We start from the raw sequence: 72,089 nt of genomic DNA, 5'->3' as shown, positions 1-72,089 counted from the left end.
GAACAATAGCAAGAGATATTATTGCCGGCGACACAATAGAAATTGGTGCTCTCATCTCCCTTTTCTGTTCCAGTCCTTCCGGTGAGTGTGGGAATTGATTTCCCAAGGCCAAGAGCTCCATTAGCACCTTGATCCCTGGTGTTATTGAAGCTCCTCTCAGGCGTCGCGTTTGAGCACCGTTCTCTTTGGATAAAATATAAAGCAGCATTAGACAATTTCTGAATGTCATTTTTTTTCAAACTTTCTCGAAACAAACACGATAGAAAAGTCTCGGAATTAAATTACCAGCGGCTTTCGTTGTGGTGTTTTCCTTTTGTTCTTCTAAAGAGGCGTGAGTCACAGGCAATTTTCTATTTGGAAACTTACAGCCAGGACCGAATGTCTTTTTTGGCAGCAAGAAGGGAACAGAAAACACAAAAGATTCGCTAATTGATCGTCCCTACACTCCAAATTGTTACCCATATGCCCTGCTGCGCCGCAGGTTGGAAAACACCACCCCCGCAGTACAGGTTTGGCTCCAAGGGTAGAGAAAATATCTGAATAGATGGATCGGCAGCTCCTCTTCATAAAGAGGGGAAAATAATATCTTAGTGCTCAAGTGACCTGATCAGCCCTTACATAAGTTTTTGGGACTACTAGTTTTTTAAGGACTTAATTACCCCAAGTAGATTACCCCCAACCTGGTTAAATGGTCTCAACTCCCGGTAACTTTTTACTAAAGACCTTACACACATTTCTGCCACAATATAACCTCTTCAGGGCAACTGTTGAGTCCACCCAGATACAATGGCTTGCTGGAAAGGAAGAACATGTTAATCAAAACACTTCAGCTTAGGGTTTAGGTCCAGAACTCAAAGTCCCGACCTCTTCAAGAAATAATGCATTTGAAAAGGAAAGGGGAATGGGATATGAACCTACTGTGTCAGGGCTAAAGTTCAACTTTCAAAACACTTAATACTATTTAACTGAACTTGGGGTATCACTTAACTTCAGCAGAGCCTTGGTTACTCTCTATCCTTCCTAACAGAAGATAACCCCCTGTGGATCCTTCACTGGAGTCCTTCACACCAAACTGCCCAGGCACAAGCCTTTCCACCTTCATAGAGTCAATAAAAGCGACTGTGGAGAGCTGAGCCACCACTTCTCGCCAGTCTCTGTTGGTTCATAATGCTCTTCTCCCCTTTCTTGAGGTTGCTGCATTTCCTTGGGGCTTTGTCTCCAGCCAGAGGGACCCCCACCTCTTGTAGCATGGATTCCACAGGCTCAGCCAACCTTTTGGGAGTAAGTTCCACCATTATTACTGGCACCCACGGCCCTGGGTTTATGAAGTCCATGAGTCCCTACATGCTGCTTGCACAGGAACTTAGCTTAGTTGCAACTGCCATTTTGCTTACCGAATTTGCACTGATTATAACATGGCACTTTGGTTTGGTGCTCACTCTCCACCACTGCCGGATTGGATGTTAAAGCTGCTACTCAACTTTGTAGCGACATTCAGCATTGGGGACTATTCTGGACTGCACAGAGCCCTGGCCTCAACCCAACAGAACCCCTTTCAGATGAATTAGAGTCTGAGCAAGGCCTGATCCCCAACATCAGCAGTGCCCATGAAAGGAAGCAAATCCCAACAACATCTAGTGAGAACCTTCATGAGAAAATCAGAGCATAAAGAAGATTTTAGCAGCAAAGAGAAGACCAGTTTCATATTAATGCCCTTGGATTTGGAATGAGATGTTGGACAGACAGGTGTCCATATAGTTTTGTTGGCTGTTGGTGGAACTTGTGACCATACACAAACATGTTTCCCACACATTGGTGAGGAGATGATAACACACTTCATAGATTCTTTTGGAAACCCACAAGTTTGTTTTTTTTTTAAATGAGGATAAAAACATTAATTTGCCCTGCTTTGTTGTTAAAAACAAAAGGAAGGAAATATATTCCCTTATTTAGACAAAAAAAACCCCATTATCCTCTCAGCAAAGGTTCATAGAGTAAATGTACTTAACGATACAGAACACTTCCCACTCATGTACAAATGCAAAATACTGAAGGTCTCAGTACACAGAGTCTAATTCATATGATGTTGTCTATTTCAATGAAAAATCGAAGTACGCTCTGTTAATAGCTCCGCGGCACTGACTCTTGTTTGTACAGAGAAATGAAATTTCTAGTGAATTTCTGGATCTCTTGCTTTGAAGCTCAAGTCTTCTGCCAAGTGGAGCTGGTTCCAAGGAGCAACAGTTCTTATTAGTTGTGTTAATTGTGTTGCTGTTACTTCTCCAGTCCTTCCTGCTTCCAGTTTGTCCTCCATGTTTCCAACCGGCAAGATACTCTGAACTCTGCCAAACATTGGGCCTGTAAAGATCCATTCATTTGGTAAAGTTGCCAAACAAACTGGTCATTCCCTGACCTGGTCACGTTCATGGTGGGCTGATCAGATCTTTTGGCCCCAGTGGAGTGTTGGGCCTCCTCAACAAGGTCAATATAGTCCTTTTACCATCTTCTAAAATGCCCAATATATATCTGATATCTGGCTGATTTTCAGCCATATGTTGGCAAGGCTGTCGGTCAGTTCCGTACCAAACATGAGTGAACACCTTTCCAACATGGTTCCAGATTCAATTCAGTGAGAAGAAGGTTTATCAAGTGAAAACTCATGGATGAGATTCAATTTGAGACGCAATTCAACCGGCCTCTGTGCAATGTTGGTGGGGTTAGACCAACGTTATCTCATGGTCTATCAAGTGAAAACTCTAATTGTATGGGAAAAGACTGGAACTAAATTAGAAGAAAAGTTTTTTCTCCTCGGATTGAATCTCGTCCATAAGTTTTCATGTGATAAACCACGAGATAACATTGGTCTAACCCCACCAACATTGCACAGAGGTCCAATCCCAATGAATCAAGGCAATGCAATCAGTGTTAGTAGTCACAGAATACCACTCATTATCTATACCAGTGGTTCTCAACCTTCCTAATGCCACACCTGTACTGTACGAAAGTGGATGGAGAGGGGGGATGTCTATCACCTTATACAACTATAGAGGAAGTAGACCCCGCAGTCAGGCCCCCTGGTTCCCCCCCACAACTGCGGGGTCTGCTACCTCTGTAGTTATACCAATGCTTGGGGGGTTGCTTGGAGCAGTGGTAAAGGGGGCTCAGCCTGTATATCAGTTAGGGTAATATTTGAGAAGAATGCCTTTTTATTCTTCAGACTGTCTATATAGTTTGTGATGCCTGTAACCTTGTTATTATCTAAGGAGGGTCATGAACAAAGGTTGGACTTCCAAGAATGACAGAAGCATGAAGTCTGAGAAGACTTTAGCTACGAGGGAACCTAGGCCTTGTTAAATATAAGGCATGAATGAAGATGTTCTAGAACAGTGGTTCTCAACCTTCCTAATGCCGCGACCCTTTAATACAGTTCCTCATGTTGTGGTGACCCCCAACCATAAAATTATTCCTAAGACCATCGGAAATATGTGTTTTCCGATGGTCTTAGGCGACCACTGTGAAAGGGTCGTTCGACCCCCAAAGGGGCCCCCGACCCTCAGGTTGAGAACCGCTGATCTATACAGAACTGTCTATTGCTTCCAAAAACAAAAGGAACCCACTCTTCTACTCACCTGCGACTTGCTTGTGAAGGGGTTAATGTAAGACAACAGAGCTGGCCAAACGCCAGTCGTTTTCAAGTGCGCTGTTCCGTTTAACGTTCCCGTTCTGCGTCTTCCAACAAGCCCATAATGGCTCCTTGCTGAAAAGTACTGACATCTGTTTTTCCTTCCCGCCAGCCACTTATGATCGAGGGTCGCCAGGCTTCTAGCATTTAAATGTTGCTCTTTTATCCGGAACATTAATTATAAATGTTGGACTTTACTTTGCAGAGCGGGAAATGAGGCGGAACCGGAGCCATCATTCTGCTAATTGTAACAGCTGACACATAAAGGATAAAGCATCTCAATGAGTCCTTCAATCATTCTGCAGTCAAAAGACTGGGAGCAAGGAAATATCTATGGAAAAAAAGGGGACTTGTGATCTATTTACATAGGAATAAATGGAATAAATAAAAACATAGGGGAATGGGAACATTAAAGTAACATTAGTGATTATTTTTATGCATTTTCTGCACACTTTTATTACTCATTTAAGGTAAAAATGTAGCCCAAAACTGCATGCAAACTTGTTTTTTTATACAGGTATGGGACCCGTGATCGAGAAAGTTCTGAATTATGCAAAGCCCATCTCCCATAGACTCCATTTTAATCAAATAATTCCTTTTTCTCTGTAATAATAAAACAGTACCTGTACTTGATCCCAACTAAGATATAATTACCCCTTATTGGGGCAGAACAGTCCTATTGGGTTTATTTCATGTTGAAATTATTTTTCAGTAGACTTAAGATATGGAGATCCAAATTACAGAAACACCCCTTATCTGGAAAAACCCAGGTCCAAAGCATTCTGGATAACAGGTCCCATACTTTGCATGGCTGATTTTGTTCTGCAAGATTATTCTGCATTATTAATCATTTCCCCTATACAGACTTTATCTAGACATTTGGATGACATGATCATTAGCCACCACATCACCCCATTCCAGTAGATCACTATCAGGGCTTTTTCCTTTGCAGTAAATACTGCGACACGTGGGGTGGGGTGGGATCTCAAAACAAGGTTCTTGCATTAGCTAATGATGGATCAAGGGAGCAGAGATGTGGGTGTGGCCAAACAAGGATAGGGGACATCAACTGAAGTCATCTAGGGCCATAAAGAAGATACATCTAACAATTCTGTCCTTATTACCTTTATCCCCCAATCCTATATGACCATTGTTTTAGGTAATGAATTGACTAGAAGTAACTGAGCCCCACAGCAACAACAGACCAGGGTGCTTCTCCCAGTGCCCCAGTGGGCCAGTCCAACCCTGCCTGAAGATCATTTGGGATAGAATGTGGTAGAACATTTGCTTTATGTTCTAGACATTCTTTTTAATAAATGTTGAACCTTTTTGAGCCGCCATCCAACTGTTGGAATGAAACAGGAAACTTGAACCAAAAATACATTTGGAAACCAATTTGGTCAAGGCAATCCAGATGACATCCTCATGTGACAGCCAAGCTTACAGACTCCTCTACCAAAGTAGACCATCTAGGCACCATCTAGTGTGGAAGAAATCCCAACAGTCATTGTCATCATTGTGTACCACCTATTGAGCCAACGTGCCCTGCCTTGTCTTAAGGATGGAGGATTCTGCCAATATCTACCCCTCACCCCTACTTACCTCTACTTCTACAGCAGAGCCCTAGAGCAATTACATGTATTTCATTCATATCTTGAGAAGAACTTGTCATCCTTATTGTATATCTTGAATCCCAGCAGCAAAGCCATTGCACCCTCATCTTCCACTTCGTCATTGGCAGAATGTCCAAGACCAAGCTTTCATTTTATTGACAAGCCATTAACTGGAGTTGAAGGGAGGATGGATCACAAGACAATGACAAGGACTGACTACCCTTTATCCGAAGACCTACACTGAGAGTACCATATAACAGAACCAGTACACGGGTCCTACCAATCTTGTACTTGTTTCTTTCTTCCATATTCCAGTCTGCACCGGGGAAGGGAACCTTAGGCCGCTAAGCACAAGCCTTTCTTATTCTGGATCCATAAACGTGACTGATATCCCAATACCCAAACTCATGTTTCTCTTAAACTGTCTCTTTAATCTTTCCTCCAGTTAATTGGATTTCTTTTCTAATCAGCACGGAGATAGTGAGGATGGCTTTGGTCATAAGACCAAGCTGTTTGGATTGTGATTTGGTTGTATTTCTTTTTTCATTACCTTTCAAAAGGTTAAATAACAGAAGTTCCAACATAAAAGAGACTGCAGTAATCAGCACCCACGGTCATGTTGGGCCACGGCTGGTGGAACTAAGGGAGTTTGATTGCCACAATCTTCTCATGGACAAAGAGACCTCTACCTGCTTCCCATTGATTTGTCTGCTTCCTATGGGCATTCACACGTTCGCCTCACAACCCCAACAGCCCTGGCTTCTGTCATTGGCCGCATCTTTCCCATTCAACCAATGAAGTCCTGTGAGTAACCCGGTGCAAATGGTTTGCCTTCTTGTACATCCAAGAACTGGATAGAAGGCAAATTCATAGATGGGAAGACTATGGGCATCATTGAACAACTTAGATGTAAAAGCACTTAGGGACACGGGGATGTTGGCTTACACACTATAATAAAAATGCCCCTGAGGCTAATGCCCCACTGAGACTTAGTTGCCCATGATAAATCGGTCTGAAATGCATTAGCCTTAGGGGCATATTTAAAGTGACAGTACTAAAGGAGCCCTTTGAAGATTTATAGAGACTGTGTATTCTGTGACTGAACTAAAGAACTCTACACTGATGGGTAGTTAGTGAGTTTGAGCTGGCGAATTTAGTTAGTGAGGCCCTAACTGCCACTTGGATAGGAGTCTTATATGTATTAGTCCAGATAAGAAGTTATTTAGTTTATCAGAGAGTGTGTGTTATTATTGTGCCTAGTGGGGCCACCGTAGCTGCACTCCCGGATCCCACTAGGGGGAGGCACTGAGCTAATGAGTACCAGGTACCCAGTCCCAGTACTAATGCGGAATTATTCAGGTTTGCCCCGTGCCATCGGGTAAGCGTCACACGGAGAGAGTAACCCTGTCAGTGCCAGAAGTGGCGCAGATAGGGTTACACTACCATTTACCCTTTATGCTTTTCTATGTCGCACAATAATTGCTAAAGCCGCCCAACCAACCACTGAAGGTTTTGTCCAATTGGCAGCTTTGGTGCCCGGCCTTTCTATTTTAGTTGAGTTACAAAGCCCCAAGTGAAATACTGAAAACAAATGATCCGAGTGCAATTCAGCCTATGTGTAAGTTATTCCCGATCCCTGTGCGGACAAATAATTCCTTTTAGAGTGTAAGCTCTTTGGTGCAGGGCCCTCTTCACCTATGGTTTCTATGAAGTTCTGTATGTTTAATGTATAAACCTATTTATTGTACAGCAGCCGGATGTCCGTGACAGAATGGGGGACTGGGAATGAACGGGGGGACTGGGAATGAACGGGGGGGCTGGGAATGAAGGGGGGACTGGGAATGAACGGGGGGACTGGGAATGAGCAGGGGGAATGGGAATGAACGGGGGAGGTGGGAATGAACGGGGGGACTGGGAATGAATGGGGGGACTGAGAATAAACGGGTGACTGGGAATGAATGGGGGACTGGGAATGAATGGGGGGACTGAGAATGAACGGGGGGAGTGAGAATGAATGGGGGGACTGGGAATGAACTGGGGGAGTGGGAATGAACGGGGGACTGGGAATGAATGGGGGGACTGGGAATGAATGGGGGGACTGGGAATGAACTGGGGGAGTGGGAATGAACGGGGGACTGGGAATGAATGGGGGGACTGGGAATGAATGGGGGGCTGAGAATGAATGGGGGGGGGCTGCAGAAAGCCATTAGAATCCTGGGCTGCATGTACAATGTTGCTAGGGAAAGAGAACACCCCTTTCGTTTCTATTAGATTCTCATTATATTTCATGTCTCCGGCTTGTCTCCGCAGCTGACATTCCATCCCTCCCTTCTCCTTGTATTTATCTCCTCACCTACTTTATCTGTCACATTTATGGAAAGTGATCGCTCCTCTTATATTCGATGGCTCTGCTTCTTCATCTGCTCCCGACAATAAACAACACCCCCCCCCTCCATCCGCTCAGAACCTTTTATTTTCTGTTTCTTCCATTACAATGACAGTGAGCTGCACATTAGCCATAGCCTCTCTCACTGCAGCAGGACCGGACCCCCAGCCCACCAGTACCTGCATGGGAAAGGGGGACATAATGCTCTAAACTGCCTCCCCATTAAATAGTAATTGCCTACCTGTGTCATTCTCCTTGATGGCAAAAAGCCCTAAAGGGTTTTTTCACCATTAAGTTAACTTTTAGTATCATATAGACATCAATATTCTGGGTGAATTTGCAATTGGTCTTCATTTTTTATTTACCATGGTTTTTTAGTTATTTAGTTTTTTGTTTAGCAGCTCTCCAGTTTGTTTTTTCAGCAGACATCTGGTTGCTAGGGTCTTATTTACCTTAGCAACCAGGCCATGGTTTGAATGAGAGACAGGAATATGAATAGGAGAGCTAAATAGAAAGATAAGTAATAAAAAGTAACAATAACAATAAAACTGGAGCCTCACAGAGCAATAGGGTTTGGCTGCCGGGGTCAGTGACCCCCATTTGAGAGCTGGAAAGAGTTGCTAGGGTCCAAATTCCCTTAGCAACCAGTTAGTGGTTTGAATGAGAGACGGGAATATGAATAGGAGAGGGGCTGAATAGAAAGATAAGGAATAAAAAGTAACAATAACAATAAAACTGGAGCCTCACAGAGCAATAGGGTTTGGCTGCCGGGGTCAGTGACCCCCATTTGAAAAATGAAAAGCTGCAGAAGAGGAAGTCACTTTTACATCCTTTCCCTTGAGCCGCCATTTTGTGATGGGCTGTGTGCTCCCTCAGAGATCAGCTGACAGGAAGTGATGCAGCTCTAACGGCAGAAATACAATAAATAGGGAAGGTTTTGGCCCCAGGTAGGAGCCAATGAGAATTTGGGATATTTCTGGGGGTCAGTAAGTGGGGGGCTATTTGTGGCCCCATAAATAGACACAACACGTGGCACCCAGCCTGTTACACAACTCCCAGTAAGTTTCCCTTTATCCACGGCCAATTAATTTATGAATAAACTGACATTTCCCTCCGCCTGTTCGGAAGCAGCAAAAACGCTAATTATTGTATTCAGCCTTCATTTAACGAGAGAATTTTATTTTAGCAACAGCTTTTGTTGGCTTTGTCATTGACAAAAACCACTGCTTGTCGGGAGGTAATCAGCAAATATTGCTCTATAATTTAATGTGAGTCATTAGGAACACTCGGCGATACTTACTAACAATAACACAACTCTTGTCAATTAGTCAGTGTAATTATAACATGGGAATCCATCGCTTATACATAAGGAAGGGCAACAAGTATGTACAGAGACAGGGGAAAGTGTTGGAAGGGTTACTGCCTGCCCTGCTCTCATTTCCTACAGAAATAGGGGTTGGTAGCACTAGGTAGGTACCTAATATATAGGGGCAGAGACAGGGGAAAGTGTTGGAAGGGTTACTGCCTGCCCTGCTCTCATTTCCCTACAGAAATAGGGGTTGGTAGCACTAGGTAGGTACCTAATATATATAGGGGCAGAGACAGGGGAAAGTGTTGGGAGGGTTACTGTCTGCCCTGCTCTCATTTCCTACAGAAATAGGGGTTGGTAGCACTAGGTAGGTACCTAATATATAGGAGCAGAGACAGGGGAAAGTGTTGGAAGGGTTACTGCCTGCCCTGCTCTCATTTCCCTACAGAAATAGGGGTTGGTAGCACTAGGTAGGTACCTAATATATAGGGGCAGAGACAGGGGAAAGTGTTGGAAGGGTTACTGCCTGCCCTGCTCTCATTTCCCTACAGAAATAGGGGTTGGTAGCACTAGGTAGGTACCTAATATATAGGGGCAGAGACAGGGGACAGTGTTGGAAGGGTTACTGCCTGCCCTGCTCTCATTTCCCTACAGAAATAGGGGTTGGTAGCACTAGGTAGGTACCTAATATATAGGGGCAGAGACAGGGGAAAGTGTTGGAAGGGTTACTGCCTGCCCTGCTCTCATTTCCCTACAGAAATAGGGGTTGGTAGCACTAGGTAGGTACCTAATATATAGGGGCAGAGACAGGGGAAAGTGTTGGAAGGGTTACTGCCTGCCCTGCTCTCATTTCCCTACAGAAATAGGGGTTGGTAGCACTAGGTAGGTACCTAATATATAGGGGCAGAGACAGGGGAAAGTGTTGGAAGGGTTACTGCCTGCCCTGCTCTCATTTCCCTACAGAAATAGGGGTTGGTAGCACTAGGTAGGTACCTAATATATAGGGGCAGAGACAGGGGAAAGTGTTGGAAGGGTTACTGCCTGCCCTGCTCTCATTTCACTACAGAAATAGGGGTTGGTAGCACTAGGTAGGTACCTAATATATAGGGACAGAGACAGGGGAAAGTGTTGGAAGGGTTACTGCCTGCCCTGCTCTCATTTCACTACAGAAATAGGGGTTGGTAGCACTAGGTAGGTACCTAATATATAGGGACAGAGACAGGGGAAAGTGTTGGAAGGGTTACTGCCTGCCCTGCTCTCATTTCCCTACAGAAATAGGGGTTGGTAGCACTAGGTAGGTACCTAATATATAGGGACAGAGACAGGGGAAAGTGTTGGAAGGGTTACTGCCTGCCCTGCTCTCATTTCCCTACAGAAATAGGGGTTGGTAGCACTAGGTAGGTACCTAATATATAGGGACAGAGACAGGGGAAAGTGTTGGAAGGTTTACTGCCTGCTCTGCTCTCATTTCCCTACAGAAATAGGGGTTGGTAGCACTAGGTAGGTACCTAATATATAGGGGCAGAGACAGGGGAAAGTGTTGGAAGGTTTACTGCCTGCTCTGCTCTCATTTCCTACAGAAATAGGGGTTGGTAGCACTAGGTAGGTACCTAATATATAGGGGCAGAGACAGGGGAAAGTGTTGGAAGGGAAATACAGAATTATCTTCAGTCGCCGCACACTCTTCCCACTGTCACTATTTTTCAGTTTAGCCTTAGGAAATGTTCCGGTTACATGTAGATTTGACAGAAAATTCTATAGCTAAAAACTGATCTTTTATTGGGCACAAAGGATCAGGAGGGGTGAAGCAGTTTTATGGGCCCATTAATTCATTTTTATGGTTCTAGAATTGAAAAGTAAGTGGCTGAAATGGTCTGTCTATTAAATACATTATACGGCAATCTTCATTATTGTATGGGAAGGCTGTTCAGCAGGGATGTTGGGGGGGGGCAGTGAATTGATTGGATATGTGGAGATTATATCAGAAAAGGGGAGACCCCCATAGATGGAGATTCTCAAACTTCATCAAGGACTCGCATATTGGACATGTTACCCCTATCCCTGTTTCTAATAGCACCCCAAGGATCCCACAATCTGATCCCACATTACAGGGTTTGGAAGAAGGGTGCCAGTTTTTTGGCTGCCGGGGTCAGTGACCCCCATTTGAAAGCTGCAAAGAGTCAGAAGAGGAAGGCAAATAATTAAAAAACTATAACAAATAAAAAATAAAGACCAATCGAAAACTGCCCCTTTAATTATATCTTAGTTGGGATCAAGTACAGGTACTGTTTTATTATTACAGAGAAAAGGGAATCATTTAACCATTAAATAAACCCAATAGGGCTGTTCTGCCCCAATAAGGGGTAATTATATCTTAGTTGGGATCAAGTACAGGTACTGTTTTATTATTACAGAGAAAAGGGAATCATTTAACCATTAAATAAACCCAATAGGGCTGTTCTGCCCCAATAAGGGGTAATTATATCTTAGTTGGGATCAAGTACAGGTACTGTTTTATTATTACAGAGAAAAGGGAATCATTTAACCATTAAATAAACCCAATAGGGCTGTTCTGCCCCAATAAGGGGTAATTATATCTTAGTTGGGATCAAGTACAGGTATTGTTTTATTATTAAAGAGAAAAGGGAATCATTTAACCATTAAATAAACCCAATAGGGCTGTTCTGCCCCAATAAGGGGTAATTATATCTTAGTTGGGATCAAGTACAGGTACTGTTTTATTATTACAGAGAAAAGGGAATCATTTAACCATTAAATAAAACCAATAGGGCTGTTCTGCCCCAATAAGGGGTAATTATATCTTAGTTGGGATCAAGTACAGGTATTGTTTTATTATTAAAGAGAAAAGGGAATCATTTAACCATTAAATAAACCCAATAGGGCTGTTCTGCCCCCAATAAGGGGTAATTATATCTTAGTTGGGATCAAGTACAGGTACTGTTTTATTATTACAGAGAAAAGGGAATCATTTAACCATTAAATAAAACCAATAGGGCTGTTCTGCCCCAATAAGGGGTAATTATATCTTAGTTGGGATCAAGTACAGGTACTGTTTTATTATTACAGAGAAAAGGGAATCATTTAACCATTAAATAAACCCAATAGGGCTGTTCTGCCCCAATAAGGGGTAATTATATCTTAGTTGGGATCAAGTACAGGTACTGTTTTATTATTACAGAGAAAAGGGAATCATTTTACCATGAAATAAACCCAATAGGGCTGTTCTGAGGGAACTCTGAGTATCACTCATGTATTATAAGGGATAATGTACCCCCTACTGTAAATGATAAGGATATTAGCAGTCACTGAGGGGTTCTGTGCCCATATAAAGGCACAAGGCTGCAGGCTGAGTTATACAGGGAACTCTGAGTATCACTCATGTATTATAAGGGATAATGTACCCCCTACTGTAAATGATAAGGATATTAGCAGTCACTGAGGGGTTCTGTGCCCATATAAAGGCACAAGGCTGCAGGCTGAGTTATACAGGGAACTCTGAGTATCACTCATGTATTATAAGGGATAATGTACCCCCTACTGTAAATGATAAGGATATTAGCAGTCACTGAGGGGTTCTGTGCCCATATAAAGGCACAAGGCTGCAGGCTGAGTTATACAGGGAACTCTGAGTATCACTCATGTATTATAAGGGATAATGTACCCCCTTCTGTAAATGATAAGGATATTAGCAGTCACTGAGGGGTTCTGTGCCCATATAAAGGCACAAGGCTGCAGGCTGAGTTATACAGGGAACTCTGAGTATCACTCATGTATTATAAGGGATAATGTACCCCCTACTGTAAATGATAAGGATATTAGCAGTCACTGAGGGGTTCTGTGCCCCCCATATAAAGGCACAAGGCTGCAGGCTGAGTTATACAGGGAAATCATTTTATAAACAGAGCAGGTATAAGGTTGGACATGATGGAAATGTGCATTGTTTCAGCCTTAGCTACTACACTGCAATGTATTTATGGAAGGATAATTCCCAGAGTATAATTGTCGGTACTATATGGAGATGTATATGGACTTTACACTGTAATAATCCTCAGAAAGTTCTTTTCTCTTGTGATATACAAACTGTAAAGCCGACTTCTCTGTGAGATCCGTTTGATATTCCCCCTTTATGACCAATAACCGAGGTTCTTTATTTTCCTTCTCTGGGAAACTCTTTATATTGTGTGAAAATACAGCGTTTTGCCCTCAGCCGAAAGATAAATACATCCTATGAATTCTGATTGATTGGACTTGAAATTCCCAATTGCAGCCGCAAATGTGCACTTACTGAGGTGAGACTGATCTGAATAAAGAAAAACAACTTCATAACCGTCGCTGCCAGACAGCCGCCATCTCTCGCCGCTACCCGCGTTCTACATGAGCGAGGAATCAGCCGCGGTGCCATACAGCTAATACTGGCCCCCGCACCCACACACTGGCCCCCGCGCCCACACACTGGGCCTCTGGAATAGGTGCCAATGACTTGCACATTGATTGATCCGGGTAAAAAAACAGATAGGCTTGTATTAACTTGGGGAAAACCCCCTTCCCAAGGAATACTTGCTAAACTCCATCACTATAGTCTTCCTGGGCTACCTGGCATGCCTGCCACCCAGCCCCTAGGGATCAGGTGGGCAAGTGAAACCAGGCAACCAGTTGTCAACACTCTTGTGGGACCCATGCCCATCAATAGGAACCCATGGCTCCTAAGGCAAGTATTCTCCTGCCTAATGTGGCAAAATAAAGCCCAAACCCCATATGGACACCCACATGTAGTCACCCCTGCCTGTTGGCTACTTAGCCGTAAGCCGTAAGAATCCATGGCCCCTAAGGCAAGCATTCCCTGCCTAATGTGGCAAAATAAAGCCCAAACCCCATATGGACACCCACATGTAGTCACCCCTGCCTGTTGGCCACTTAGCCATAAGAATCCATGGCCCATAAGGCAAGCATTCCCCTGCCTAATGTGGCAAAATAAAGCCCAAACCCCATATGGACACCCACATGTAGTCACCCCTGCCTGTTGGCCACTTAGCCATAAGAATCCATGGCCCATAAGGCAAGCATTCCCCTGCCTAATGTGGCAAAATAAAGCCCAAACCCCATATGGACACCCACATGTAGTCACCCCTGCCTGTTGGCCACTTAGCCATAAGAATCCATGGCCCATAAGGCAAGCATTCCCCTGCCTAATGTGGCAAAATAAAGCCCAAACCCCATATGGACACCCACATGTAGTCACCCCTGCCTGTTGGCCACTTAGCCATAAGAATCCATGGCCCATAAGGCAAGCATTCCCCTGCCTAATGTGGCAAAATAAAGCCCAAACCCCATATGGACACCCACATGTAGTCACCCCTGCCTGTTGGCCACTTAGCCATAAGAATCCATGGCCCATAAGGCAAGCATTCCCCTGCCTAATGTGGCAAAATAAAGCCCAAACCCCATATGGACACCCACATGTAGTCACCCAGACCTGATCCATGGCTGTTGCTTGGGACGCTACTCCGGCCAAGTAAAAGATGGTGCTGTTCCTGACCTTTTGGTCCCACCTCCCCAGTCTCTGACATCACTTCCTGTGCACCTTACGAGCCCTCTCACTGCCCTCCTGTCCGGAGTCCCTATAATTTTCCAGAGAAGAAGCATTTTGTGTAGAGTTTCAGGCCAGAGACAGTTGAACAGGCAGCTGGGTCACTAGAGGTAACTGGGCCCCCCAGCAAATTCAGTTTGGGGCCCCTAAAGTTGATCTATAGTGATGAGAGAATCTGTGCCGTTTCGCTTCACCGCTTTTGACACGACCACACCTGTTTTTTACGCAGCCACGTCCAATTTGCCATGGGTGCGCCCATTTTTAATACAACTGCGCCCAATTTTACATGGCCGCAACTTTTTTGGGCACGCAATGAATTTTTCTGTGACAGAAGTTTCGCAAAAGCAATGGCGAAATGCGTAAATTCGCTGTGAATCCATGCCTGGGGAAAAAATTCGCTCATCACTATTGGTTACCAAAAAAGTTGCGTTGTGTCAAAATAGGCGTGGTCTAGTCAAAATTGGGGACGGTCGCAGCAAAAATGGGTGTGGTTTGTGTCTAAATAGGCGTGGTCACGTAAAAAAAAACCACAGTCGACAAGAAAAAAGCATGACAAATGCGTTTCACAAATGTTTCACGAATTTTATGGCGAAACGGGACAGATTTGCTCATTACTAAGGGGCTGATTTACTAATCCACGAATCCGAATGGGAAAAATTCGGATTGGAAAACGAATATTTTGCGACTTTTTCGTATTTTTTGCTACTTTTTCGTAGCCGTTACGACTTGCGCGAATTGTCGCGACTTTTTCATAGCCAGTACGACTTGCGCGAATTGTCGCAACTTTCGTATTGTGTGCTCGAAAAAGTCGCAAAATACCGATCATTACAAAAAAACGCATTTTTGGAAGTTCGTGGATTAGTAAATGTGCCCCTAAGGGGCTGATTTACTAACCCACGAATCTGAATGAGAAAAATTCGGATTGTAAAACGAAAATTTTGCGACTTTTTCGTATTTTTTGCGATTTTTTTTCGTCACCGTTGGGCCTTTTTCGTAACCGTTACGACTTGCGCAAATTGTCGCAACTTTTTCATAGGCATTGCAAATTTCGTGAATTGTCGCGAAAAAGTCGCAAAATACCGATCATTATGGAAAAAATGCTTTCGGACGCTTTCCGGACGTTCGTGGATTAGTAAATGTGCCCCTAAGGGGCACATTTACTAACCCAGGAACGGGCCGAATGCGTCCGATTGCGTTTTTTTCGTAATGATCGGTAATTTTGCAATTTTTTCGGCGTCTTTACGATTTTTGCGTAAAAACGCGAGTTTTTCGGCGTCTTTACGAAAGTTGCGCAAAGTCGCGATTTTTTCGTAGCGTTAACACTTGCGCGCAAAGTCGCGCCTTTTTCGTAGCGTGAAAACTTAAAAGGCGCGACGTTTCGCGCAAGTTTTAACGCTACGAAAAAATCGCGACTTTGCGCAACTTTCGTAATGGCTACGAAAAACTCGCGTTTTTACGCAAAAATCGGAAAGACGCCGAAAAACTCGCGTTTTTACGCAAAAATCGTAAAGACGCCGAAAAACTAGTGGTTTTACGCAAAAATCGTAAAGACGCCGAAAAAAACGCAAAAAATACGAAAAAGTCGCAAAATGTTCGTTTCCAATTGGAATTTTTCCAATTCGGATTCGAAATTGTGTCTTAGTAAATCAGCCCCTAAGTGTTACTTCTGCCCAAAGCCGCGCTCCTCTGGGGTAAGAGAGACGTTCTACATTGAAACCAACGGTGACATCGAGAACGAGACCGAGCGATTAATCCTCATCCCGACGTGGAACACCAATAAGCGCAAGCCTGTCGATGATTAAACTAATAAAGCCCAATGATATTTCTTGTCACAATAGCACAAATGTGAGGCAGAACGGAGCGCTCTTCTGGCAGCTTTATGACAAAACTTTGATGGAGTAATTACAGTGTTTCTCATATAGGGAAGCGCCGCATTACATCGTAAAAGCTTTAATATATAATCCTCTCCGCCGGTAATTACCTGCGCCCTTTGGGAGAGGAATTTGCTCTACAAGCAATCACTTTCCAAATTGACTTTGCTCAGACTTAAACACTTAGTAGCGGAATCTTCCTAAAGTTGGATCACAAAATAGTTTTATTTTTAGCCTTGTGTTGCCATATTCACACCAGTCCCTGTCCCCATAGAGCTTGCAATCTAGAGTCCCTGCTACATTCTCACACACAAGTGTTAGTTTTATCCACTAAACCTACCTGTATGTTTTGGGTTGTAGAGAGGAACCTCATACAGAAACATTCAGGGGGTCATTTCTAATAGAGATGCACCTAATTCACTAATTTGGGATTCGGCGTGGATTCGGGTGTGGAAAGGAACCCAGAGGAACCCCATACGGACACACAGAGAACATACAGGGGGTCATTTCTAATAGGGATGCACCGAATTCACTCATTTGGGCGTGGATTTGGGTAATGGAATGGAACCCAGAGGAACCCCATACAGACACACAGAGAACATACAGGGGGTCATTTCTAATAGGGATGCACCAAATCCACTAATTTGGGATTCGGGTGTGGAAAGGAACCCAGAGGAACCCCATACAGACACACAGAGAATATACAGGGGGTCATTTCTAATAGGGATGCACTGAATTCACTAATTTGGGATTTGGGTAATGGAAAGGAACCCAGAGGAACCCCATACAGACACACAGAGAACATACAGGGGGTCATTTCTAATAGGGATGCACTGAATTCACTAATTTGGGATTCGGGTGTGGAAAGGAACCCAGAGGAACCCCATACAGACACACAGAGAACATACAGGGGGTCATTTCTAATAGGGATGCACCGAATCCACGAGGCAGGGTTGGATGAAGTCCCTTCAGGGTTATACTGCGACCCTCTTTTTCAGCTGGGTCCTCACGTTGGTGTTGGAGGAAGGCAGATAGAAGCTAACTTGTAACTCTTAATATAATCTCATTACCTCTCAGGGATAAGTATTAAAGCTCCTTTCATGCCTGAGGTCCATACATTAGCTAGGTATCACTTTACACTTCTATTCCTAAGCCAAGAACTGCTTGTGCCTGTCTAACCTAACTTATCCAGTGGACTTTAGCCCATCCATGGAGTCTTTCTTCCCTGACTTCTCTAAGGCTTGGGTTATCTTAGGACTCTGGGACCTGGGACCTCCACCTCAGGCCTGCTGGAAGGTCTACCTCCTGTTATGGGGAAGAGAGAAAGAGTCATGTGCTCCCTCCCGTTGTATAGTCTGAAGGTAGGGGATAGGCAAGAAATCCCTGGGCCAATTAGGAAAACTTCCTCCCACAGGACATAGATGACAGATGGGACTTCCAGAGCCAATCAGAGAATGAACCCCATGGGTACCCTACAGAAGATATCTGCATGCTTGGCAAAAATATTATATAGTTTTGAGGACGCATCAGAACTTATATACCTTCTTGTGCAAGGACGTCAATATGCTACTGTTTTTATCAAATTACTCCTGGTGGACCCAAAACTTTCCTTGTGCAATGTGGAACCACCAGCGCTCTCCCTCACTGAAACACTGGGTACAAGGTTTGGCCTCAAACATAAAGTGGGTGCTGTGCCTTAAATGATTGGCAAGATTGCCCTATGGCTCTTCTATCATGTTGATCTGGAGCTTTGCGCAGTGGCAGTATCATAGCCAATGAGGTCCAACCGAGGCGTGATGATTGCTAATTGCTCAAGCTAAAGCTTTATGAAAGCGGAGGAGCTGCATTCCCATTAGGGAAGAGCTCCTGGCTTATTTTTTGTCGGGGGCTTCACACATGCTCCTTCTGCCCAATCATGCTTCACTTCCTTTGCCCCAGGTATTTTTCTTTTTTACTTTCCAGCTGCCAGCTGGAGCCTGACCAAGGCAATTAATGGCATTGCACCCATACACTTCAGCACCCTTTTTGTGTTTGATTTGTGCACCCTGGATAGGTGTCATAGTCCTCTGGGCTTGAGCCTAGGCCAAGACTTGGTGGCTCTCACCCTAGCTTCGGCGAAGGTGGATCTGCCCGCACATGCTGTTCATTGGCGAAAGCCTTGGACATATGAGCATCGGAGCCCATGCCTTCGGGTAGGACTCACAGTCGATAATTCAGACATTGTTGATCTGCTCTAATAGTAAACCCAAGGCCTGTAACCTTGAGGAGCATGTGTCTAAGACAGACTGTAGCTGCTCTTTAAAGTTGGCATTTTGGAACCACCACCAACTTGACTCTACTCAACCACTTAGATCTCAACTCTTTATGAACAAATGACTTATGACTGTTATTAACATAAAACAACTACCCTTTCAAAGACGCTGAATTGTTTCGGCACAAAGCGCGCTACATCCATAAATGCATCCAAGAAACTTTTCTCTACATCTCGCAAATTGCTTTTTCAATTGTCAGCAGGACCCCTCTCTGAGCTCTTTATTCCACACTTTATGGAACACACAGTTACACTTCACCAGCGCATTTCGATTTTTCGGTGAGACTACCTCTAAGCACAGGGAAAATTATACATATTGTCCTGTAGGTGGTGGTGGAAGAAAGGAATGAGTCATCTGCTGTGGGCGTTGAAAAGGAACATTCAGCAAAGAAAATATAATTCCGGCGCTTGAGTCAGACAGAAGTCTAATGGTACAGAGAAACCTAATTAAATGGGGTTTCCTTCCGGGCGGTGGGAAGTGCCACAATGAGGCTCAGAATTCTCTGTTTTCTAAATAAGTTGACTGGATGGAGAACAAGAGAGATACGGAATTTCTGAAGTCTCTTTGCTTTTAATGAAAGACGGAGTTTCAATTGATCATTTGTGATGTTGTTATGAATGAAATGTATAAACCCCTGTGGGTGTGTGGAACATCAACAAAGTAATAGAACCAATGCACTCAAAACAAGTGGGTCTGGGTTTGATGTTTACGTCTCCATTGAGCGTAGGCAGCGGTGGGCGATGTTTGCAATGAAACCGGGTAGAACGGAAGAAAAGGCTTTAGTGTTTGGCGTAATTGTTATTTATTTAGTAGGAGATGAAGTCTATGAGGACATCAATAAAGGAACAATATATAGAGAGAGTTCGTAGCTAGGGACTGGCATATTGAATATACTGTAAGTAGAGTATAGAGAGTAACTAGGAATGGAAGACGGTACTTTGGGTTCTTTAGGAATAGACACCATCTTTATTCCTTTCTCGTAGATGTTGACTGTTGTGGCACCAAACAAACTTCATAAAATCTCTACTTGGCCCAAACTGATCCCTAACATCCATGTTGGACTGAGAACTTCTAATGACCAGTGGGACAAGTATACAAAATATGTCTCCTGTTGATACCTGTATGTATCAAGACACCCGTTCTTCTAGTGTCCTGGTAGGTTATTATGGGTTCTCCTTGGTTTTCTATTCTTTTTACTTACAATACATTATATTTTTCCACAATACCAGGATCTGTAAGTAGTGTGTCCTCTCCTCCCTGCACACTCCTTCCTGATCCTGGATCCTTGCCCTCCTCATCCTGTTCCTGCATATCCATCACCCCTGTTCCAGCTCCTATGGCAGCTTGCCTGAAGGACTCACATCTTCCTATTCTCCTCCTCAGTGCCCCCTACCACTTCCCTAACAGGATCACAGTGAGTCCCAGAAATTGATACCCCAGCTTGCACCAATGTTGACGCTATGTTCACCAGCAGCTAAGGGGGCCCAGTACAGTCATTATATATTGACCAATGAGGACACTGAGTTTTATTTACCAAAGCACTTTGCTGTTGGCGTCCAAACATCAGATTGTTAGTAAACCTGACATTGTGGACCATACATGTCCTTCTTCATATGACCCGACTCTGTTGGTAATTTTTTTCTTTACCAAAAAGAAAATCATATTTTCTTAAAAAGAACAATATCTGAAAAGGTTTGGGATCCGTTATTCGGAAACCAAATTACGGAAAGCCTTTCTCCCATAGATTCCATTTTAATCGAATAATTCAGATTTTTAAAATTGATTTCCCTTTTCTCTGTAATAATAAAACAGTACCTGTACTTGATCCCAACTAAGATATAATTACCCCTTATTGGGGCAGAACAGCCCTATTGGGTTTATTTAATGGTTAAATGATTCCCTTTTCTCTGTAATAATAAAACAGTACCTGTACTTGATCCCAACTAAGATATAATTACCCCTTATTGGGGCAGAACAGCCCTATTGGGTTTATTTCATGGTTAAATGATTCCCTTTTCTCTGTAATAATAAAACAGTACCTGTACTTGATCCCAACTAAGATATAATTACCCCTTATTGGGGCAGAACAGCCCTATTGGGTTTATTTAATGGTTAAATGATTCCCTTTTCTCTGTAATAATAAAACAGTACCTGTACTTGATCCCAACTAAGATATAATTACCCCTTATTGGGGCAGAACAGCCCTATTGGGTTTATTTCATGGTTAAATGATTCCCTTTTCTCTGTAATAATAAAACAGTACCTGTACTTGATCCCAACTAAGATATAATTACCCCTTATTGGGGCAGAACAGCCCTATTGGGTTTATTTCATGGTTAAATGATTCCCTTTTCTCTGTAATAATAAAACAGTACCTGTACTTGATCCCAACTAAGATATAATTACCCCTTATTGGGGCAGAACAGCCCTATTGGGTTCAATTAATGTTTTATTGATTTTGTAGTATCAATAAGGTATGGGGATTCAAATTATGGAAAGACCCCTTATCCAGAATACCCTTGGTCCTGAGTGTTCTGGATAATGGGTCCTACACATGTATAAATATATATGTGCTGCATTTTCAATTAAAAATTTGCCTATTAATGGGATCTGTGATTGGCTGTCTGTGATTCTGCTGTTTATGGAGCGGTTGCTCATTACAAACCCGCCGCCTCTTTATCAGCCGGGAAGCAGCGCCTGGAGCTCCCGTAGAACAGACTCGGAGCCGGGGGAACGGTCCCCACGCGCCTGACAATTTATTCCTCTGGGGTGAATGGCATCCCTGTTCCTTTTTGCCCCGGCGCAATGTAAAAATGTCATTTTTCAGAGATACCCGATGTGAACACACATTTTTATCTTCACTTCAAGTTAAAAGGAGTCAGGGTTTGAAATGCGTCCTGTGTGAACTGTCAGCTTGATGTTAGAGGCAATAGCTGCCAGTTATGTGCGTCCCTCTGACTGCCGCCTGATACGGCCTCGCGCCTACGCACAGATCATTCACTGAAACACGAACAACAAGGCGGGACAGACAGACGGACGGACGGAGTTTGATGGGAGAGTTTTCCAGTAGAAACAAAGAGGGGCATAAAATCTCACTGTCCCCCCAAAATTACATTTTATCCATTGATACCATAGGGACCATTACTAGCGATAAGCACATTTTTTTCGCCAGCCCTGGATTTGCAGGGAGATTTCCCCATCGGCAATTTTTTTTCACGAAACAACCACAAATTTCACAGCAAAAAATTGCAGTCGTATCAAAAAAAGTTGTGTGCGTCAAAAAAGTTGCATTTCGTTCATTTTTCGGCATTACCCAAATTTTTCCAAAGTTTTGCATCCAAGTTTTTGTTCAAAAATTGTCACCCGCTTCAAAAAAATGATTGTGTGTCTAAAGAATTGTTGCGGGACAATTCTTTTTGACGCATAACATTTTCCCCATTTCGCGATTTTTTTGCCGTTTCGCAAATCTTTTGACAGATTCGCAAATTTTACGGCAAAGTAAACGGGACAGATATGCTCATCACTAATGACTAGCCATCACTAATCAGAACTAGTGATGAGCGAATCTGTCCCGTTTCGCTTCAAAGTAAAATTTGCGAATCTGTCGAAAGATTTGTGAAACAGTGAAAAATTCGCAAAACGGCGAAAATGTTGCACGACAAAAAGAATTGTCCCGCAACAATTCTTTGTACGCCCGACGATTCTCTTGACGCGGGTGACAATTTTCGGACGCATGGCAAATGTTTCCGTAGCAATTTTTTTCATCCATTTCGCAAAAAAATCTGCCAATGGCGAAACGCGGAAATTCACCACAAATCCATGGCTGCCAAAACATTTCACCCATCACTAATCAGAACTGGCGATGAGCGAATCTCTTTCGCTTCGCTGTAAAATTTGCAAATCTGTGAAAAGATTCGCGAAACGGTGAAAAATTCTCGAAATGGCGAAAATGTTGTGCGTCAAAAAGAATTTTCCCGCAACAATTCTTTTGACGTGCAACAATTCTTTTGACGCGGGCGACAATTTTTGGACATGCAGCAAATGTTTCCACTGCGAGTTTTTTAATCCGTTTCGTGAAAAAATCTGCCAATGGCGAAACGCGGAAATTCGCCACAAATCCATGCCTGCCGAAATATTTCACCCATCACTAATCAGAATTGGCGATAAGCGAATCTGTCCCATTTCTCTTCGCCGTAAAATATGCGAATCTGTGAAAAGATTTGTGAAACGGTGAAAAATTCTCGAAATGGTGAAAATGTTGTGTGTCAAAAAGAATTGTCCTGCAACAATTCTTTTGACGTGCGACAATTCTTTTGATGCGGGCCACAATTTTTGGACATGCAGCAAATGTTTCCACTGTGATTTTTTTCATCCGTTTCTCAAAAAAATCCGCCAATGGCGAAACGCGGAAATTCACCACAAATCCATGCCTGCCGAAACATTTCACCCATCACTAATCAGAACTGGCGATGAGCGAATCTGTTTCACTTTGCTGTAAAATTTGCAAATCTGTGAAAAGATTCACGAAACGGCGAAAAATTCTTGAAATGGCGAAAATGTTGTGCGTCAAAAAGAATTTTCCCGCAACAATTCTTTTCATGTGCGACAATTCTTTTGACGTGGGCGACAATTTTTGGACATGCAGCAAATGTTTCCGCTGCGATTTTTTTCATCCGTTTCGCGAAAAAATCTGCCAATGGCGAAACGCGGAAATTCACCACAAATCCATGCCTGCCGAAACATTTCGCCCATCAATAATCAGAACTAGCGCTGAACTAATCTGTCCCATTTCTCTTGGCCGTAAAATATGCGAATCTGTCGAAAGATTCGCAAAACAGCGAAAAATTATTTTTCAATTTTTGGACGTGCGGCAAATGTTTCTGCTGCAAATTTTTTCATCTGTTTCGCGAACAAATCTGCCAATGGCGAAACGCAGAAATTCACCACGAATCTATGGCGAAACATTTCACTAATCAGAACACAAGTGCAATCGCAATATCAGATGCATAATGCAGAGTATTTGCCATAATTCCATCATTGGGGGCAGATTTATTTAAATTGAATATTTCGTGAAGCGAATGAAAATTTTGCAAAATTCTGCTACCGTGCAACTTTTTGACATGACCGCAACTTTTTTGACGCAACGGTGACTTTTTTTCTCACTTGGTGAATTTTTGTGCAGCGAATCCACGTCTGGCAAAAAATGTTGCTCATCACTAACCGAAATATGAGTTTAGAGCTTAATACAAAACTCACCCACGTTCTATTCATTCCTATGGGGTTTTTAGAAGGGTATTTATCAAATGGTGAGTTGTAACTTTTACCTGTTGGTATATACACTTGTAAAAATCCCATAGGATTGAAAAGAACTTGGGTGAGTTTTTACGTATTAATGGGTTGTTCAACATGAACTATTAGTAGGATGTATGCGGGTGACAAAAAAAAAGATGCAGGCAACAAAAAAGTCGCGCCACTAATGTGTTTTGTGGATTTTTTGCATTTTCGCAAATTTTCCTGTCATTGTGCGAATTTTTCAGAGAAGCAAAATGGGACAGATTCACTCATCACTTTTTCACTTCGCCAAAAAATTCTCGAATCTTTGAAAAGATCCGCGAAATGGTGAAAAATTTGCGAAACAGCAGAAATGTTGTGCGGCAAAAAAAATTGTCGCCTGAGGCTTTTATTTTGTCTCAAGGCTATTCTTTTGTCGCCCATGGCTATTATTTTGTCGCCCGCGGCTATTATTTTGTCGCACGGCTATTCTTTTGTCGCCCGTGGCTATTATTTTGTTGCCCGTGGCTATTATTTTGTCGCCCGCGGCTATTATTTTGTCGCACGGCTATTCTTTTGTCGCCTGTGGCTATTATTTTGTCGCCTGTGGCTATTATTTTGTCGCACGGCTATTCTTTTGTCGCCCGTGGCTATTATTTTGTCGCACGGCTATTCTTTTGTCGCCCGCGGCTATTATTTCATGGCACTGCTATTATTTCGTCGCCTGTGGCTATTCTTTTGTCGCCCGTGGCTATTATTTCGTCACGCGGCTCTTCTTTTGACGCCCGCGACAATTTTTGGACGTGCGGCGAATTTTTCCGCGGCAAATTTTTTCATCCGTTTCACGAAACAATCCGCCTAAGGCGAAACGCGGAAATTCGCCGCGAATCCATGCCTGGGGAAACATTTCGCCCATCACTACTCATCACTAATTTTGACATGAATTTTCCATGTTGCTGTTGGTACCAACGGGGCACTTTGGTTCTGGTGTCGGGAAATTAGAAACCGCAGAGACTCGGAAGCCGAATGCTTTGTCGCTAATACGTTTTACAGGTTTAAATAAAACATGGAAGTGATCCCATTTCCGTATGCAAAGCTCTTGTAATAATGTTTATTTCATGGGAGTCTCACAAACTGCAATCGTTTTATTGATGTTGCCGAGAGGAAGTCAGTTTCTCGCTTTCACTCTCCTATTTTATTGTTCTGTTCAGCACGGGGGAATTTAAACAAGATTTAAGCGCTGAATTTAAGCGGCTTATGTATCAGTTTTGAAGTTTGCGAATTACAGTTTTTTTTTTTCTAAATCGAATAAACGCGCATATGGAATGGTCGCTTATTTATTAATAAGGAAAACGGGTACAAATAAAAAAACTCGAATTTGTCTAATTTTATTTTTATAAATAAGTAGTGATGAGCAAATTTTTTCGCTGCATGGATTTGCAGCGAATGTCCACATTTCGCCATTGGCGAATTGTTTTGCGAAACTTCTGTGAAAATTAGTAGTGGAAAAATTCGTCACACAGATTCGTCACACAAATTGTGTGCGGTCGCATAAAAAAAGGGCGCAATCGCGTCACATTGACCGTGATCGCGTCACGAAAAGGTGCGGTTGCGTCAAAATTGGGTGTGATCTCGTCAAAAAGTGAGGACAACAAAAAAATAGACGCAGGCGACAAAATAAGATGCGAGCGCTGAAAAAAATCACACGACAATTGCGTTTCACACATTTTTTACGGTTCTCGAATTTTCTTGTCAGATTCGCTTAAATTTTTTTGCTGCATGGATTTGCAGCGAATTTCCACATTTCGCCATTGGCAAATTGTTTTGCGAAACTTCAGTGAAAATTCGCTGCGGAAAAATTCGTCACACACAGATTTTTTTTTTGTCGTGCATCAAATTGGGTTCGGTCGCGTAAAAAAAAGGGCGCAATCGCGTCACATTGAGCGTGATCGCGTCACGAAAAGGCGCGGTCGCATCAAAATTGGGTGTGATCTCGTCAAAAAGTGAGGACAACAAAAAAATTGATGCTGGCGACAAAATAAGATGCGAGCGACAAAAAAAAATTGCACTACAAACGCGTTTTGCAAATTTTCTTGCCGTTTCCTGAATTTTATGGCGAAGCGAAACGGGACAGATTCGTTCATCCCTATTTATGAGCTCTAAAAACTCCAAAAATTTGGGTTTGAGAATACGGCTTGACTTTCCCTAGGGAAACTCCCATTGACTTCTATAGAAACCCGCTTTTAGATGGCAAATTTTTGCATTTGAGTTTTTAGGGTTTTTGCACTTAATAAATACCAGACATTCAAGTTTTCGAACCATAACTCAAATTGGAATTGAGAAAACAAAAAACACATTACTTTGATTTATAGTGAAGAACTCAAAAATTCTAAAAATAATGACAAAAGAGTAATGTGAAGTAGTCAAAATTTGGTGCCATTGACTGTGTTTTCTTGCCACGTTCTTCTCAGAATTCCAACACAGAGATGTGTGATAAAGCCAGCAAGGCAGTTGTGAATCTCACAAAAATTGCACCAGATCCTTTTGTGCACCAAGTGGGCAGATCATAGGCATTAACTTACATGCCATTCGTCTGTGCACAAGTAGGTGGTTCCACTTAGGAGCAGTGAGGGTATGGGATAAGGTCAGCATCCTTAGGGGGTACAGGGTTCCCCAAACTTTTTAACTTGTGAGCCACAATCCAATGAAAAAAGTGTTGATGAGCCACACAAGCATGAAAAAGTTAGTTGGGGATGCCAAATATGGGCTGTGATTGGCTCGTTGGTACCCCATGTGGGCTGTGCTTGGGGTAAAACTGCGTCTCTGTGACTCCAAAACTTGCCTCCAAGCCAGAAATGTAAAAATGGCCATCTACTTTGAGGCCACCGGGAGCAATGTCAAAGGGATTGGTGAGCAATATTTTTCCCCTGAGCCAGTGGTTGGGGGTACTTTAGAAATATAAGTACCAAAAGGACAGAAGTGCCTCAGTCATCTCATGACAACTCCTCTGATGACGCATCCAATGATGCCAAGCTTGTTAGGAGGGAGGAGCTTAGGAGCCACAAATAAATACATCAATTGATTAAGCGCCAAAGAAGCCAAACTCATAAGGATGGAGGAGCTTAGTGACAACAAATAACTTCATCAGTTGATGAATCGTCCGATGATGCCAAACTCGTTAGGAGGGAGGAGCTTAGGGACCACAAATAAATACATCAATTGATGAAATGTCCAATGATGCCAAACTCGTTAGCAGGGAGGAACTTAGGGACCACAATTAAATACATCAATCGATGAAGCGTCCGATGATGCCAAACTCGTTAGGAGGGAGGAGCTTAGGGACCACAATTAAATACATCAATCAATGAAGAGTCTGATGATGCCAAACTCGTTAGGAGGGAGGAGCTTAGGGACCACAAATAAATTCATCAATCGATGAAGCGTCCGATGATGCCAAACTCGTTAGGAGGGAGGAGCTTAGGGACCACAAATAAATTCATCAATCGATGAAGCGTCCAATAATGCCAAACTCGTTAGGAGGGAGGAGCTTAGGGACCACAAATAAATTCATCAACTGATGAAGTGTCCAGTGATCCCTAACTCATTAGGAGGGAGGAGCTTAGGGACCACAAATAAATTCATCAATCGATGAAGCATCCAATGATGCCAAACTCGTTAGGAGGGAGGAGCTTAGAGACCACAAATAAATTCATCAACTGATGAAGTGTCCAGTGATCCCTAACTCATTAGGAGGGAGGAGCTTAGGGACCACAAATAAATTCATCAATCGATGAAGCATCCAATGATGCCAAACTCGTTAGGAGGGAGGAGCTTAGGGACCACAAATAAATTCATCAATCGATGAAGCGTCCAATGATGCCAAACTCATTAGGAGGGAGGAGCTTAGGGACCACAAATAAATTAATCAATCGATGAAGCGCCCAATGATGCCAAACTCATTAGGAGGGAGGAGCTTAGGGACCACAAATAAATTCCTCAACTGATGAAGCGTCCAGTGATCCAAAACTCGTTAGGAGGGAGGAGCTTAGGGACCCCAAATAAATTAATCAATCGATGAAGCATCCAATAAAGCCAAACTCGTTAGGAGGGAGGAGCTTAGGGACCACAATTAAATACATCAATTGATGAAGCGTCCAATGATGCCAAACTCATTAGGAGGGAGGAGCTTAGGGACCACAAATAAATTCATCAATCGATGAAGCGTCCAATGATGCCAAACTCGTTAGGAGGGAGGAGCTTAGGGACCACAAATAAATTAATCAATCGATGAAGCGCCCAATGATGCCAAACTCATTAGGAGGGAGGAGCTTAGGGACCACAAATAAATTCCTCAACTGATGAAGCGTCCAGTGATCCAAAACTCGTTAGGAGGGAGGAGCTTAGGGACCACAAATAAATTCATCAATCGATGAAGCATCCAATAAAGCCAAACTCGTTAGGAGGGAGGAGCTTAGGGACCACAAATAAATTCATCAATCGATGAAGCGTCCAATAAAGCCAAACTCGTTAGGAGGGAGGAGCTTAGGGACCACAATTAAATACATCAATTGATGAAGCGTCCAATGATGCCAAACTCATTAGGAGGGAGGAGCTTAGGGACCACAAATAAATACATCAATTGATGAAGCGTCCGATGATGCCAAAATCATTAGGAGGGAGGAGCTTAGGGACCACAAATAAATATATCAATCGATGAAGCGTCCAATGATGCCAAAATCGTTAGGAGGGAGGAGCTTAGGGACCACAAATAAATTCATCAATTGTTGAAGCGTCCAATGATGCCAAACTCGTTAGGAGGGAGGAGCTTAGGGACCACAAATACATTCATCAATTGATGAAGCGTCCAATGATGCCAAACTCGTCAGGAGGGAGGAGCTTAGGGACCACAAATAAATTAATCAATCGATGAAGCGTCCGATGATCCCAAACTCGTTAGGAGGGAGGAGCTTAGGGACCACAAATATATTCATCAATCGATGAAGCATCCAATAATGACAAACTCATTAGGAGGGAGGAGCTTAGGGACCACAAATAAATTCATCAACTGATGAAGTGTCCAGTGATCCCTAACTCGTTAGGAGGGAGGAGCTTAGGGACCACAAATAAATTCATCAATCGATGAAGCGTCCAATGATGCCAAACTCGTTAGGAGGGAGGAGCTTAGGGACCACAAATAAATTCATCAACTGATGAAGCGTCCAGTGATCCAAAACTCGTTAGGAGGGAGGAGCTTAGGGACCACAAATAAATTAATCAATCGATGAAGCATCCAATAAAGCCAAACTCGTTAGGAGGGAGGAGCTTAGGGACCACAATTAAATACATCAATTGATGAAGCGTCCAATAATGCCAAACTCATTAGGAGGGAGGAGCTTAGGGACCACAAATAAATTCATCAATTGTTGAAGCGTCCGATGATGCCAAACTCGTCAGGAGGGAGAAGCTTAGGGAACACAAATAAATTAATCAATCGATGAAGCGTCCGATGATCCCAAACTCGTTAGGAGGGAGGAGCTTAGGGACCACAAATATATTCATCAATCGATGAAGCATCCAATAATGCCAAACTCGTTAGGAGGGAGGAGCTTAGGGACCACAAATAAATTCATCAACTGATGAAGTGTCCAGTGATCCCTAACTCATTAGGAGGGAGGAGCTTAGGGGCCACAAATAAATATATCAATCGATGAAGCGTCCAATGATGCCAAAATCGTTAGGAGGGAGGAGCTTAGGGACCACAAATAAATTAATCAATTGATGAAGCATCTGATAATGCCAAACTCGTTAGGAGGGAGGAGCTTAGGGACCACAAATAAATTCATCAATTGTTGAAGCGTCCAATGATGCCAAACTCGTTAGGAGGGAGGAGCTTAGGGACCACAAATAAATTCATCAATCGATGAAGCGTCCAATGATGCCAAACTCGTTAGGAGGGAGGAGCTTAGGGATCACAAATAAATTTATCAGTTGAGCCCTTACATTGTTCTGAATGTAGAATTATCAGTTGAATTATATGGCGCTACGTCCGGACGTACATTATAGGGATAAAACTGAGCGATGTCTCCGCGGATATTTCCTTTACATTTCCTTTATTGTGACTCTTCTCTAATAAAAACATTTCTATGGGTCAAATAAAAGTTTTATACGCGTTTTATGCCAATCTGTGAAAAGCGTGAATGTTAGTGCTCGTACAGCCCCGGAGTTTAGGAAATGTTCCACGCAACGCCGGTAGGGAACAAATGCATAAAAAATCAAATGAAAATATATAACTAATAAAAAAAACTATGCAACAAACCCAAAAGAGTTCAAGGGAAAGTAGTCATGAAAAACTACAGTTCGGCTTTACATTTCATTGGCAGCGCAACTTCTACGCCTGCAAAGTGCTTCAGAAACCACATGGTGGGGCTCATTCACTAGGTGATTGATTTAGTGTCCCTTAGGGGCCCATTTACTAAGGTTTCTGAGAAAAGTTTGTTTTTTTCATGTTTCACTTTTTCGAGATTTACATATGTGTTTTTTGGCAGTATATGATTTTCGTTTTTTTCTCAAAAAATTCTAGATAATTCTGAGTATTTTCTTGAAAAGTTTGAGAATTTTTTTTTTGAAAACTTTAGGCAAAAAGTACCCCAAGTTTAAGCTGCTGAGAACCATTGAGTCCTTTGGAGGCTTCGAATAGTAGAGGAATAGAATAGTCAGTGACAGTCTGCACTTGACACATTTTAAAGGGGAAGTTAAACACATTGTTTTCCATTTCACACACATTCAAGGGAAAGTAAACCCATCATTGTTTTCTATTTCACACACTTTCAAGGGGAAGTAAATCCTATCATTATTTTCTATTTCACCTAGGTTCAAGGGGAAGTTAATACCATAATTGCTTTTAATTTCATCTAGTTTCAAGGGGAAGTTAAACACATTATTGTTTTCCATTTCACACACATTCAATGGGGAATTAACCCCATCATTGTTTTCTATTTCACACAGTTTCAGAGGGAAGTTAATCCCATCATTGTTTTCTATTTAACACAGTTTCAGAGGGAAGTTAATCCCATCATTGTTTTCTATTTCACCCAGTTTAAAGGGGAAATTAATACCATCATTGTTTTCTATTTCACCCAGTTTCAAGGGGAAGTTAATCCCATCACTGTTTTCTATTTCACCCAGTTTCAAGGGGAAGTTAATACCATAATTGCATTCAATTATATCTAGTTTCAAGGGGAAGTTAATCCCATCATTGTTTTCTATTTCACCCAGTTTCAAGGGGAAGTTAATCCCATCATTGTTTTCTATTTCACCCAGTTTCAAGGGGAAGTTAATCCCATCATTGTTTTCTATTTCACCCAGTTTCAAGGGGAAGTTAATCCCATCATTGTTTTCTATTTCACCCAGTTTCAAGGGGAAGTTAATACCATCATTGTTTTCTATTTCACACACTTTCAGGGGGAAGTTAATCCCACCATTATTTTCGATTTCACCCAGGTTCAAGGGGAAGTTAATACCATAATTGCATTCAATTATATCTAGTTTAAAGGGGAAGTTAATCCCATCACTGTTTTCTATTTCACCCAGTTTCAAGGGGAAGTTAATACCATAATTGCATTCAATTATATCTAGTTTAAAGGGGAAGTTAATCCCATCATTGTTTTCTATTTCACCCAGTTTCAAGGGGAAGTTAATCCCATCATTGTTTTCTATTTCACCCAGTTTCAAGGGGAAGTTAATCCCATCATTGTTTTCTATTTCACCCAGTTTCAAGGGGAAGTTAATCCCATCATTGTTTTCTATTTCACCCAGTTTCAAGGGGAAGTTAATCCCATCATTGTTTTCTATTTCACACACTTTCAGGGGGAAGTTAATCCCACCATTATTTTCGATTTCACCCAGGTTCAAGGGGAAGTTAATACCATAATTGCATTCAATTATATCTAGTTTCAAGGGGAAGTTAATCCCTTCATTGGTTTCTATTTCACCCAGTTTCAAAGGGGACGTTAATCCCATCATCGTTTTCCATTTTACCCAGTTTGAACTTAAACACATTATTGTTTTCCAAGAATAAGCGCCAATGCTCCCAAAATGGCTGCCGGAGCGATTCCTGTTTGGGAAAAATAAAGAGGACTCATGGAAACAAACATCAATTTTTTGAGTTTTTCTAAACTTTTGGCTCAAAAAATTAGTGAATTTCTAAAGGTCAACTCAAATTTTTGGTACAATTGATTCAATCATTATCGTGACTAGCGATGCACCGAAGCCAGTTTTACGGGTTTGACGGAACCCCCGAATCCATGTTAAGGGATTTGGCTGAATACCAAACCGAATCCTCTATGTGACTTTCAAGGCCAGAAAAAACAAATCCCATGTCAGCGTAATGGGCACTAATACAGCAAATCCTCATTTACAATTTATTTCCCATTTAACTTTCAGTCCTGCTGTTGTTCCTCTGACTGTGTCAGTAAATAATAAGCCTCCCATTGGTGCAATTAGAACTTCCACTATAATTCTCCTCTGTCTCCCGCTGTTAATTCAATTGGGTACGGCCCGGCCACGGGCACCGGTATTTATCAAATTAACAGAGAGTAAATATGTATTTACTGTATTTTCTAGTGTTGACCCTTCATTAAATAAACTTATTTCCCACTGCTTCTGCTTTCAGACACTATTTGGCCGCAGAGGTTGGGTTGGGGACAAGTCAATATTGGGCAATAAAAAAACATGAAATTTATTTGGCCAAACAAGGAGACGCCTGGGGATACGGCAGAACAATGGCTTCTTTCTGTTGCTATTCGGGGAGTAATGTGATACACGCAGGAGCCGTTCGTTCCCCGGGAAATTACCATATCAACCATCTCCCAATCTGAAAATGACATTGGTTTTTTTAGTGCTCATTAAATTGTTAGTTTGTGCGGAAAGTGTTTCCTCTCGTTCCCCGATAAGAAGTGAAGCAGCGAATAATCACAAGCCAAACTTTAAGTAATTGCTTTCATGATCAACAACCTTATTTGTTGCAAATACTTATGTGGAATCAGTCAGGGAGGGGTAATTGTGTTGGGGGAAGAACGCTCTATTCCTCTCTTCTGCTTTGTACTCTTAGGGGCACATTCATCAAAGTACGATTGTTTCTGAATACATAAAAAACATATTTTTTCTTAGTTTTCGTACTGTACGTAATATCTGTGATTTTTCCATTAATTTGTGCAACTTTTTCGTACTTTGCGACAAAATTTACGCAAAAATATTGTATTTGTCGCAACGAGTAGGAAAGTTTCGGATTCATTCAATCTTCGGGATGGTGACTTTCCTTGGGCCAGGTTGGAGCTGCAGAGTGCCATTGAGCCCTATGGGAGACTTTCCTTGGGCCGGGTTGGAGCTGCAGAGTGCCATTGAGCCCTATGGGAGGCTTTCCTTGGGCCGGGTTGGAGCTGCAGAGCGCCATTGAGCCCTATGGGAGGCTTTCCTTGGGCCGGGTTGGAGCTGCATAGTGCCATTGAGCCCTATGGGAGACTTTCCTTGGGCTGGGTTGGAGCTGCAGAGTGCCATTGAGCCCTATGGGAGACTTTCCTTGGGCCGGGTTGGAGCTGCAGAGTGCCATTGAGCCCTATGGGAGACTTTCCTTGGGCCGGGTTGGAGCTGCAGAGTGCCATTGAGCCCTATGGGAGACTTTCCTTGGGCCGGGTTGGAGCTGCAGGGTGCCATTGAGCCCTATGGGAGGCTTTCCTTGGGCCGGGTTGGAGCTGCAGAGTGCCATTGAGCCCTATGGGAGGCTTTCCTTGGGTCGGGTTGGAGCTGCAGAGCGCCATTGAGCCCTATGGGAGGCTTTCCTTGGGCCGGGTTGGAGCTGCAGAGCGCCATTGAGCCCTATGGGAGGCTTTCCTTGGGCCGGGTTGGAGCTGCAGAGCGCCATTGAGCCCTATGGGAGGCTTTCCTTGGGCCGGGTTGGAGCTGCAGAGTGCCATTGAGCCCTATGGGAGACTTTCCTTGGGCCGGGTTGGAGCTGCAGAGCGCCATTGAGCCCTATGGGAGACTTTCCTTGGGCCGGGTTGGAGCTGCAGAGTGCCATTGAGCCCTATGGGAGACTTTCCTTGGGCCAGGTTGGAGCTGCAGAGTGCCATTGAGCCCTATGGGAGACTTTCCTTGGGCCGGGTTGGAGCTGCAGAGCGCCATTGAGCCCTATGGGAGGCTTTCCTTGGGCCGGGTTGGAGCTGCAGAGTGCCATTGAGCCCTATGGGAGACTTTCCTTGGGCCGGGTTGGAGCTGCAGAGCGCCATTGAGCCCTATGGGAGGCTTTCCTTGGGCCGGGTTGGAGCTGCAGAGTGCCATTGAGCCCTATGGGAGACTTTCCTTGGGCCAGGTTGGAGCTGCAGAGTGCCATTGAGCCCTATGGGAGACTTTCCTTGGGCCGGGTTGGAGCTGCAGAGTGCCATTGAGCTCTATGGGAGACTTTCCTTGGGCCGGGTTGGAGCTGCAGAGCGCCATTGAGCCCTATGGGAGACTTTCCTTGGGCCGGGTTGGAGCTGCAGAGCGCCATTGAGCCCTATGGGAGACTTTCCTTGGGCCGGGTTGGAGCTGCAGAGCGCCATTGAGCCCTATGGGAGACTTTCCTTGGGCCGGGTTGGAGCTGCAGAGTGCCATTGAGCCCTATGGGAGACTTCCCTTGGGCCGGGTTGGAGCTGCAGAGCGCCATTGAGCCCTATGGGAGACTTTCCTTGGGCCGGGTTGGAGCTGCAGAGTGACATTGAGCCCTATGGGAGACTTTCCTTGGGCCGGGTTGGAGCTGCAGAGTGACATTGAGCCCTATGGGAGACTTTCCTTGGGCCGGGTTGGAGCTGCAGAGTGCCATTGAGCCCTATGGGAGACTTTCCTTGGGCCGGGTTGGAGCTGCAGAGTGCCATTGAGCCCTATGGGAGACTTTCCTTGGGCCGGGTTGGAGCTGCAGAGTGCCATTGAGCCCTATGGGAGACTTTCCTTGGGCCGGGTTGGAGCTGCAGAGTGCCATTGAGCCCTATGGGAGACTTTCCTTGGGCCGGGTTGGAGCTGCAGAGTGCCATTGAGCCCTATGGGAGACTTTCCTTGGGCCGGGTTGGAGCTGCAGAGTGCCATTGAGCCCTATGGGAGACTTTCCTTGGGCCGGGTTGGAGCTGCAGAGTGCCAATGAGCCCTATGGGAGACTTTTAAAATCATGCACTCAAGGTTCAAAGTCAGAAAGGTTTCCGTGCCGTTTACGTTTACGTGCGAATACGAAAATTTTGTGACTTTTGGATCGCCAATACGATATTATCGTCACTATTACGATTTTTTCGTAAGCATTTTCGATCATCAGAAATATTCGTATCTAATCCGAATTTTATCCGTTTCGGGATTTGAACTCGTACTTTGATGAATCTGCCCCCTTAGAGTTTCAAGGGAGTTTATAAAGATATCGTCGTCTCACTGTTTCCCATTCACATTGCTGTATCTTTGCTACAGAGATTTACATGGAGCCACGAGGCTTCCTTCTATATAAGAATAAAATTACAAATTGGATTTTACTCGCCATTCGTGGTTTAAAATGAGTTTATTTGTGATTTCACGGCCACAACTTTTTTTGACTTGACCATGACCACAACTTTTTTTATGTGACCACAACTTTTTTAAAAATTTTTGTGTGTTGAAAAATTTGTGCGGTAGCCACATTTTGCAAATTTGTTCCCAATTCAAGATTTTTTTCAGCAGTTTCCTCAATTTTTTGGTGAAGCGAATTGGGACAACAATAGATAATCTTTTCATATGATACTGTTCCATCATTGGATATCCAGTCGCTGTGATTATTCCATCAGGTTTCCCTCTTCTTAGCATTGTCTGTGGCGCATCATTGGCCAAAACTGGAGGTTCCCAAGATTTTCCATTACCTTCTATTTTCCATGATGCCATTCCTAAAGGTCTATAAGGATCTTGGGGACCATAGAAAACCCATGGTCGGGCCCATCAGGCCCATAGTCCCCCAGTTGTGCTGCTCTAGGCTGTTTTGATGGAAATTGTATTTATTTTATACAGTAAATACCTTATTCTCTCCACATACCCTGTGGCCTCTGTAGATCTCTCCCACTTTATATGTTCTGCATTCCCCTGAAAACAAATTGCTCGGATCCATTTCCATAAATTTGCATTTCAAAAATATTCCACTTCTCATCAGGAGCCAATAATCATTCTCGCCGCCGCGGTTCAATTAAACCGTTATTTGCATCTGATATTTCGAATGAACTGGATTTTTGTTTGTTTGTTTCAATTTCCCTTTCACAGGGGGGAATTTTTCGTTTTGCTAATGGCGTTGATTTAGTGGATTAACTCGTTTATTTTCCTCGTCAGACGTCAACAGAAATAAACCCTCAGCTAATTGCTGAGCAAACAGGGAAACACGGGACCAAATCTGTTCGTAAATCATCATTAAATGGAGGGTTAGGAAGGAGACGCGTGAGTATAAAATGGTTTATTCCAACAGAACAGTGTGCGTTCTACTCTATTTTTCACTATTATTCTGCGTGGGTTCTACTATTTGATATTTCGGACTGAGGTACCCTGGGCCCACCAATAGTGATGAGCGAATCTGTCCCATTTCGCTTTGCCAGAAAATTCGCTAAATGCATTTGTTTCGCAATTTTTTTTGTCGCCCGCATCTATATTTTTGTGCCCGTGTCTATTTATTTGTCGCCCGTGCTTTTTGACGTGACTGAGCCAAAAAAAAAAATTTCCGCAAGGCGAATTTTTCCGTGGTGAATTTTCACGGAAGAGAAACATTTAGTCAATGGCGAAATGTGGAAATTTGCTGCAAATCCATGACTGGCAAAAAAATTCGCTCATCACTACCCACCACCCCACCAACTTAGTCGCTCTTCTCTGTACTTTCTCTATTTGATTACTGCCCCCCCTTATATATTTATATATAGTGACCCCCCCTCAACTGCCCCCCCCCCCCAGTGTAACCAATCCCAACTGGGCCAGCCTTTCCCCATAACTGAGCCCATTCCCTTTATCAGCTTAGTTGCTCTTCCCTATACTTTCGCTATTTCATTACTGCCCCCCCTTATATATTTATATATAGTGACCCCTCCCCCTTAACTGCCCCCCCCCCCCCAGTGTAACCAATCCCAACTGGGCCAGCCTTTCCCCATAACTGAGCCCATTCCCTTTATCAGCTTAGTCGCTCTTCCCTATACTTTCGCTATTTCATTACTGCCCCCCCCTTATATATTTATATATAGTGACCCCCCCCCCCTTAACTGCCCCTTCCCCAGTGTAACCAATCCCAACTGGGCCAGCCTTTCCCCATAACTGAGCCCATTCCCTTTATCAGCTTAGTCGCTCTTCCCTATACTTTCGCTATTTCATTACTGCCCCCCCTTATATATTTATATATAGTGACCCCCCCCCCTTAACTGCCCCCCCCCCCCAGTGTAACCAATCCCAACTGGGCCAGCCTTTCCCCATAACTGAGCCCATTCCCTTTATCAGCTTAGTCGCTCTTCCCTATACTTTCGCTATTTCATTACTGCCCCCCCTTATATATTTATATATAGTGACCCCCCCCCCCTTAACTGCCCCTTCCCCAGTGTAACCAATCCCAACTGGGCCAGCCTTTCCCCATAACTGAGCCCATTCCCTTTATCAGCTTAGTCGCTCTTCCCTATACTTTCGCTATTTCATTACTGCCCCCCCTTATATATTTATATATAGTGACCCCCCCCCCTTAACTGCCCCTTCCCCAGAGTAACCAATCCCAACTGGGCCAGCCTTTCCCCATAACTGAGCCCATTCCCTTTATCAGCTTAGTCGCTCTTCCCTGTACTTTCTCTATTTCATTACTGCCCCCCCCTTATATATTTATATATAGTGACCCCCCCTTAACTGCCCCTTCCCCAGTGTAACCAATCCCAACTGGGCCAGCCTTTCCCCATAACTGAGCCCATTCCCTTTATCAGCTTAGTCGCTCTTCCCTGTACTTTCTCTATTTCATTACTGCCCCCCCTTATATATTTATATATAGTGACCCCCCCTTAACTGCCCCTTCCCCAGAGTAACCAATCCCAACTGGGCCAGCCTTTCCCCATAACTGAGCCCATTCCCTTTATCAGCTTAGTCGCTCTTCCCTGTACTTTCCCTATTTCATTACTGCCCCCCCTTATATATTTATATATAGTGACCCCCCCTTAACTGCCCCTTCCCCAGTGTAACCAATCCCAACTGGGCCAGCCTTTCCCCATAACTGAGCCCATTCCCTTTATCAGCTTAGTCGCTCTTCCCTGTACTTTCCCTATTTCATTACTGCCCCCCCTTATATATTTATATATAGTGACCCCCCCTTAACTGCCCCTTCCCCAGTGTAACCAATCCCAACTGGGCCAGCCTTTCCCCATAACTGAGCCCATTCCCTTTATCAGCTTAGTCGCTCTTCCCTGTACTTTCTCTATTTCATTACTGCCCCCCCTTATATATTTATATATAGTGACCCCCCCTTAACTGCCCCCCCCCCCAGTGTAACCAATCCCAACTGGGCCAGCCTTTCCCCATAACTGAGCCCATTCCCTTTATCAGCTTAGTCGCTCTTCCCTGTACTTTCCCTATTTCATTACTGCCCCCCCTTATATATTTATATATAGTGACCCCCCCCTTAACTGCCCCCCCCCCCAGTGTAACCAATCCCAACTGGGCCAGCCTTTCCCCATAACTGAGCCCATTCCCTTTATCAGCTTAGTCGCTCTTCCCTGTACTTTCTCTATTTCATTACTGCCCCCCCTTATATATTTATATATAGTGACCCCCCCCTTAACTGCCCCTTCCCCAGTGTAACCAATCCCAACTGGGCCAGCCTTTCCCCATAACTGAGCCCATTCCCTTTATCAGCTTAGTCGCTCTTCCCTGTACTTTCTCTATTTCATTACTGCCCCCCCTTATATATTTATATATAGTGACCCCCCCTTAACTGCCCCTTCCCCAGTGTAACCAATCCCAACTGGGCCAGCCTTTCCCCATAACTGAGCCCATTCCCTTTATCAGCTTAGTCGCTCTTCCCTGTACTTTCTCTATTTCATTACTGCCCCCCCCCTTATATATTTATATATAGGGATCAGTTGCTTCAAGTCAATGGAAGACAAAGATGCAAAATCCTTATAAAAGTCTCCGCTTCACCTTTAAAACTTTACAGTAACACATCAGGAGACGCTCGGGGCAGACGCTTATTATAACAGGGCAGCATTCATTTCTCTTTGCTTTACAATTAATTAGCATTTCATTGACAAAACGTAATTATATGGCCCCTAATTTACTGTGTTTTCCTGCTTATCAGCCCTCGTTTCTAATCTGTTCAGAATTCAAATAAGTGGGAGGAATTGATTTTTCTTTTTATTTCGCACGTAGATGAAAGCGTTTTTTTCCCTCTTCCTCAAGGTCATGGGATTTATTACCAGACATTTATAATGGGGTTCATGTATGGGGGGGGGGGGGTTTGTTCAATTTCAGTTCTAATTATATTGGGAATTTTACATAAAGATGTCAGTTGTGATAACTGTTTATTTCGCGGCCGACATTGCTTTGTTGACACTTGATTTTCAGAAGGTCAGAAGACGTTTCTGTAATTACCGGAGGGTTCGTTTCGTTAGGGGGGGGGGCGTAATGAGAGTGACATTATTATATGCGCCCGACTGGTCTCTCACTTTGTATTCAAGGTCGCAGTCCATGTGAATTAGTAAAAAGTGAGTTGATAGGTGCCACCTAAACGGCATGAAAGGAGCCGGGATTAGTGTTACTATTCAGTTCTATAGCGCCAACATATTCAGTAGCGCAGTATAGAGATTAGGCATCAGTCCCATCAGTCCCTGCCCCAGTGGAACTCACCTAAATACTTTTACATGAAAGCCATACAGACATAGATACATAGTTACAGCTGAGATGAATAAATACACAAATCTGACCACTTAAAATAAATCCCAGTGCCCATTTATACATAAACTCTGATTCTAAGATCCCAATAGCCTTAGATATTATACATCTCCAAGAAATCATCCAAGCCCCTTTTAAAGGCATTAATAGAATCTACCCTCCCAACACCCCCCGGCAGGGCATTCCCCAACCCCCTCACTGCCCTCACCGTGAGGAACCCCCTACCCAACATCCCCCGGCAGGGCATTCCCCAACCCCCTCACTGCCCTCACCGTGAGGAACCCCCTACCCAACATCCCCCGGCAGGGCATTCCCCAACCCCCCCACTGCCCTCACCGTGAGGAACCCCCTACCCAACATCCCCCGGCAGGGCATTCCCCAACCTCCTCACTGCCCTCACCGTGAGGAACCCCCTACCCAACATCCCCCGGCAGGGCATTCCCCAACCCCCTCACTGCCCTCACCGTGAGGAACCCCCACCCAACATCCCCCGGCAGGGCATTCCCCAACCCCCCTCACTGCCCTCACCGTGAGGAACCCCCTACCCAACATCCCCCGGCAGGGCATTCCCCAACCCCCCTCACTGCCCTCACCGTGAGGAACCCCCTACCCAACATCCCCCGGCAGGGCATTCCCCAACCCCCTCACTGCCCTCACCGTGAGGAACCCCCTACCCAACATCCCCCGGCAGGGCATTCCCCAACCCCCTCACTGCCCTCACCGTGAGGAACCCCCTACCCAACATCCCCCGGCAGGGCATTCCCCAACCCCCCTCACTGCCCTCACCGTGAGGAACCCCCTACCCAACATCCCCCGGCAGGGCATTCCCCAACCCCCTCACTGCCCTCACCATGAGGAACCCCCTACCCAACATCCCCCGGCAGGGCATTCCCCAACCCCCTCACTGCCCTCACCGTGAGGAACCCCCTACCCAACATCCCCCGGCAGGGCATTCCCCAACCCCCTCACTGCCCTCATCATGAGGAACCCCCTACCCAACATCCCCCGGCAGGGCATTCCCCAACCCCCTCACTGCCCTCACCGTGAGGAACCCCCTACCCAACATCCCCCGGCAGGGCATTCCCCAACCCCCTCACTGCCCTCACCGTGACTAACCCCCTAACCAACATCCCCCGGCAGGGCATTCCCCAACCCCCTCACTGCCCTCACCGTGAGGAACCCCCTACCCAACATCCCCCGGCAGGGCATTCCCCAACCCCCTCACTGCCCTCACCGTGAGGAACCCCCTACCCAACATCCCCCGGCAGGGCATTCCCCAACCCCCTCACTGCCCTCCCCGTGAGGAACCCCCTACCCAACATCCCCCGGCAGGGCATTCCCCAACCCCCTCACTGCCCTCACCGTGAGGAACCCCCTACCCAACATCCCCCGGCAGGGCATTCCCCAACCCCCTCACTGCCCTCACCGTGAGGAACCCCCTACCCAACATCCCCCGGCAGGGCATTCCCCAACCCCCTCACTGCCCTCACCGTGAGGAAGCCCTTACCTTATAGTTTTGCCTAATTTAGTGTCGTCAGAAAAAACAGAAACAGTACTGTCTATGCCCCCCTCCTGGTCATTAATAAATAAGTTAAAAAGCAAAGGACCAAGGACTGACCCCTGCGGTACCCACTAACCACACTGGCCCAATTAGAAAACGCTCCATTCCCCCCCCCCACTCTGTATAATGTATCCTTCAGCCAGTTCCCTATCCAATTACAGATATTATGTTCCAGGCCAATTTACATTAATGTAACCAGTAACTTTCTGTGCGGTACCAAATGCTTTAGCAAAGTCGATCACATCCACTGCCATCCCAGGGTCTCATCTCCTCATAGAAGGGAATTAGGTTTGTTTGGCAAGATCTATTCCACATGTTGGCACAAACTTATAGAATTGTCTCGTATGACATGTTTTTATCATTTTTAATTATTTTTCTATTTCTATTTTTCGAAACTTTACATTTTTCTCTTTACAACCTGAAATGTAAAATGCAGTCTGTTGGCCAAAGTCAGATTTCTACTGAGACTAGACCCGTAGCTTCAATAACATTTTTGGTTCTTATCTTTCTTCCCAGGCAACTCCTAGAGGGAAACAGGGATTTTGTGCAAATACTTTTCTTAAAAAAATAACCCAAAACCCCTATAGCAAAGAAAAAGATTTATGTCATTGCAATGGTAATAAATGAAATCTCGCAGCCTATAGCTGGGTGAGAATCCACAGAAGTCAACTGCAAGTGTTTTATCAGCATTCATATAGAATAGAAATCATAAATATTATAAAGAGATAAGGGGTGTTCTATCTGGAACTCATAGTTGCCCCCCCCCCAACTTTCTCTGGATTAACAAAATGCTAAGTAAGACCTTGACTAATGTGCTACTACTGTATGTAGGAGAGGAGAAGGAGAAGAAAATGATTGGGAGACAAGAGAATTATTTAAGTAGAAGGTAAATCAGAGAAGGGGGCAATAATACAGGATGAAGGCAACGGTAGAGGCAAAAATAGGTCCATTGGCCAGTTAGCTGGGGGCTATCATACTCTAATGGGGGCAGATGAGCAAGGGGCAGTCAGAGGGCCCACAGGTAATATAGCCCACAGAGATATAGCAGTAGGCAGGATAGACATCTTGAGATGTTTCTGAACTACAGATCTCAGTAGCAATACCTGACCATTCTATATCACTCTAGGGCAGTGATCCCCAACCAGTGGCTCAAGAGCAACATGTTGCTCACCACCCCCTTTAAAGTTGCTCCCAGTTGCTATTTTTATATTTCGGGCTTGGAGACAAGTTTTGGAACCACAGAGACCCAGTTTTGCTCCAGGCAGAGCCTCCTGCAGTTCATTAGTCCATATGGGGCTACCAAATAGCCAATCACAGTCCTTATTTAGCATTCCTAAAGGACTTTTTTTCATGCTTGTGTTGCTCCCCAACACGTTTTACAGCTCACAATTAAAAAAGGTTGGGGATCCCTGCTCCATGTATTTAGCCAAAGGCTCTCTAACCATCTAATGGACTTCATGCTTTTGCCTCTACTGTGTTTCTCTGGAAGTAACTTGCTCAGAAACAGTTCTTTCCTTTCTTGCTGGATAAATGTCCATTAACAGAAACTCTTGAAAACACAACTGAGGTTCTCTAAGTGTTACAATAGCGTCGGGATTTGCCCAATATGGCAGTGGTAGAGACAGGGACACCAAGTTCCAGTTTAAAGCAGATTTCTCACTGCTCTTTATTATAAAAAGTTCAGTTTTCTCACAAAATATCACTTTTCCTAAATATCACTTTATAAACAGATGGAAGACCTTCACTCCATGGGTTTTCTACACTCTAAAAAATTGATAAGCTACAGTGACACACAATGGCAGCAGGGCGGAGGGTCCACCATGTTTCAAATGGGATCCTCAATCCACCATGACAGCCAAGGAACACCTGGCTAGAGTAATAAATTGTGTTTCCATAATCATTAATTATGTCATCCATCACCATATGCAGAAGGATTTGTCCATCTTGGTAAACAGATGGAAGACCTTCACTCCATGGGTTTTCTGTTGGCTACACTCAACTGCAGCTCTACAGAGAGTCACCTTCTCTCTCACCAGTCAGTACATGGACTTTTTATGGTTGCCATTCTCTTCTTCAGCCCTGGGGCTAATGAAATAACCGCAATACCATTTGGTCAAAGGTTTAATAATCATTTAGCTTCTGGCTAAAAAATTGATAAGCTACAGTGATACAGAATGGCCACAGGACAGAGGGTCCACCGTTAGTGATGAGCAAATCTGTCTGTTCTGCTTCACCATAAAATTTGCGAAATGGTGAAAAATTCACGTAACGCATTTGTTGCGTGGCTTTTTTTGTTGCTCGTATCTATTTTGTCGCCCGCGTCTTTTTTTTTTTTGGTCGCCCGTGCCCTTTTTTGAAGCAACCATTACATGCTGTGAATTATTCCACGGCAAATTTTCACTGAAGTTTAACGAAACAATTTGCCAATGGCGAAATGCATAAATTTGTTGCGAATCCATGCATGGCGAAAAAATTTGCTCATCACTAGCCACCATGATTCAAATGGGATCCTTAATCCAACATGACAGGCACGGAACACCTGGCTAGAGTAATAAATAGGGATGCACTGAACCCACTTTTTTGGGTTCAGCTGAACCCTCAAACCCACCCGACGGATTCTACCGAATCCTAATTAGCATAGCAAAAAATTTTCTTCCCCTACCATGTGTCCCACTGCCAAGCGCTGGTTCCAATACCCCATGGCATTGTGGGTCACCGTGTCCCACTGCCAAGCGCTGGTTCCAATACCCCATGGCATTGTGGGTCACCGTGTCCCGCTGCCAAGCTCTGGTTCCAATACCCCATGGCATTGTGGGTCACCGTGTCCCTCTACCAAGCACTGGTTCCAATACCCCATGGCATTGTGGGTCACCGTGTCCCGCTGCCAAGCGCTGGTTCCAATACCCCATGGCATTGTGGGTCACCGTGTCCCGCTGCCAAGCGCTGGTTCCAATACCCCATGGCATTGTGGGTCACCGTGTCCCTCTACCAAGCACTGGTTCCAATACCCCATGGCATTGTGGGTCACCGTGTCCCGCTGCCAAGCGCTGGTTCCAATACCCCATGGCATTGTGGGTCACCGTGTCCCACTGCCAAGCGCTGGTTCCAATACCCCATGGCTTTGTGGGTCCCCGTGTCCTGCTGCCAAGCACTGGTTCCAATACCCCATGGCATTGGGGGTCACCGTGTCCCACTGCCAAGCGCTGGTTCCAATACCCCATGGCATTGTGGGTCACCGTGTCCCTCTACCAAGCACTGGTTCCAATACCCCATGGCATTGTGGGTCACCGTGTCCCGCTGCCAAACACTGGTTCCAATATCCCATGGCATTGTGGGTCACCGTGTCCCACTGCCAAACACTGGTTCCAATATCCCATGGCATTGTGGGTCACCGTGTCCCACTGCCAAACACTGGTTCCAATATCCCATGGCATTGTGGGCCACTGTGTCCCAAAGTGACTGGCACAGCTGATATATTTCTGAATAATTGCTCTGAATATGACAAAACCCAACATTTTTTTCTTCTAAATCAGTGATTGACTCACAGTAGGAGGAAATAATTCTGTTCTTTCATTTGGAAAAAAAGTAATTAAGCGCATGGGTTTGCTTAGTTGGGTAAGTCATTCCGATCTCTCACTGAAGCAAATGAAGTTTCTTGGGTAAAAGTCTGAGCCGGGATCAGCGTGCCGTGCATCTGACAAGTGTAAGTGTCGTATCTGCAATAACAGAACCACAAGGATGTCACTTGTTTGAATTAAAGGGAAACTACACCCCCAGAATGAATACGTAACCAACACACAGTTTATATTATGTTAAGTTTCCTATTAAAGAATCTCCCCAAACTGGAATATATATATATCAGTAAATATTGCCCTTTTACATCCTTTCCCTTGAGCCGCCATTTAGTGAAGGGCTGTGTGCCCCCTCAGAGATCAGCTGACAGGAAGTGATGCAGCTCTAACTGTAACAGGAAGTAGTGTGGGAGCAAAAGGCAGAACGCTGCCCATTCATTGGCTGATGGGGCCTAGCATGTATGTGTGCCTTGGCTTGTTTGTGTGCACTGTGACTCCTATGATCCCAGGGGGCGGCCCTTAGTACTTAAAATGGCAGTTTCCTATTTAGGATTACCCAATGGCACATACTGCTAAATAAGTATATTTATATGAAAATGGTTTATTTAGATGAAGCAGGGTTTTACATATGAGCTGTTTATGCAATATATTTGTATAGAGACCTACATTGTTTGGGGGTATAGTTTCCCTTTAAGTGAACTGCTTCTGTAGCAAAAGAGGTCAATAAAAAAATCCCTGGGGGACGTCTCACCTCAACCAGCTTTTAACCAATTAGAATCCATGGACCAGAACTGACATTTTTTATTGAATGAGGTATCACCATGATAAAAGCTGAATTATAGGGGGTCACATGTTCCAGTCATGTGTTTTGTGGACCCACGTAATGCACCTTGCACCCAGAATGCACCGTAATCACCGTGCCGCCATTATGGGTGCAATGCTGCAGATCTAATTAGTACCGTGTTCATGTAAAGCCCTAATGACAAATGTCCTGAATGATATTGGAAATGAAATATAAAGCTTTTGTGAGCTTAGGCACAATGTTACTTTTATGGGCAATTAAAAACTTCCCATTGAAATGCCATCACTCTTCATGCAATTTAATGTTCAGAATGGTACGTTGTCTTTTAGTTGTGTTTGGTACAGAGTCATATCAACTGGAATTGGGGATTTAGGCACCACCTGATCCTCTTACTGCCAGCAACACCATTAAATAAACCCAATAGGGCTGTTCTGCCCCAATAAGGGGTAATTATATCTTAGTTGGGATCAAGTACAGGTACTGTTTTATTATTACAGAGAAAAGGGAATCATTTTACCATTAAATAAACCCAATAGGGCTGTTCTGCCCCAATAAGGGGTAAGTATATCTTAGTTCAGATCAAGTACAGGTACTGTTTTATTATTACAGAGAAAAGGGAATCATTTAACCATGAAATAAACCCAATAGGGCTGTTCTGCCCCAATAAGGGGTAATTATATCTTAGTTGGGATCAAGTACAGGTACTGTTTTATTATTACAGAGAAAAGGGAATCATTTAACCATTAAATAAACCCAATAGGGCTGTTCTGCCCCCAATAAGGGGTAATTATATCTTAGTTGGGATCAAGTACAGGTACTGTTTTATTACTACAGAGAAAAGGGAATCATTTAACCATTAAATAAACCCAATAGGGCTGTTCTGCCCCAATAAGGGGTAATTATATCTTAGTTGGGATCAAGTACAGGTACTGTTTTATTATTACAGAGAAAAGGGAATCATTTAACCATGAAATAAACCCAATAGGGCTGTTCTGCCCCCAATAAGGGGTAATTATATCTTAGTTGGGATCAAGTACAGGTACTGTTTTATTATTACAGAGAAAAGGGAATCATTTAACCATTAAATAAACCCAATAGGGCTGTTCTGCCCCAATAAGGGGTAATTATATCTTAGTTGGGATCAAGTACAGGTACTGTTTTATTACTACAGAGAAAAGGGAATCATTTAACCATTAAATAAACCCAATAGGGCTGTTCTGCCCCAATAAGGGGTAATTATATCTTAGTTGGGATCAAGTACAGGTACTGTTTTATTACTACAGAGAAAAGGGAATCATTTAACCATGAAATAAACCCAATAGGGCTGTTCTGCCCCAATAAGGGGTAATTATATCTTAGTTGGGATCAAGTACAGGTACTGTTTTATTATTACAGAGAAAAGGGAATCATTTAACCATTAAATAAACCCAATAGGGCTGTTCTGCCCCAATAAGGGGTAATTATATCTTAGTTGGGATCAAGTACAGGTACTGTTTTATTATTACAGAGAAAAGGGAATCATTTAACCATGAAATAAACCCAATAGGGCTGTTCTGCCCCAATAAGGGGTAATTATATCTTAGTTGGGATCAAGTACAGGTACTGTTTTATTATTACAGAGAAAAGGGAATCATTTAACCATTAAATAAACCCAATAGGGCTGTTCTGCCCCCAATAAGGGGTAATTATATCTTAGTTGGGATCAACAGTTTTGAGTAATTTACCTATATAAACTCGTTCCAGTAGAGTAAAAGGAATAAGAATGATGTTTGTTCCATATCAAGGTCAGAGGAAGAGATTTGGGTCCTTTCTAAACTCCTCATATTTTCTCTTATTAATTCCAAAGAGAAACAAGGGCATCGCCGGCATCTGACGAGTGATTACAGACGATTCCGAGTGACACTTGGAGCTGCTGTAGATTAAAAACAGAAAATGATGAACAATTGGAGAGATTAGAAACTCATTGCAGACACGGCCCCTGTATTGATACGGAGCGACCATTTGCAATGGGCAAAAAGGAGACTAAATGGGAAATTCTCTGCAAGAAAGGACCGGGGCCCTGGACCGGAGCCAGCGCGCTCATTATCCTGCTCATTAGAGTTAATAAAATGAACCTTCGTTAGGACATTGCTGGGATTAACTGTTTTGTTAAGTGCCGGATATGAAGAGGCACAGCTGTTTGTACCATAGAGTACAGAGGAGATCTTTATGTTTATTATACTCCTTCATTCTACTGGCTCCCAGTTATACTCCCTGGAGAGGCCAATTACCCATCCATAGAAGAACAGGATCTGTAGAATAATGGGAGGAAAAAAAATATAGATTTTTTTTTTCAACTCTAATAAACTAAAAGAATCAGTTTTACTTTGTGTTAAATTGTTTGAATGCACTAAATGGGAAGCAAAATAATTCGCAAGCAGTAACCCTTCCAATACCTTCCCCTAGATCCTGTGCACTGTATACTGGCAAACTCTCTGTACAGGCTATGGGCAAACTTAGGGGGCTGTTCCTGCTGAATTGTGCTTAGTACAGGGGAATCCCTATGTGCCATAGTTTTATGGTATCTCTCTGTACAGGCTATGGGCAAACTTAGGGGGCTGTTCCTGCTGAATTGTGCTTAGTACAGGGGAATCCCTATGTGCCATAGTTTTATGGTATCTCTCTGTACAGGCTATGGGCAAACTTAGGGGGCTGTTCCTGCTGAATTGTGCTTAGTACAGGGGAATCCCTATGTGCCATAGTTTTATGGTATCTCTCTGTACAGGCTATGGGCAAACTTAGGGGGCTGTTCCTGCTGAATTGTGCTTAGTACAGGGGAATCCCTATGTGCCATAGTTTTATGGTATCTCTGTACAGGCTATGAGCAACCTTAGGGGGCTGTTCCTGCTGAATTGTGCTTAGTACAGGGGAAATTTTTGTTTATTGAGTTCTTGCATCCTAATACAATAAAGCTTAAAATAACATAACAAATAAGCAAAAGCATTAAATAGATTTACATGCAGTAAACATAATTAGCTTATCCATAAACGTATCCGCTTGCTCTGTGGGCAACTGTACAAATGTTACAAAGCTGATGTATAGTCGCACCTGAGCTATACAACGCTGCTCAATTTCCAACTTTAACTCAACTTCAATGAGCGGCTCAGCCTGGCTGGGTGCCACTCTACTATAAACAACTATATACACAAAACATGGCTCCGACTCCAGGAAGACAAAAGATTGGGCTACTCACCTAAAACTGTATGAAGCCCCATCAGAAAAATACATAGAAGGCAAAAATCTAAGGGGGGTGAAAAGTATTAGCCCATCACCAAAGAGACATCAGAATTAGCAAGAGACTCACGGTGGGTCAAACTGAATGCCCCTCCACAGACCCTTCCACCTTGCTTCATCCATCCTTTGTCTCTCCAAAGAGCGTATCTTCCCGAGCTCACCCAGTACCATATCCACCACCACTGGACCGGGGAGGACTTCACGCCTGAGAGAAACCTTGCACCGTGCGTTCCAGGTGTAAAAGCAGACAACAGAGCTGACTAAGAAAAGGGTGCCCAAATCATACCCCCTGTGTCGCTTGAATGCCCCATAGGCCCACTCCTGGTAATTACAACCAGAGAGGCAAGGAATGCCCAAGGCAGCAGAGACTTGTTTGTAAACATCTATGTTAAAGGGGCACTGAAGCAAGAAGTGGTCCATCGTTTCCACTTCCCCAGAGCATTCCTCTCGTGGGCAGTCACGGTAATCAGTGCGTCTGTACTTCAGATTCCCATTAACATAGAGCTTCCCGTGGAAGGAGCGCCAGACGACATCCCTGAGCTTCGGGGGAACCCTTGGGGAATTGACTAAAGAGAGCCCTGATCTCAACACCTCGTCTGGACAGTCTTTCAGGGCCAGTGATGCATGAAAGTAGGAACCCAAGACTCTCCTATCGATGTCCCTTCTTGGAGAAGCCCTGATCTCCCCAACAGACACACACCACCGCCTCATCACCTTCAGACTCACGGCAACATAAGGCGGGAGAGGGGCATGAGGAGCACGCACGCTCTTTACCAAGCCGCCTCTCTTCCAACACTCAAGAAAAGGAAGGGCCCAAACTCTGAAGATCTCCACCCACAAAGGAGGCTTCTCCAAGAGGAGGTTGTTATAGTTGTACTTAATAAAGGTGTTCACGAAGAACACAACGGGGTTCACCATACCGAGACCCCCCTCCTTCCTTTGTAGGTAGGTAATATTCCTTTTGATGAGGTTTGTCTTATTCCCCCATAACAGTTGGAAGAAGAGACCTTTGATCTTAACGTAGAAAGCTTCTGGCAAAAGGCACACATGGCTGAGATACAAAAAGATTGGAATCAGGTAGGTTTTGATAAGATCCACCCTTTTTCTGAGGGTAAATTTCAACCCTTTCCACCGGTTCACCAGAACAGATGCGGTTTCCAACTTGCCCTCCCAAATTTGCTTGGCATAATCGCCCTGGCCAAATTCGATACCAAGAATTTTAATTTTGGGCTGGGCCACTGGGAAGACATCCGGAAGATCGAAGGCAGGATCTCCCTTCCCCATCCAGAAAGTTTCACACTTATTCTGATTAATCAAGGACCCAGAGGCCCTTGAGTAGTCCCTTAGCACCCGTGCCACAGTCTCCCCACTAGACACGACTACTGTGACATCGTCTGCATAAGCGGAGACCTTCAGGGCCCTCCCGGGAGACAGAGGAACCCCTGCTAATGCATCGCACTCTATCCGCCTTATGAGGGGATCAATGGCAAATACATAAAGCAAAGGGCTCAAAGGACAGCCCTGTCGGACCCCAGAAGAAACCCCAAAGCTCTCCCCGGACCAACCATTCACAAGTGGGAAACTCTCGGCCCCTTTATACAAAATCTTTAGTCAATTAACAAATTTACCCGGAAGACCGTACCTGTCAAGGAGCAACCAGAGATACTCGTGGTTTACCCTATCAAAAGCCTTTGACTGATCCAAAGTCAGCAGATACTTACCCCACTCGCAGATCCTGCACCGCTCTAGGACCTCCCGGATGCCAAGGACAGCGGAAAAGGTGCTGCGGCCCTTCACTGTGCAGTGCTGAGAGGGGGAAAGAAGCCTTTCTGCAAAAGGAAAAAGGCGGTTGAACATGACCTTTGCCAGAATCTTTCGGTCTGTATTGAGAAGAGCGATGGGGCGCCAGTTCTCAACCTTAGACTGGTCCAAACCCTTGGAGAGGAGAATAAGAGCTGAGTGTCTCATAGAGGGAGGGAGTAGGCCCTCTTCCAGGGTGCTATTGAATACCTCTGTGAGACGAGGGGCCAGGACATCAACAAACTGTTTATAAAATTCGGCTGTTAAACCGTCAGGCCCTGGAGACTTTTTGAGGCCTAAGCCTTCAATTGCCTTCCTGACCTCCTCAACTCCAATCTCACACTCCAATTCATCAAAAGAAATATTCTCATCTTGCAGAATAGGGGTCTCTTCCAGAAAGGAAGACATACTGGCCCGGGAGAGCCCCTGCCCCTTCAGGAGTTCAGCATAGTAGTTCTTAACAACTCTGAGAATACCAGGGACCGAAGTCTCTAGCACCCCAGCCTCGTTTTGCAAGCCGTGTATGGACTTGCGGGAAAACACTTCCCGGCAGTTTTGGTAAGGGTCGGGCGAGTGGTGCTTCCCGTAGTCCCTCTCTAAAACCAGGGAAGAGTACCTGTCATACTGATACTCCTTCATGAGGGCACGGACCCTGGCAACTTCCCCACCTTGGGCCCCATCAGAAACCAGTCTGTCTAACTTTCTCCTGAGAGATTGGTAGGCACGATCTTTATCAATTTGTATCTTGTTTGCTAGGCCTCGAAAGAGTCCTGCTGCCCTCTTTTTGACCATCTCCCACCACTCCGCCTTAGTGTTGCACAGATCTAATAAGGATTCCTGAGCCTGAAAGAACTCCCTGAAGGACTGATTTACACACTCCTCCCCCAGGAGGGCCGAATTCAGGCGCCAAAGACCCCTTCCCCTCTGAGGGGACTCTGAAACATTCAAGGACACACTCACCATACAGTGATCGGAGAACTCCACGGCTGTCACCTCAGGAGGAGACACTATGAAGTCCTGTTTAACAAAAAACCTGTCTATCCTACTTCTACATGTTCCTCTATAAAAAGTGAAACCCGTGCGGTCAGGGAAGTGGCGAATGTGCACATCCTCTAGGCCGGCCTGACTAACTATGCTATTCAGGTAAATGCTATCGTAGCCCAGCCGACCTGCGGCACCTCCCCTATCCATAGGCCTAGTCACGGTGTTAAAGTCACCGCCAAAAATTATCGGCCGGGCTGTAAAAAGAAAGGGCTTAATCCTGCTACACAGGTCCCTCCTCGCCTTTAGGGTCTGAGGACCGTACACATTAATAAGGCGAAGATTCTGCCCATTCAGCAGGACGTCTAAGACCATACATCTGCCCATCTCTACCTCAATCACCCGTTTGACTGTTACCTTACTGGTCTTAAAAAGGACCGCCACTCCGCTGTACATCTCGGCCGCAAGAGACCAGTAGGAAGGACCGTGCACCCATTCCTTCTTGGCCCTATGGAGCACCTGAAGATTGCATAATCTGGTCTCTTGCAAAAATAAAATGTCTGCCTCAACTCGGGAGAGAAAAAAAAAGGCCGTGTCTCTTGCACCTACAGACTTAACGCTCGCGACATTAATGGTCACGACGCGTATCGGAGGGGGAACAGCCATTTACAGGGTGATTAAGATGAGGAGGTTTCCACCCTCCTTTTTACCTTCCTATCATCGTCAGAGCATTCCCTCTTTGCAGAGAGACCAGATGGAAGCTTTTCAGCTTCAGCCGGACTTATGTCCTCAAATTCCGAAGAGGAAGAGTTGGCATTATCAGACCGTGCCAGCTCCCTGTTTAGTTCCTCCTCCTCCTCCAACTCTGCCCTCTCCCCCCAAGATAAAGGAGCAAATCTATTTACGGATAAAGGAAAGGGATCAGCCCCCTCCTTTGCATGGGCACCCTCTGCCCTTTCCTCTTTCTTCCTGTGATTCCCCCCACTCGAGTTGGTAGCCTTTTGTTTGGCCAAGGTGGCTTTCTGGGGTTCGCCTACTTTAACCCAATCCCCCAATGTGTTGTTAGCCACACTAGGCCGCTCAGAAGGGGGGGTCTCCTGAACTACCCTTTGGGACATTAGTGACCGTCCACTAGGTTGTCCTCTCCCCCTTCCCCGTGTTGCCCTAACGGATGTGAAGGACTGCAGGGCCCGGGAAGACTGTGGGGCCTGGGAAGACTGCAGGGCCCGGGAAGACTGTGGGGCCTGGGAAGACTGCAGGGCCCGGGAAGACTGTGGGGCCTGGGAAGACTGCAGGGCCCGGGAAGACTGCGGGGCCTGGGAAGACTGCGGGGCTCGGGAAGGCTGGGGGCCCTGGGGAGGCTGGGGGCCCTGGGAAGGCTGAGATGAATTATGGGGGATGAACGGGGGGTCAGGATCAGGCACAGGCTGAGTTTCCCCAACCACCTGACCCTGTGTGGCCTCGGACTCCAGCACCCCCATTTCCTTGCGGTATTCCTCATCAATGCTTTGCCACGACATAGGACAGGAACCGTACGCATGGCCGAGCTCTCCGCACAAGTTGCACCGGATACTTTTGGGACAGTGCTTTGCCACATGACCTACCCCAAGGCACATGGCGCATTTCAGTACATCGCAACTAATACTGAAATGCCTGGTGGAGCCGCACTTCCAACATTCCCTGGGCTGCCCGGGATAAAAGCAGCAGACTAAATCCCGGCCAATGTATGCGGAGCTGGGGATGTGCTGGGTGACATTGCCTACTGTGCGTAGGCGCACCTTAGCCTGCCAGCCCCCCGTCCATATCCCCCTGTACCCAAAGTCCCTCTCCAGCTCCCCTATCACATCCCCATACCTTCTGAGCCAGATCTTAAGGTCTGCGGGGGGGATGGACTCGTTCTCTATGAGAATGGTGACCTTGCAGACCCCAGGCCTAGACACGGGCACTGCCCGAAACCCCTCCCACATCCCTGTGGCATCCCTAAACTTTTCCCAGAACTCGTCCAACTCCTGGGGCCTCATGAAGCTGATGGTATAATCTTTGAAAACTTTGTTATGCACAAAACAATAAATATCATTTGCAGTGAAGCCCATATCACAGATCTTATCAACGACAATATTTCCCTCAGGCAAGGGACCCTCCCCCTCCCACTGCAACCGCACCACATTCCTGCGCCTCCCCGAGTCTGCGGGGTAGATCCTCCCACGTCGGGGGTAATTCCCCACTGCAGGTTTGTCACCCACACACGGCCCACTCACTGCCACCTTCGCCACATTCACACTGCCAGGCACTTTAGCCTTGCCACGGACAATATTAGCAAAGCTTTGGCCACTCACTCCCGCCACCTCATTCGCTGCACTCACACCCGCCGCTGTGGCATTAACTGCACCAGTTGGGTCATTCACCCCTGCACCCACAGCACTCGTACCTGCACCCACAGCTCTTGTACCTGCACCTACAGCACTCATACCTGCACCCACAGCTCTTGTACCTGCACCCACAGCACTCGTACCTGCACCCACAGCTCTTGTACCTGCACCCACAGCACTCGTACCTGCACCCACAGCTCTTGTACCCACAGCACTCATACCTGCACCCACAACACTTGTACCTGCACCCACAGCACTTGTACCCACAGTACTCATACCTGCACCCACAACACTTGTATCTGCACCCACATTCACCTCTTGCACAACAGCATTTGACCCTTGCACAGTTGGACCCGAGCCCCCCAACACTTTCCCCCCACACACATTTACACCCACAGAATTCACATTCCCAGTGCACTCACCAGCCTCAGGCAGTCGCTCACCGATCCCCTCACTGCAGTCACGCCCACGCACACTTGCACCATTGGAAATGGCAGCAGTTGGAATTGCTGAACTACAAGAGTCCGCTGCAGAGTCTTTTGCAGCCGCCTTCTTCCTGCCAGATTTAGGAGCAGGCTTGGTCTCCTTCTTCTTGTTTCCCTTTCGCTGTTCCTCCTGCTGCTCAGCGACTGCAGCTTTGCCTTTATGGTTCCGCTCCGAGTTGTTCCCATCACAACTGGCTTTTTCCTGCTCTGGGAGAGACACAGTAGTGGATGTAATGGCCTCTGGCTGCTGTGAGATGTCACCCTCAGGGCCCGCTTGTTGTTCTGCACCGATGTTTGCAGCAGTGTGGCAAACTGACTCCCTTTCAGCCATGTTCTGCGCCGGCTGCCCTGCATTCCTCCCAGATGGCAGATTCTCACTGTTCCCTGCTGCAGCCACATTGGCATTTGCTTTTTGTGCCCAACTGGCCAACGCAGCAGGGGCTGACTGCACCCCAACATCCTCAGCTGACTGAGGGGCAGCCTGGGAGACACCCATAGACATAGGCTGATTTTGGGGTGAGGGCAGGACAGGGAAATCAGATTCTGTGTAGACAAAGCTACTTACTTCCAGCTGCTGTTTCTTTTCCTTTGCTTTCACCTTTTCCTTGGGGTCAATATCTTCAATTTCTTCCAAAGAAAAGACCATTTTTTGCGGCCTCAGGGAGCAAGGAGACTCCACCTGCCTGATCTCCCTTAGGAGGCCCGGTGTACCTGAGGGGGTACCAGTGGGGGTACCAGTAGGACTGCCAGTGGGGGTCCCAGGGCTCTTTGGAACTGGCCGGTTTGGCTGGAGGGCCCCAGAGCTTTCAGGCTCCTCATCGCTGGACACCTCAGTAATGGCTCTGCTTCTCAGCGATGCCCTGTATTTCTCTTCCTGGCGCCTCTGCTCCATCTCCCGGAACCGCTCGGCATTATCAAACGATTCCTTTACCGCGCCGATTCCCTTGCCAAGGAAGTCCAGCTCCCGCTCCAGAGTGCGCTGCTTGTCACACAGGGCAGCAATCTCTACCTTCTTGCGGGGCCGGGCCAGGCTGTAGGCCTTAGCGCACTCGTACCTCTTGGTCTTTATTAGAGATTTCAGAGCCGCAAGCTCAGCCCTTTTCTCCTTAAACTTCTGAATTCCCTTGGCCAGATTTTCCTGGAATCCCGGTTCATGCGGCAGCATATCAGGGTTAAACCCCGCAACTTGCACTGGGGACTCCGCTTGGGGCCCCTCAGAAACTCCTCCTTCTGCAGAAGCACCCCGAGGCCTAGGTGACTCAGATGAGGCCTGAGGCTTTCCTGGATCAGCATCCTTGGGCGCACCACACCCTCCAGGGCTACAATTGCTCATGATTGAGCTCAACGAGCACCACACAAACTGCGATCAGCACCCAGCAGCACACACGGTCAGGTGAGCACTAGTGGGCGGTTCCTGCTGAATTGTGCTTAGTACAGGGGAATCCCTATGCGCCATAGTTTTATGGTATCTCTCTGTACAGGCTATGAGCAAACTTAGGGGGCTGTTCCTGCTGAATTGTGCTTAGTACAGGGGAATCCCTATGTGCCATAGTTTTATGGTATCTCTCTGTACAGGCTATGGGCAAACTTAGGGGGCTGTTCCTGCTGAATTGTGCTTAGTACAGGGGAATCCCTATGTGCCATAGTTTTATGGTATCTCTCTGTACAGGCTATGGGCAAACTTAGGGGGCTGTTCCTGCTGAATTGTGCTTAGTACAGGGGAATCCCTATGTGCCATAGTTTTATGGTATCTCTCTGTACAGGCTATGGGCAAACTTAGGGGGCTGTTCCTGCTGAATTGTGCTTAGTACAGGGGAATCCCTATGTGCCATAGTTTTATGGTATCTCTCTGTACAGGCTATGGGCAAACTTAGGGGGCTGTTCCTGCTGAATTGTGCTTAGTACAGGGGAATCCCTATGTGCCATAGTTTTATGGTATCTCTCTGTACAGGCTATGGGCAAACTTAGGGGGCTGTTCCTGCTGAATTGTGCTTAGTACAGGGGAATCCCTATGTGCCATAGTTTTATGGTATCTCTCTGTACAGACTATGGGCAAACTTAGGGGGCTGTTCCTGCTGAATTGTGCTTAGTACAGGGGAATCCCTATGTGCCATAGTTTTATGGTATCTCTCTGTACAGGCTATGAGCAAACTTAGGGGGCTGTTCCTGCTGAATTGTGCTTAGTACAGGGGAATCCCTATGTGCCATAGTTTTTTGGTATCTCTCTGTACAGGCTATGGGCAAACTTAGGGGGCTGTTCCTGCTGAATTGTGCTTAGTACAGGGGAATCCCTATGTGCCATAGTTTTATGGTATCTCTCTGTACAGGCTATGAGCAAACTTAGGGGGCTGTTCCTGCTGAATTGTATTTAGTACAGGGGAATCCCTATGTGCCATAGTTTTATGGTATCCCTCTGTACAGGCTATGAGCAAACTTAGGGGGCTGTTCCTGCTGAATTGTGCTTAGTACAGGGGAATCCCTATGTGCCATAGTTTTATGGTATCTCTCTGTACAGGCTATGAGCAAACTTAGAAGCAAACTTTTTGCATTAAAAAGCATGCAATAATAAAGTACAGATTCTTCAAAGTAATTTCACATGCGTTAATTTGCTCGCTGAAATAATACTAACGCATGATTCACAAATACTTAGGCGCGCTAAATATCGCAAAATGAACCCCTACTTGGGGCAGGCGGTAATTATAGAAAAGTACAGTTCATGAGCTTTTGGCAACACAATATGGACTTTGCAGTGGACTTTATTCAGTCTGTGTTGGCCCCAGAGTGATGCAGCCGCCAGTTTGCAGGGAAATGGGCATTTTCAGAACAGTAGTTTTCCGGAAGCAATGGTTATGTGCGTAATATCGTGCGCTATTATCGCAAGTGGCAAAATATATCACGTGCAGTGAGAAATAAGACACGCGCCTGGAATTAACGCAAGAAAAACCCAATAACGCAAAGATCATTGGGTCTTAATTATGATGCCTGTCCTTTTAGTGAATTGAGCGTTAAGTCGCAAAAAATAAGAAGCTCTAAAATTTTTAATGCATGCTATAAATAGCGCTCGTTTTATTGCCCTTTAGTGAATCAGCCCCATAGTGTTCTAGGCGGCACAAATGTGGCAAAGCTATTGCCAAAATGACTTTCCTTCTCCTTATATGCCACCGGTACCCATGCCCTGTACAATCAAGCTGGACATTGGCCCAATACCAGCCAATAGGGTTACAAGTTCAGCTAGAAAATCCACATACAATACCCACACGCACAGAGCAACGTGCTGATCGACCTCAGTGAGTGATGAACTTGTTTAATAGCAACGCAGTCCTTTTTACCCGAAGAATCGCTCGGAGCTTTAATATTTCAAAATCTGATTCCATCAATTAAAGCCTGATTGATTGGCCGAGCCTTCTCTCCGACTGCCGCCCCGCTGTTTCATCTGCTGGAAAACAAAATTATTTGCAAAGAATTTAATTTTGCCCTAATAAAAAAAAAAGTAGGTCTGTGCGGTGCTGCATGAGGAATCCACGCAATTCATCACAAGCCGGCGCTGATGGCAGAAGGCTAGATAGGTAATTAAGTGAGAGATTGGCGGAGAATGGGATATGAGAAGGCGCAGCCAGGACTCGGCGCCGCACCGCGAGCAGAATGGCGATGGCCGGACTCATAAAAACCCTAACAAGGAAGTTATTGGATAAGGGAGAAGCTATCAGAGCAGAGATTTGGATACTCACTAACTGTGTCCAACCATCACGAGAGAGAGGTCAGAGACTAAGCACCGGGAGATTAATTGCTGCCAATGTATAGGAGCCATTCATCTGGAAAATAGCCTCTTCCATATTTCATGGGGATTTCTCCTAACCTTCATTACAGAGAGTGGAGCCGAGGCAGGTTTTATGGCTCTCCGAGCGGTCGCTGGGAAAGAAAGGGAAATATTATTTTACTAGGCGTAGGGAAAAAAATGATGATTTCATTTCATTCCGCTTTTTTCTCGGCGTCTGCGTTTCCGGCGGCCTCGCAGCCAACGGGGGCCATAAAGCGACACTGCGGCAGGGCTAATAAGAATTGACTTCGAAAGTTACAAGGTTACGGAAGTTTTCTGCTTTGTTAAATTGGCCTGCAAGCGCTATCTGTCGCTTTATGTGTCTCCGAAGGCGGCCGTACGCTTGCTAGTCCTGTAGGCTCTCTGATTGGCACGTAGGGTCACAGTATAAACACCTTGGAATGGCTGCATTTATATTGGCCGACTGCCCAAGGGATCAAAACAGCAGCACAAATACAGTGTCATGATCTGCCACCCCCTTTGTCCCAGCTTTTTAACCCCCCTCCCCTACAAATAAGTAACACAGATGGGAAGAGAAGGTTGCAGTTGTTTATTAACATTAATCTTATAATAACTTGTAACAGAAGCTCAGGTAACACAAAAAAACAGTAGCAAAACAATACCAATATGCTCCCAACACTGAGTCTGGGCCTTCAGCCTAGTTCCTGCCTCCTCTTGAAGTCTTTGATTTGGACTTTCCACCTCCCCCCAGACCCCAGGGCCTACCTACAGTAGTTACCACCTCACCTTGCCCTCCGCCCATTCCACTGACCTTCTAAGGCCCAGAGTCAAGGCACCCCCACCAACTCCAAAACTACCTTTCAAAACACATCAGTAGGGCAGTTGGAAGGGCAGCCACTGTGCTCCTCACCTTTTTCATGCTCTGCATCAACTACCCAGGTACGTTGAGGTAGTTACCATCTCACTTTGCCCTCCGCCCATTCCACTGACCTCCTAAGGACCAGAGTCTAGGCACCTCCACCAACTCCAAAACCACTTTTCTAAACAATCAGTAGGGCAGTTGGAAGGGCAGCTATTGTGCTTCTTGTTGTTTTATGTTCTGCATTAACTACCCAGGTATGTTTTGGGCCTGCCCTTATGCCACTATACCTGGAAACCCCCCCAGACAATCATTGGCCAGCATAAGGGGGGCAGCCCTCCTACCACTGTCTTGCCCTATTTACCTCTGGTCTTCTATGGGTTATTGGTCACCGAGATGTGAAGAAGTCCAGAGGCTCCTCTTCATGCTAAAGTAGCATACACTAGAGATACTGTAGGTTGCAGTGGCAGATTATATTTACAAACAGGTCCAACTGAAGAAACTGCCTGATAGCCACAGTCAGTGTCGGACTGGGAACCCAGGGGCCCACCAGAAAACCTTAGACCCAAGGCCCGCTTTCCAAACTATTTTTCCTCCTTTCCTCACCCAACCTCTTTATTCACCTAGTCTCTTTTATTTACATACTAGCATCTATTCCTCCATCTATACCCTCTTGCTTCCCATTGAGAAATAGGGAATGACTATGAAACAGGCCAAATGGTCAGGAGCAGGAAGGCCCACTGACACCTGGGCCCACCGGGAGTTTTCCTGGTATCCTGGTGGGCCAGTCCGACACTGGCCACAGTAGTAGAGTAATATAAAGTTCCTAAAACTTGCTCTTTAATAAGATTAATTAGGTTAACATGCTATGGTTAACAACTTTCCTCACCAGAAAAACCCAACCACATTGCTAGTGTGAACAAAATCATGGCCAAGAAAACCCACCATCCCTTCTTTTTCTTTCAAATTCAAGCTTCTTGAACTTGAATTCTCCAGACTTATCAGTTGGAAAAATCTTGAGATAAAACCTGTCGAAGCCCCATAGAAGTCAACAGGAGGTGTATTGTCAACTCAAACAATTTTAGGTTCAAGTTTGGTGGGATTTTTACAAACAGTCTTTCCGATTTGAGTTGTTTCACGAATATGTGTAAATAAATCGACTTTTGAAAAAACTGAAATTTGAAAATGAATAATCCACCCTCAAGATGCCCTTGCCCAAGCTTGCCCAGCTGCCTATCCCTATATACTAAATATTCGCACCTACATTGTGTTTGTGCCACGTGTTCCATGTTATCTGGTATAAAAGCCTGTTGGATGTTCCTACATATTCAGATTCCTCTCCCGTGAGTCCCTTTGAGCTCTACATGAGCGTTTGGGCTTTTCTTTAGTAGAATGACATCAATGCACAATCACCTTGTTCTCCTCGGTGATGGCGGTGGCATCTGAATTAATAGAACAGTGTTTGGCTTTGTATCGAGCGCATTCTGAAACCTTTATCATTTCCAATTTATTTCCTAACAATCACCATTCTGTAACGAACAATGTTTATTCAAATTACCCCTCTAATGAATGAAAACACAAACTCACAGCGATGGTTTCCTGCTGCGACGCCTGAATGGATGCTCCGTCGCTCGGAAGAGGCTGCTCGAATTTTTATTTTTCTAAAAGAAGCGTTCAAAGGGCAAAACATTTAGGAACAATTTTCTCTTCATCTTCTCTGTTCAATGTAAGAGATGGTGAAACCCGCTGTGTCTGGCTCTGCTGTTTTCTGTTTAGATTCCAAGGTGGTCTTTCTCCAGTCAAAGAGAAAACTGGGGAGCCTACTGCAGATGTATAAAATCCTGATGGATATTGAGCAGTTTGATATTTTCCCCATTTATCAAAACTTTCCAGAATGTCAGGAACATTTGATAATGAATTGACACATGACTGGGGCAATGTCAACCTTGGCCACCCCACCAACTTGTAACCCTACAGTCCTTTCCCTGCCTTGCATCTCCAACGTTATCTGAACCCCATGCTATCCAGCAACGCAACCAAAAATATTACAATAAACATACCATAATTAGTAACTATAAAGTTCTATAAACAAATGTGGTGCAGTCCCCTGCTGACCAAGCTTGCTTGCAGACCACCTATCTATCAAAACCCAATACTTACCATCCAAATCACAACATAACCACATAAGGAGAAGCCCACCCCCTACTGTGACTATGTAACCTCAACCCAGGTAAACCACCTCCACCATCTCATCCAAACCTTCCATCCAAACCTCAAGTTTGCCTTTTGGTTTTATATGAATGCCACATATCTACGGATTTAGCACTGCCTATTCCATATACTTGGAATATCCTAGATAGATTTCATTGTTGATCTCTGTGGGGATAAGAGTTGATATTATCTTCAGACATTAAGAATCAAATTAACCATTTGCCCTTTTTATACAAGACAGCACTTTATTTGCTTTAGTAGCCACTGAATGGCACTGCCTGGAATTAGACAACTTGTTATCAACAAAAACCCCCAGATCCTTCTCCATTAAGGATCCCACCAATACACTACCATTTACTGTATAACTTGCTGCCCAGTTTTCCAATTTAATCAAAACGCTCTGCAAAGCGGCAGCATCCTGCATGGAACTTATAGTTTTGTGTCGTCAGCAAAAATAGAAACAGTACTGTCTATGCCCCCCTGCAGGTCATTAATAAACAAGTTAAAAAGCAAAGGCCCAAGGACTGACCCCTGTGGTACCCACTAACCACATTGGTCCAATTAGACCCCCCCCCCACTCTGTGTAATCTATCCTTCAGCCAGTTTTCTATCCAATTACAAATATTATGTTCCAGGCCAATATTCCTCAATTTTATCATAACTTTGTGAGGAACTGTATCAAATGCTTTAGCAAAGTCCAAGTAGATCCCATCCACTGCCATTCCAGAGTCAAGGTTTCTGCTCACCTCCTTATAAAAGGCAATAAAAAGTGATGGGGCCCCCCTTGGTTCATACAAGGTTGAAACTATATGAAACCATGGCTTTAATAGTGGGATATATGACTGTAAATGATCATTCGCCTTTTGATTTCACCCTAAATGGCCTCCCACTTCCAGTGCTTTGGGTCCCCTGCTCAGGGGTAGCCCCACAGTTAGGAAACCACTGATTTACAGACTTGTTATTCTAGATATCATCTGGTTCTATGTCTGTTCGGCACTGATATTTCCCTGTCTATGTTGCACAGAGAGTTAATGTCACAGCTATCTGCAGAAATACTTTGCTTGACAGACGACGCCGGCGTCTCCGAGAGCTTTCTGAGGAAATAATATTTGCAGAAACAAAGATAACTTGCTGACTCGGTATTAGTCCATTTCTGGAAATGTATTCACAAATCTATATTCCCTGTTGCCTAATTGTACGTGAGTAGGCTCAGCACAGGAGCTGAAGAATAGCTCGCAGATTAAAAGTGAAATCATTCCCAAGCACGAGAGTTATTGAAGAAAAAATGGGTTTCATGTAGGGCTGGAAACAAGGATATATATTTTTCTGCCTCTAATAGTCTGCGTGGATGGCTTTATTATGAAGAAGGGCTCTACAGGAACGATTTGACTTTAAAGTGCTAGTGGTGTGAACTCCACTTAACTATCCAAAGAGTAAGTACCGCAGTCTAAAGAATGTAAGGGGAAAATGCATACTAGAGCTGAAGATCTGGATGGTTCATACTAATCAATAAAGATCAACTAGAGAGGCATCAAAAACACAGCTGGTGAGGAACAGTGCTGGAAATTAGAGGTTCAACGGCACAGACAATAGTTCAAATAGTATAGTCATCTTCCCAATAGGTTACTAGATGTCTGTCTTTGTGGAGATGATGGTCAATAATTCCATGTATTGTTGTTGGAATCATGTATATTGCAAATATAATTCTAAAGAAGAAGCCAAACCCTTTCAACTCAGGTTCTGCATTAGAATAAATGCCATAATTCTGCTATACACAAACCAGTTATTGGAAGCTCATATATTGTCTAGAAAAGGGGTGTCCAACCTTTTGCACCAGTTTAAATATAAAAACAAGTGGTGGAGCAACATAAGCTTCAAAAATAAGTTGTGATTGGTAGCCCCATGTGGACTTTCAGACTACAGGAGGCTCTGTTTGGCAGTACACATGGTTTTATGCCTCAAAAATGTGCCTTCAAGCCAGAAATTCAAAAACGCACCAGCTGGGGGCAACATCCAATGGGTTTGTGAGCAACATGTTGCCTGTGAGCCACTGGTTGGGGATCACTGGCCTAGAGTGACCTCCTTTGGTAGGGCAAGATTGTCCCACCTTGGAAACCAAATACTCAGTGTGTACTTTTGACAGTCAGTTTACCTTAAAGGGCATCTAAACACTTTATACGCTAGAATCAAACATTATGGGGGAGGAACAACAGCTTTTTAGTGGTTCTGTGAACAACTGGGTTTAAAGTTTCCAGCTCCAGTTGCAAGAATACAAAAAACATGAAGTGTAATTGAACAACAGTGTTTAGATCCCCTTTAATCCACAGAGGCACTATTGCTTTCAAGGTGGGATCTACTCTCAATCACTAATTGGTATATACAGTACCTGTGTACAGTCCCCATAAGAACCCATTAGAACTCTAGGCTCCTGTACCACCAGGAAATCCATGTTCTCCCTATTACTTATTGTCCAAGTCAATAGAAAGTGATCCATAGTAGTAAGCAAAGTATTTATATCACTACTCCTATTACTCAGTGTTTCACAGTTCTTCTTATTATTTTCCAAATCATATATCATTAGTGATGAGCAAATTTTTTCGCCAGGCATGGATTCGCAGCAAATTTTAGCATTTCGCCATTGGTGAATTGTTTTGCGAAACTTCCGGAAAAATTTGCAGCGGAGAAATTCGTCACGTGGAATTTTTTGTCACGGGTCAAAATTGGGTGTGGTCGCATAAAAAAAGGGCGGTCGGGTCAAAAAGTTGGTCACTGCAAAAAAGCGCAGACGACAAAAAATATAGACGCGGGCAACAAAAAAGATGCAGGCGACAAAAATAATGCGCAACTGGGGAGGTATATATGGAAGAAGTAGAGCAAAGTGTTAAGGGGGGGGGTAGAAAGAAAAGAGGGGGTTGTCAGTTGGGGGAACCCAAGATTTTCCAGAAGCCCCCTTGCCAAAGGTGAACACACCTCTTTATGGAAGCCCCCCCTTACTGCTAGGTCAATGGGTTGTAGGATACGGAAGGAATTGGAGAAGGAATGATATGAGTGATGGGAAGGCAACCAAAGTGCAATCACTGAATTCAACAGAACCAGTACCAAGCCCTCAACTAAAAAATATGTAGTAATATTTGGAGTCCTTAAAGTAATGGTGGCCATACCAGCAAATCTTTTTCCCCCCTTGGGTGGGCAATATTGTGCTAATGCGATCGTTTGGCCCTAGGGCATTGAAATGAAGGGGATAGAATAAGTCCAGGTGAGGACCTCATCAATGAGGTGATGCAGCCACCGATTCAAGCTGTTGATTCAACAGCTGGCCAGATATCGGTTGGGGAGGCCTGATGGAGGTCCCCATACATGGGCAGATAGGTTGCTGAGTCAGTCTTAAGGACCCAAATAGGCCAAATGGTGACCCATGTATGGCCTTATGGCCAACACAAGAATAGCCAGGCTGGTTCCCACTAATGGGTCACAAGGTATAAAGTTTTGTATAGTGGGTGCCTTGTATGTTATTATTTCTATTGAGGCAAATGAAGAGGAGGGCTGGGTCCTTCTCAGTCTGGGTGACTTGTGGCCCAGCGTCATGGAAGCTCTTTTGTTTTATTCTGTATATAATTTCTGTAACTGAATCTGTATCCCGGCCTTGGTGCAATGTTCTCTGTAACTGTATCTGATGCAGCTGAGTGTGTGATTCTGTTCCCTTCATTTACCCAATGGTAATTTCATATCAGAAGGTCACTAGGAATGTTATGCACAGGATAATTCTATCAAATCAGGTTCTCTCCAATGCTCAGTCTTATTAGGCTTGCAGTAATTTCATTATTGTTTCAGCACAATCAATAGGGAAAGTGGATTTCAGCGACACAGAACTCTGCGCTCGCGTCCTAGAAGGAAAAAACTGATGAAAGTAAAATAGAATTCTCTCTCGGCGCCCGGAACTCTACATCAAATGATTTGTCATTACAACGTTATTACAATGCTTTGCTTAGAAATCAAAGTTCTGCAAATAAATGGGCTGAAGAACAAGAGAACATTAGAGAGAACAAGAATCCAAAGGGGTTGTACAAGATTTTGGTCATTGGAGTATATAAGACTCTAATGAGGTGTATGTGGCACCGCAGGGCTTTGTTTAATGCCTCAGCACTAAGACTCACCAGTATAAATGGAGGGGAATTAGCAAATTCCCCTCTATTTATACTGTTTAGCAACAGTTGCCAAGCTAAAACCCAACAGGGAAAGCAGGGTAAGTCATGGATGCCTCATTCAAAGGTGAGTGAGAATCCAATACTCTTTCATAGCTAAGAGTGTCCTTGGTTACACATGGCTCTACCAAGTCATTGCAGAACACATTGACACTGTAGATGAGGCCTACAAACTGTAATGAAGGAGATCCAATAGCTGAAGGCCATGATTAGGGAGATGACATTTCAGATGGAAGAGGCTTTATTGATAAAGGATGAGTTGACTTTGCTTGGTCCAGTGGTAGCAACTGAATGACTGACTATTGAGCAGGATTCTCTTGTATTGGTCAATATTTGGATGAAATCCATATGCCTGATATATATGTACCCATCTACTGTGCCATAACAACTGCCTGTTCGTAGCCTTCCCCCCAAAAACCCTTCTTCTCCTGTGCATTTGAACAAGTTGTTCAAGAATCTGTTTGACTGTATTTAATGGCTGACTGGTTTCCTATCAATGAAAGCCACCGAAGCCTAAATGCCCAGTTCCGCTCTGCTGTGTGATCCCCCAAGCAGAGATTTCTGAGAATCAAGTACATGACTAGAAGTGTGAACTGTTGTGAAACCTCTGGGGTAAGGATGTCAAAGCGCCTTTGTAAGTTTGCACCTTGACCCCTTACCCCGGATATGGATCATACTTTCTTACACCTGTCAGTTTTAGCCAACACCTAACTGAATAAGTTCAATGGGACCATTGTGATTGGCTGTCTGTGACTGTACTACCCCCAAGGGTTTAAATACCGGGGAATTCCCTACCATTCAGTAGAACTGGAGAAGCCACTTGGATGAGGGTGAAACATCAAGAAAAACTCAGAAAAGTCCAGTTGCTTTAGATTTAATTCAAATAGATACTGTATATCATGGGATGGATGAATAGGAAGAACCTTCATAGACAACATATGCATATATGTCAATATTGATATTATATCATAATAAAACAGATTTGTAAAATGGCATTGCTGTCAAAACTCCCAGCAACAATGAAACCAAAGCTCTTAGCATGTTTTATGTTTCTCTAAATTACAGAACCTTATTGGCCATAGACTTCTTAAGATGTTGAATCTAACCTAGTTATGTCAGTAGAAGGCAGATAAATAGACCTGACTGTTGTGTTTACTGGAAGGCTACTGTCTACACAATGGACCCAATGGCCTCCTTTTCATAGCTACGTTAGGTTGGCTTTCTCATGTACTTCTGGAAGCCAAGCCCGAAGGTCAATTAGAGTTAGATTTGGGATGAACACATTTTCTATCCTAGATATTCTTGGAAACATGGCTAAATGGTCCATACAGAAGTACTTTTCTTTATCTGTATCTAAGCAAGACCCTCAACAAATGTTGGGACTAAGACATTCACAAAATAGAGGGGGGGAGATACACCATGAAAATGTAAGTGGGTGCTGTTTATTATGTTGAATCTAACCTAAAGTAGTGTATGTCAGTAGAAGGCAGATAAATAGACCTGACTGTTGTGTTTACTGGAAGGCTACTGTCTACACAATGGACCCAATGGTCCCCTTTTCATAGCTAGGTGGGGCTAGCCTCAAGCCCAGTTAGGGTTAGGTTTTGGGAGAATGACCATTGGCTCTCTCATGTACTTCTGGAAGCCAAGCCCGAAGGTCAATTAGTGTTAGATTTGGGATTTACACATTTTCTATCCTAGATATTCTTGGAAACATGGCTAAATGGCCCACACAGAAGTACTTTTCTTTATCTGTATCTAAGCAAGACCCTCAACAAATGTTGGGATAAGACATTCACAAAATAGAGGGGGGAGATACACCATGAAAATGTAAGTGGGTGCTGTTTATTATGTTGAATCTAACCTAAAGTAGTGTTTGTCAGGAGAAGGCAGATAAATAGACCTGACTGCTGTGTTTACTGGAAGGCTACTGTCTACACAATGGACCCAATGGTCCCCTTTTCATACAGTAGCCAGGTGGGGCTAGCCTTAAACCCAGTTAGGGTTAGGTTTGGGGAGAATGACCATTGTCTCTCTCAGGTACTTCTGGAAGCCAAGCCTGAAGGTCAATTAGAGTTAGATTTGGGATGAACACATTTTCTATCCTAGATATTCTTGGAAACATGGCTAAATGGCCCATATAGAAGTACTTTTCTTTATCTGTATCTAAGCGGGACCATGAACAAATGTTGGATCTAAAACATTAACAAAATAAGGGAAGAAACACCATGAAAATGTAAGTGGGTGCTATTTATTATGTTGAATTTAACCTAAAGTAGTGTATGTCAGGAGAAGGCAGCTAAATAGACCTGACTGTTGTGTTTACTGGAAGGCTACTATCTACACAATGGAATCAATGGTCCCCTTTTCATAGCTAGGTGGGGGTAGCCTCAAGCCCAGTTAGGGTTAAGTTTTGGGAGAATGACCATTGGCTCTCTCATGTACTTCTGGAAGCCAAGCCTGAAGGTCAATTAGAGCTAGATTTGGGATGAACACATTTTCTATCCTAGATATTCTTGGAAACATGGCTAAATGGCCCATATAGAAGTACTTTTCTTTATCTGTATCTAAGCAAGACCCTCAACAAATGTTGGGACTAAGACATTCACAAAATAAGGGGAGAAAACTCCTAGCAACAATGAAACCAAAGTTCTTAGCATGTTTTATGTTTCTCTAAATTACAGAACCTTATTGGCCATAGGCTTCTTAAGATGTTGACTCTTACCTAAAGTAGTCTACCCAATGGAGCACATGGTCCCATTTTCATAGCTAGATGGGGCTAGCCTCAAACCCAGTTAGAGTTAGGTTTGGGGAGAATGACCATTGGCTCTCTCATGTACTTCTGGAAGCCAAGCCTGAAGGTCTTTTAGAGTTAGATTTGGGGTGAACACATTTTCTATCCTAGATATTCTTGGAAACATGGCTAAATGGCCCAAACAGAAGTACTTTTCTTTATCTGTATCTAAGCAAGACCTTCAACAAATGTTGGGACTAAGACATTCACCAAATAGGGGGAGAAAGCACATTTAATTTTCAGTGGGTGTTATTTATTGTTATAGCCCTACATCCTAATTAAATAATGAAGTGCCATAGCCCATAGGGAATCATTCATGCCTTCTCCCTTTCTTTTTTGGACTGCACTGGGTTTGGAGCAGCTGGGGATAGAGCTGTATAAGTAAGTGGCATTCAAAAGTCTGATTGTGCTGGATGCAGATCTATAACTTGGGCTTGACCCACTTACTAATGTATTTTCTAATGAGAATACAAGGTATTTTTAAATATTTAATCAGTATGAATTAGAATCTTGTCTACCCTGTTAGAACAATTGCATTGGCTTCCCCGAGACTATGGCTTTTGATTCCCTGCCGAATGACTGATTTAGATGAGATCCACGATGGCAAAGCGGCCGAATGCATGAGCTCTGGTGATAAAGGGGCAATCACGGAATCAGAGCTGATGACACGGAGCAGTGATAGATCGCTGATGGAACTGAGGAGCTGAATAATGGGGGTTTTAGTCTGCGGTGACGCCTGGCCTTTGGGAAGATGTCTCTTCTTGATTATTATTTATGAAATGTCTATAAAAGAGATTTTCAATCCTTGCCAAACAAAAACGCTCAATCCCACATAACCTCGCGTTGATGGTGAGTTATTGGTGCATAACGAAGATTTGATATTGTTTATAGCCGGAAATAAAACACCGTTATACTAAAATGCAAAGTGATCCATGGCCTCTCCAAACTTTTTTGTCATTATTGACTTTTCTGAAAAACATATTTTATGGGCAGGAAAGCAGAAAATCGCAGGAGGAACAGAGAGAAAAAAGACCTGGGTCTAGGTTTGTCCTTTGTGAGATTTTCCATGGTTAGTTAGGCACAAACGGGTTCTATGTAATTATATTGTATGTCAGGGAAACACGCATTATGTAATTACGTCTACCGACGGGAAAATGTTAGATTATAAACCTAATTATTGCTCTAATCACAGGTACCGCTTCTCATTGGGGCTTTCTTGTTGAATGAGCAGAAGACTATTTGGGTGGCTATTAGAGACATTTGTATATTATTATTTATACAGCGCTATTTGTATACACAGGACTGTACATTCAAACAATACATTAATAGTGAACAATACAATAATGCAGCTCATATTGCTATGTTCGATGTATATATGTATATTTGAGATTAAGGGTTAAGGGGAAGAACAGGAAGAAGGTCCCTGTGCCACACAGCTCACAACCTAAGGCAGATTTTTTCAGTTCCAGCTCTCCTATGAAGGTCCAACCTTTGGTCAGGGTTCCCATTAGCTCACAACAAGGGAAAAGAAATAGGAAACAATGGTTTATCAGTCATTTAGGTATAGTTCCAAGAATATATAGTATAAAATATAAGTTCCCCCCAAATTCCATCCCAAGGCCTTCAAGCTGGGCTGTCAAGTGTATCTAGGAGAACAAACAGCCTTTCTCCCCAAATCCCATCTTACCTGCACTTTAGTCTGAGTCAGGGCTCCCATTAGCTCACAACAAGGCAAAACATATAGGAAACAATGGTTTATAAGTCAATTAGGCATAGTTTCAAGAATATCTGGTGCAAAATACAAGTTTTCCCCAAATTTCCATCCCAGTAGGCTGTCAAGCTGGGCTTCCAGGTGTATCTAGGAGAACAAACAGCCTTTCTCCCCAAATCCCATCTTAACTTTACTTTAGTCTGAGTCAGGGCTCCCATTAGCTCACAACAAGGCAAAACATATAGGAAACAATGGTTTATAAATCAATTAGGCATAGTTTCAAAAATATCTGGTACAAAATACAAGTTTTCCCCAGATTTCCCTCCCAGTAGGCTGTCAAGCTGGGCTTCCAGGTGTATCTAGGAGAACAAACAGTCTTTCTCCCCAAATCCCATCTTAACTGCACTTTAGGCTGAACCTCTCTGGCATTGCCCCTCCTAGGGACTAGTTTAGGAACAGCTATTCACAAGAACAAAAGTTAGAAAAGCTTGTTGTCACGCTAAGAGTAATGTGTCAGTAAAAATAAGCAGGAACAATGTTTCCCATCACTGATCATTGGAAGATCTTTTGTGTTGTATTTATATTCACACTACAAGTCTGGATTGCATCAAATCAGTTGCAGTTGCATCAAAAAAGTCACGTGGTAGAGATGTATTTTCCACATTCAAACTATTTTATTTTTGGAGCTCTTTTAAACAGTTACGTTTGTAAGAATGAATGCAACAAAGTGATTTCTGTTTTTCTTGAATTAACGTGACCAAGTATTTCTTGAGTTTAATCTCAATTTTTTTGAATTTTGGAAAAAAAAACCCCTCAAATTTAGATCAACGTCCCTTGGAATCGCTAAGTTTGGGCGCTAGGGGAATTAACTAAAAGCGTCATGGAAGGGCGTCTGTACAACAAGAAACACACCTTCATTTCTCTCATTTTTGCCTTCATTACAGTACAAAAAGGATAAAAGATGGTTGCATTTTAAAAAGTTCTCCTTGCCCTGTTCTGAGAAACTTTCCCTACTTCATTTGATTGATTTTATCGTGGACTTTAAACAGATTTAGATATTCAGCCGGAGCGGAGGGAGAAGTTCTGATTGCTACGCTCGGCGTGCTCTCCACTCTTCTAGAGTCTTCATGGAAACATTTTGACCTTCTTTCAAGAACCTGATTTTGTCCTTCAGACTTGGGACTTGAGAAAGACACTTGATGAATCGCGCCTCAGAGCCAGTCGCGCCGGCCATCACCGAGCGCAGTCATTTAGCCCGAGCTGAGATGATATAAATAAGGGACGTTAAAGGATGCTGGCGGCTCCTGTAGGGCCTGTGCGGTGCATTGAGTAGAAATGTCTCCAAGAGGGCAGTCGCTTGGCATGTTTTGATGGATGGAACCCACTCAACCATTGTAGATTTGAAAATAAAGAAATGTTGCCCATTTATTGCATTTTTTGTATCTTTTCAAGTATTTTGCACGCTTGAGGATAAGGGAAGATGCCAGAGGCATGAAATAATGCAATACGTTTCTAACGGGAAGTTGACAGTTATGGTTGATCTATTTGCTTCCAAACATTAAACGTAATGCATCTCACGCCTACAGATGGTACCCCACTTGATAGTTCATTCATCATCTTTGAAATTGGAAAGTCTGCGGCAAATAAAAGGAAGGGCTGTTTTGGTGATGTTACAGAACAATAGCTTTGTGTCAACAAAATATAACAAAGAG

At 44.4% G+C, this 72,089-nt stretch overlaps 1 pseudogene; it reads left to right on the top strand.

The window, feature by feature from the left end:
• Positions 1-18,215: 18,215 nt before the first annotated feature.
• On the top strand, positions 18,216-18,380 carry LOC116411811 (annotated as a pseudogene).
• The last annotated feature ends 53,709 nt before the right edge of the window (positions 18,381-72,089 follow it).

The sequence above is a fragment of the Xenopus tropicalis genome, chromosome 6 (genome assembly GCF_000004195.4).
Source record: "Xenopus tropicalis strain Nigerian chromosome 6, UCB_Xtro_10.0, whole genome shotgun sequence".
NCBI lineage: Eukaryota > Metazoa > Chordata > Amphibia > Anura > Pipidae > Xenopus > Xenopus tropicalis.
This window is presented reverse-complemented; position numbering and strand designations above follow the sequence as displayed.